Source organism: Coffea eugenioides, chromosome 9, assembly GCF_003713205.1.
Source record: "Coffea eugenioides isolate CCC68of chromosome 9, Ceug_1.0, whole genome shotgun sequence".
In the NCBI taxonomy this organism is placed as follows: domain Eukaryota; kingdom Viridiplantae; phylum Streptophyta; class Magnoliopsida; order Gentianales; family Rubiaceae; genus Coffea; species Coffea eugenioides.
This window is the reverse complement of record NC_040043.1, coordinates 41,190,575-41,257,948: the sequence shown is the minus strand read 5'-3', so window position 1 is coordinate 41,257,948 and position 67,374 is coordinate 41,190,575. Positions and strand designations below refer to the sequence as shown.

General features: G+C 38.5%; 9 protein-coding genes across 14 annotated transcripts in view; 5 read left to right on the top strand and 4 right to left on the bottom strand.

Annotated features, from left to right (window-relative positions):
* The window catches only part of LOC113781981 (probable serine/threonine-protein kinase PIX13), a 3,750-nt gene extending 647 nt beyond the window's left edge, over nucleotides 1–3,103 (top strand). Inside the window, exons 2-6 of the mRNA XM_027327883.1 lie at nucleotides 399–733; nucleotides 1,465–1,600; nucleotides 1,695–1,837; nucleotides 2,077–2,200; nucleotides 2,359–3,103. Of these exons, the coding sequence (XP_027183684.1) occupies nucleotides 399–733; nucleotides 1,465–1,600; nucleotides 1,695–1,837; nucleotides 2,077–2,200; nucleotides 2,359–2,804 (1,184 nt within the window). The 3' untranslated portion in view covers nucleotides 2,805–3,103. The remainder of the gene's footprint in view (nucleotides 1–398; nucleotides 734–1,464; nucleotides 1,601–1,694; nucleotides 1,838–2,076; nucleotides 2,201–2,358) is intronic.
* Nucleotides 3,104–21,730: 18,627 nt separating this feature from the next.
* On the top strand, nucleotides 21,731–27,147 carry LOC113783136 (probable galacturonosyltransferase 3). Of its 2 annotated transcripts, XM_027329196.1 has the most exons (9): nucleotides 21,731–21,997; nucleotides 22,551–22,603; nucleotides 22,750–22,810; nucleotides 24,556–24,597; nucleotides 24,674–24,808; nucleotides 24,918–25,052; nucleotides 25,131–25,465; nucleotides 25,552–26,497; nucleotides 26,678–27,147. In XM_027329196.1, exons 1-9 carry the CDS (start codon nucleotides 21,956–21,958, stop codon nucleotides 26,954–26,956), a joined length of 2,028 nt encoding a protein of 675 aa, XP_027184997.1. In that variant the 5' UTR covers nucleotides 21,731–21,955; the 3' UTR covers nucleotides 26,957–27,147. The 2 variants fall into 2 exon arrangements, with proteins under 2 accessions (XP_027184997.1, XP_027184998.1); XM_027329197.1 differs by lacking the exons at nucleotides 21,731–21,997; nucleotides 22,551–22,603 and having other exon boundaries at nucleotides 24,548–24,597.
* A 4,954-nt stretch (nucleotides 27,148–32,101) lies between these two features.
* LOC113782803 (thioredoxin-like 1-1, chloroplastic) lies at nucleotides 32,102–34,499 on the top strand. Its single transcript, XM_027328727.1, has 4 exons — nucleotides 32,102–32,755; nucleotides 33,185–33,373; nucleotides 33,579–33,743; nucleotides 33,839–34,499. Exons 1-4 carry the CDS (start codon nucleotides 32,471–32,473, stop codon nucleotides 34,163–34,165), a joined length of 966 nt encoding a protein of 321 aa, XP_027184528.1. The 5' UTR covers nucleotides 32,102–32,470; the 3' UTR covers nucleotides 34,166–34,499.
* A 66-nt stretch (nucleotides 34,500–34,565) lies between these two features.
* Nucleotides 34,566–40,554, bottom strand: LOC113782802 (protein NLP2-like). 3 transcript variants are annotated; one of them, XM_027328725.1, is made up of 6 exons: nucleotides 40,160–40,554; nucleotides 38,963–39,329; nucleotides 38,187–38,875; nucleotides 37,683–37,730; nucleotides 36,580–37,597; nucleotides 34,566–35,792 (listed from the first exon to the last, which is right to left on the bottom strand). In XM_027328725.1, the coding sequence occupies exons 2-6, from the start codon at nucleotides 39,096–39,098 to the stop codon at nucleotides 34,906–34,908; spliced, it is 2,778 nt and encodes a 925-aa protein (XP_027184526.1). In that variant the 5' UTR covers nucleotides 39,099–39,329; nucleotides 40,160–40,554; the 3' UTR covers nucleotides 34,566–34,905. The 3 variants fall into 3 exon arrangements, with proteins under 3 accessions (XP_027184526.1, XP_027184525.1, XP_027184527.1); XM_027328724.1 differs by having other exon boundaries at nucleotides 38,187–39,329; XM_027328726.1 differs by lacking the exon at nucleotides 40,160–40,554 and having other exon boundaries at nucleotides 38,187–38,870; nucleotides 38,963–39,049.
* A 3,276-nt stretch (nucleotides 40,555–43,830) lies between these two features.
* LOC113783344 lies at nucleotides 43,831–47,028 on the bottom strand. 2 transcript variants are annotated; one of them, XM_027329452.1, is made up of 4 exons: nucleotides 46,104–47,028; nucleotides 45,927–46,010; nucleotides 44,585–44,704; nucleotides 43,831–44,164 (listed from the first exon to the last, which is right to left on the bottom strand). In XM_027329452.1, the coding sequence occupies exons 1-3, from the start codon at nucleotides 46,453–46,455 to the stop codon at nucleotides 44,616–44,618; spliced, it is 525 nt and encodes a 174-aa protein (XP_027185253.1). In that variant the 5' UTR covers nucleotides 46,456–47,028; the 3' UTR covers nucleotides 43,831–44,164; nucleotides 44,585–44,615. The 2 variants fall into 2 exon arrangements, with proteins under 2 accessions (XP_027185253.1, XP_027185252.1); XM_027329451.1 differs by lacking the exon at nucleotides 43,831–44,164 and having other exon boundaries at nucleotides 44,363–44,704; nucleotides 46,104–47,025.
* Nucleotides 47,029–47,730: 702 nt separating this feature from the next.
* On the bottom strand, nucleotides 47,731–52,277 carry LOC113782757 (aminoacylase-1). 2 transcript variants are annotated; one of them, XM_027328669.1, is made up of 4 exons: nucleotides 51,165–52,277; nucleotides 50,433–50,570; nucleotides 49,379–49,627; nucleotides 47,731–48,196 (listed from the first exon to the last, which is right to left on the bottom strand). In XM_027328669.1, the coding sequence occupies exons 1-4, from the start codon at nucleotides 52,050–52,052 to the stop codon at nucleotides 48,083–48,085; spliced, it is 1,389 nt and encodes a 462-aa protein (XP_027184470.1). In that variant the 5' UTR covers nucleotides 52,053–52,277; the 3' UTR covers nucleotides 47,731–48,082. The 2 variants fall into 2 exon arrangements, with proteins under 2 accessions (XP_027184470.1, XP_027184471.1); XM_027328670.1 differs by having other exon boundaries at nucleotides 49,379–49,618; nucleotides 51,165–52,266.
* Nucleotides 52,278–52,596: 319 nt separating this feature from the next.
* Nucleotides 52,597–55,453, top strand: LOC113782756 (pentatricopeptide repeat-containing protein At2g03880, mitochondrial). The gene is made up of 2 exons (XM_027328668.1): nucleotides 52,597–55,032; nucleotides 55,122–55,453. The coding sequence occupies exon 1, from the start codon at nucleotides 52,618–52,620 to the stop codon at nucleotides 54,625–54,627; it is 2,010 nt and encodes a 669-aa protein (XP_027184469.1). The 5' UTR covers nucleotides 52,597–52,617; the 3' UTR covers nucleotides 54,628–55,032; nucleotides 55,122–55,453.
* Nucleotides 55,454–55,808: 355 nt separating this feature from the next.
* LOC113782992 (peflin-like) lies at nucleotides 55,809–60,206 on the bottom strand. The gene is made up of 10 exons (XM_027328985.1): nucleotides 60,010–60,206; nucleotides 59,766–59,824; nucleotides 59,555–59,595; nucleotides 59,092–59,123; nucleotides 58,844–58,872; nucleotides 58,101–58,137; nucleotides 57,898–57,954; nucleotides 57,172–57,248; nucleotides 56,472–56,545; nucleotides 55,809–56,169 (listed from the first exon to the last, which is right to left on the bottom strand). The coding sequence occupies exons 1-10, from the start codon at nucleotides 60,184–60,186 to the stop codon at nucleotides 56,150–56,152; spliced, it is 603 nt and encodes a 200-aa protein (XP_027184786.1). The 5' UTR covers nucleotides 60,187–60,206; the 3' UTR covers nucleotides 55,809–56,149.
* Nucleotides 60,207–63,376: 3,170 nt separating this feature from the next.
* Nucleotides 63,377–66,214, top strand: LOC113782588 (receptor-like protein EIX2). Its single transcript, XM_027328470.1, has one exon. It carries the CDS (start codon nucleotides 63,377–63,379, stop codon nucleotides 66,212–66,214), a length of 2,838 nt encoding a protein of 945 aa, XP_027184271.1.
* The last annotated feature ends 1,160 nt before the right edge of the window (nucleotides 66,215–67,374 follow it).

The following is a 67,374-nucleotide window of genomic DNA, read 5'->3' as shown; positions in this document are numbered from 1 at the left end:
CATTTCTAGCTGAATATTCTGCAGCCCTTGATCGATCTCAAATACCTTTTTAGCCCAGCCCTTTTCTTGCATATTCTAATATGTTCATCAAAGTGCTATTGTCCTGCTTTTTTTTTTTTCTTTCAAGACTGCTGATAATTTCCTGCTTTTTATTTTCTTCTCTTATATACTAGTCCTAGAAGCTACCCATCCCACAAACCCCGCCCAGAAGGGGAGAGGTTAACTGAAATTTGCAGTATTAGTATTGGAGAATATGACATAAGAAGATGAACATGATTCCTTTTTGCCCCGAGTCTTTCATCTTTCTTTGGTAGAAATCTGCTGGAATCATGTGATCAATTCCTGGGAAATTAGTTTATTCGGAAATATAAATGCTGATATTTTCTTTTATCTTGCAGCGGGGCTATCACAGTTAACCACAACCAACACGTCATCTTCAGGCAACAGCAGCAACGTCTCGGGGAACAGCAGATTCTCCGTTGCTACTGGGTCTGAGGAGGCTTATCCATATGGCCAAATCTTGCCTCATCCCAATCTAAGGATTTTCTCTTTTTCGGAGCTCAAGGCCGCAACCCGGAATTTCAGAGGTGACACGGTGCTGGGAGAGGGTGGATTTGGGAAAGTTTACAAAGGTTGGCTTGACGAGAAATCCACGTCCAAGAACAGTGGTAGTACAGTAATTGCTGTTAAGAAGTTGAACTCTGAAAGTATGCAAGGATTTGAAGAGTGGCAGGTAAATTCAAAAAAATCCCAACCCTTTTATCTGGGACAGTCTTTTCCAAATTCATCAGTTTCTAACTCTCTCTTTTTACCTCACGTCCGTGTGTGGCTCCATGTACTTTGAATTTTGATTATTGCTGGCTCATAGAGGACTCGAATATTGTTGAACTCTGTGTTGGTGTATTTTTCTCTCTCCTGAACCAATTTATTTCTCATCTCCCAAAGGAAAAACTTGTCGTGTCTTATTTTCAAGTAACCTTTCCTCCTGGTATGTTATGCTTCACATTCTTATTTCTGTTAATGTGGCCACTTTCACTTTGGTTAAGTGTGTCAAAAATTGAATCCGCTGCTTACTTTGCCTTCCTGTTCTGTAAATTTTGTCAAAAGCTCCACCCAGATGTACCACCCTGTTTTTTCAACCAGATAGGCCTAGTTTTTACCAGATGAAGTTTCTAAATTGAAATGAGTACATTTTTCTTTCTTCAATTCTAAATTAACTACCCAGGATGTGAATGACATATAAATTCTGTATAGAGTTTCAGCTGAAGAATAGCTAAAGTTTCCAAGCTTCTGCTTGTCCGATGCTTGCTTACTTATGATTTGAGAATGAATGGGCTATGGTTGGTTTTCTAGGTTTTGTAATTGCATCTACTGCTGAGTTAAGATCCATGTGCAAAAAGACTTGCTTTGTGCTGAAAATTTTCCGAGTTGTCTAATATGATCGTTTCATCTTAATCTATGCAGTCTGAGGTAAACTTCCTCGGTAGGCTTTCTCATCCAAACCTTGTTAAACTCCTTGGATATTGCTGGGAGGATAAAGAGCTACTCCTTGTGTATGAATTTATGCAGAAGGGCAGCTTGGAAAACCACCTCTTTGGAAGTAAGCAACTGCTGGTGACTACAATTTTAAGTGGTCTAGCCCTTAAATCAGTTCCAAATAATTTACTACTTCTTTATGAATTTAATGTCTTCAGGGGGCTCTGCTGTTCAGTCACTTCCGTGGGACATAAGACTTAAGATCTCAATCGGAGCGGCTCGTGGTCTGGCATTCTTGCATGCATCAGACAGACAAGTTATCTACCGAGATTTCAAGGCCTCGAATATATTGCTTGATGGTGTAAGTTAGATTACATCTAACTAGTCAATACTAATTGACAATTCTTACCAAACAAGTTTATTTGCGTGGAATGCTTAAAGTTTTAATCATCACTTGTCCATTTCATGGAACCGATAAACTATAACTAGTTAGTTAACTATCAAATTGACTGATGTGAAGATGTTACTACAGGAAGCATCATTCTCTAACATTGGCTGGACTTTTCCTCCTTTTTTTTTTTTTTTTTCCCCTCTTTTCAGTCATACAATTCCAAAATATCAGATTTTGGCTTGGCAAAGATGGGTCCTACAGCAAGTCAATCACATGTGACGACTCGTGTTATGGGTACATATGGCTATGCTGCTCCTGAGTACGTTGCAACAGGTAATATTAGTAGATCTCTAGAGCTCTCAATGTGTGAAGGTTCAGTACTACTGGCCAAACTCAAAACTTTTGAGTAGATTGCTTAAAGAAACTTCCAAGGAAGATGCCAACAGATATACAAGTTCATAGTAGTATGTTTTTTGATTCATGTTTGACAGGGCATTTGTACGTGAAGAGCGATGTGTATGGTTTTGGTGTTGTATTGGTCGAAATGTTGACAGGATTACGGGCACTAGACACCAATCGTCCAAATGGGCAACATAATTTGACTGATTGGATCAAGCCTCATTTGTCAGACAGAAGGAAGTTAAAGAACACGATGGATACGAGGTTAGAGGGCAAATATCCTTCAAAAGCAGCTGTACAAATAGCTCAACTTGCTCTAACATGTCTTGCGCCTGAACCTAAAACTAGACCATCAATGAAAGAAGTTCTGGATACGCTAGAACGCATTGAATCTGCAGATGAGAAACCAAAAGAACGCAGGGTGAAGCCCACGCGCCAAACAGCTCATCGACATGGTCAGCAGCATTTGCACCATCGTTCTGCACTTCATCCGAGGAACGGAGGACATCCATCCTATCCACTCCCACAACGTGCATAATTGGTGTAATTTCTTCCCTCATACAAGTGTGTCTTAATCTCTTAGGTGTCCACACCCTTCGAAATTTTAAGGAGTTTGTTGTTAATGTAGCACAGTAAATCACAAAAGAGATGAGAAATTTTGGGCTGATCTCTTATCAGTTTGTTGCTAAAGTAGTGAATTGAGCTCAACTATATTAGTTAGGCAATATACTTTTGTACATTGAGAAGATTTCATATGTATGGTTAACAATAATATAATGAGCCAAGGCTTTCCAATAGTTGGGTTGGAAAAATTAAAAAACGAGCACATTTATCTTAGCTTGATCATTTGCTTCTGCAGTTCTGTTGTGTGTAATCCATTGGTGCTACCCTGTTGCTGATTTACTGCCACCTGTAGTGCTTCCTGGCCCATCGGTGTTTAGCTTATGAGAATCAAAGGGAGGAAATAACCAAGGTATTGCTTGGTATAGAAAATGCGTGTGAAAGCTTTTGTTGGCAAACTTGTGTCTCAAGGAATATGGGCTAGAGTATAAGCCAATTACTAGGCAATTAAATGGCTTGGTGCAAACTGCAAATAGCTCTTCAACACTTGGTGCATAAGCAATAGCATGAGAAGACAACCCATTCATCCAAAAGATTTGTGAAGTGACTTCAACAGACTTCTGTGCCAAATTTGATCGACTCTGTAGGGATCTCTTTGTTGTAACGTATCTTGAAAGGCGCCCGTTCATGCTTGTTCATGTTTGGACCTTTGCCACAAAAAGGGGAATAGATTATCTATAAATTAATCTGATAATTTAATGACATCATCTTCCAGGCATTGCAGCTCACATTGTTTCTTTGATTCATGAAAGAGAAAGAATCAAGAGCATGAATGAAAAATGCTGGGGAGGGAGGATATAAAGAGTTGTGGATAGCAATGAATGAAAAATGTGTATGCATATGTTAGCCTCCTTGAAACAGAGGTAATTCGATTGTTTGCAGAGTCCGTGACTCGAGCATGAAATATGAGATGTAACATAATAAAAACAGTGATGAGTAGTGCGTAGTGGATGTAGTAGGTAGATATGTAGAATGGTAATTGGCTGAGTGTGGACACCTTAGCCTGCCCAAGTTTGGTCAAGAGTCCCTTTCTACAAGAGACATCTCGTCTCAGGCATCCCTTGACGAGGTGATTAGTGAAATCACCTTGAAGAGGAGTTTCATCTCATCTACTCCTCTGCCCAAGATAACCGACATCTCAATTGTTTGGGTGACTTGTGATTGATGGAGTGATGTGACCGCTAGCCACTATACTGTTCAAATCTACACCTGATACCGCTACCCTAGGCCACCTCATGATGGTTGATAATGGGTAGATCTCATTATTTCATCCATAGACTCATCTACTATAAATACCTATCTACCACTACCAAATAAGGTACACAATCTAACCTGTACATTCAACTTTCAAACTATCTCTGACTTCAATAGGGGTGGCAGTGGGGTGGGGTTGGGGCGGAGGATCCTTCCCCCACCCCCCTGTTGTCAAATAACCCCGCGCCCCGCTCCGGAGAAATCAACTTATCATAAATGTTTATTTATAATAATACAATTGTAAACAATGTTAAATAAGATTAAAAAGCTGTCAAGATGGAAATAAAGTATAACAAGTCAAGTTACATTCAGTGCGGAGGAAGGGAACCGATCAAAATAAAAAAGTGTTAGGAGCAAAACAGGTTGGAATTGGATAGCTTAGCCTTTGGGGGGGGGCATTAGAAACAAATCAATAATAGTCCAAGAAATTTCTTCAGTTGTTGCAGCGGTCGTTGACACTGATTAGCGTTGTATTTGTAAGTAAGGGTGTAACTTTAGAAAATTTAGGATTGTAATATATATATATATATATATATATATTATTGTATGCGGCGAACGGGATGAGGCGGGGATGGGGCGGGTGTATGATTCCCCACTCCTTGCCCCATTTTAAGGCGGGGGGAAATATTTTGCCCCCATCCCCGCCCTATCCCCCGTCCCATTTCTATCCCCGCGGGCATCCGTCCCCATTGCCATCCTTAGACTTCAACATCGCAGTAAGATCAGGGGACAAAATTTCTACCACTTGAAATTTTACAGGCGAGCTCATCTTTTGGTAACCTCGACTCATTCACCAAGAATTTACCTCTTTAATTAGCGTTGTCTGTAGGAACGACAGTTCTTTTACCATGATATATACATGATCAAGAAGTCGGAGAGCTCCTCGCGTTGAACTTGAGGTTGACATTGGTAACCAACACAAGGCCACTCAGGATATGGAGGAACCTAAACAAGGTCCTCGGCCCATGAACGAAGAGGCCTTCACTAAAATGGCCGAATTCGTGGCTGAAAATCTTGACTTGAAGAGTTAGAGAGATTCTTCAAGAGGAAGGGGAAGGAGAAAACCGAGTCATTGAAGCAACGGCCCGTCATTTCTCCTGAGATCCTCTCTGATGAGGAATTGGATGATTGTCATCCGAGACGAAGCTATTCCAGGCGGACCCCCTCTAAGTCTACTTCTAAGCAAGCCTCCATCTCCAAAGCCCTATCTCAAGGTCTGGTTTGTTGCAGATTACATGAAAGCCCCCCTTTCACCGATGAAATAAATGACGATTTGGTTCCTTCGAACTTCAAACTTCTAGTCTTACAATCTTATGATAGACGAGGTGACCCTAAGGATTATATTCAGGCTTTTGTCTCGACCTTCCGTTTATACTGCGTATCTAATTCGATTATATGCCGAGTTTTTTCGATCTTTCTTTAGGAAACTGTTCGAAAATGGTTTTGAAATTTGGAACATATGAGCATATCCTCTTTGAAAGAGTGATGGATAAATTTGTGCATAGGTTTATCTCATCTTATTCAATGACAAAGATGTCAGCGTACTTGATGAATAAACACCAGACACCTGATGAATCTTTGCGCTCATATCTCCAAAGATTCAATGAGAAAAGTATGCAAATTGTAGACCCAAATGAACGAGTAACCATTGCAATTTTCACTAATGGGTTGAAGGTTGGTACTTTTAACACCGAGGTGCACCAAGACTGCCCTAGAACATTGCATGAACTCTGGTAAAGGTTGACAGAGGCATATAAGGAGAAGATATCAATCGTATGAAGAGGGAATTCCAAGCATCTCGACAGCCCCTGACCGAAGAAGAAAAAATCAGAGAAGAGCCAAACTCGGTACATTCGGGGTTTCCGTGCAAGGCTCTACCTGAGATCGATAAAATATGTTCAATAGAATAGCTAAGGATAAGTCCTTGATCGCTAACACTTTTCATTACAACTCAGTCATATATATTTGCTATCATAGTTCAGCATAGTTTATGTAAGACCCTGCCTAAGATGATTGAAAAGAGAGAAAAGAAGAACACAAATCTCTTTTGTACCTATCATAGAGACATTGGGTATGAAATCAAGAATTGCAATGACTTGAAAAGAAAAATTGAGAACCTCTTGAAACAAAACTATTTCAAGCAATTCATCAGAAACGACCGAGGAGGAGAACGTCGAGAAGATCACCGTGACAATAGGCAAGATGATCAACGCAACTCAAGGGGACATGACAAACCCCTGAGAGATTCTAGAAAGTCGGACTAACCTCTTCGAAACAGATCTCCTGATAATAGGCGTAATATAGTTGGGGTGATCAACACCATTTTCAGTGAATCTACTAGTGGAAATAGCCAGAATTTTAGGAAAAGACATATCAGTAGACTGACTCGGATACCATGGAGCCGAGTTCTTGTTTAACCCAAGTGATTGCGTATGACCCACATGATCCGATATCAACAACATCAAGTAATCATGGAGCACTTGCCATTGATGTGCGCATTAATAATTTTCTCATTAAGAAGGCATACGTTAATTCCGGAAGCTTGGTAGATGTTTTATACTATCAAACTTTCGAAAGATTGGATTTGAAATACGACCAGTTAGCCCCAGTTCGAACCCCTTTAGTTGGATTTGGGGGACATGTCGTCTACTTTGAAAGTATGATCATCTTGACAATGACTATGGGGATGTACCTCCTGTGTTGAATTATTCCTATAAACTTTGCCGTACTAAATGTGGATACCTGTTACAACATACACCTTGATCGACCTACAGTAAATGTCATACGTGTAATTTTTTATGTATCATTTAAATTTCAAGTTTTTTACCCTTATTGGAGTAACCAAGGTGACTAGTGACGTCCAAGCGATTCATGAATGTTACCTCGTCACCTTGCAGGCAGCCACTTTGGCCCATCTTACGTTGAGGACGAAAAATGATGGAATAGATGTGTTGTCCGTTGACGCGATTGAATCTCAAGAGACCGCGAAACCCAAGAGGCTAGAGATCGAGGATCAAATAGAAGAAATCACATTAAATTCTAAATTACTCAAGTGAACTGTTCGGATCGGAGTAAATCTTTCTCTTTTCATTCGAGGAGCACTGGTAGATTTTCTCAAGGAGTTCAAGGACGTTTTCATTTAGATGATTGAGGAGGTCATTAGCATCCCACATAATTTGATGATACACAAGTTTAACATTGATCATCGAGTACGTTCTGTGAAATAGAAGATAGGACATTTCGATTCAGAATGAAGCCAAACTATACTAGGAGATGTGCGCAAACTCCTTACAGTCCGGATGATAAAAGAGGTTCAATATTCGATATGACTGTCCAATCCTGTGATGATAAAAAAAATGCGATAGGTGGTGCATGTGTGTAGATTTTACTGATCTCAACAAAACCTACCAAAGGATTGCTACTCACTATCGAGAATAGACATTCTGATCGATTCAACTATGGGACGTGAAATTCTTTGTTACGCTTTCAAAGGTTATCATTAGATAGGAATGAGTGAGAAAAAATCAAGAAAAAATGATTTTCATTACTAATCGGGGTATTTACCATCGGATAGGACTACAATGCTCTTCGGATTGAAGAACGCCGAAGCTATTTATCAACGTTTTGTTAATCAAATCTTTCAAAGATAGATCGGATGTAACATGGAAGTCTACATGGATGATATCCTAATTAAGAGTAAAACTTCCGATGTCTTTCTCTTAGACATACAAAAAATTTTTGGAAAATTGTGAAAAATTCGGATGATGCTCAGTTCCAAAAAGTGTGTATTTAGAGTCATCTCAGAAAAGTTCTTGGGATATTTAATATTTCGATGAGATATCGAACCTAAACCTCAATAAGGTCAAGACGATTCAAGAAATGGTTACCCCAAATAATATATTCGAGAAGTGCAGAAGCTGATAGGACAGTTAGCTGCACTAAATCGATTTCTTTTTCGATCTACCCAAAGAGAACTACCCTTCTTCAAAGTGTTAAGAAAAGTTGACAAGTTCACTTGAGATGAGTAATGCCAGCTAACTTTTGAACAAACGAAGGAATACCTTCACCATATGTTAACACTCATTTCTTTGAAATTCGGAGAAATCTTCTATTTATATCTTGCCTCGATTGATAAAGCCGTCAATGCGGCGTTAGTACAAGAAGACTCAGGCGTATAGCGATCTGTGTATTATGTTAGCAAAGCTTTACATGACCATGAGAGCTGATACCTGTCTCTTGAAAAATTGGTATTATGTTTGGTTCACATGATCCAACGGTTGAAACCATACTTTTTAACTCATCCAGTGACAATTAGGACCGACCAATCAATTCGACAAATTTGGGGAATATGACATCTCCTACGAATCTTTCTATGTCTGTGGTTCATCCTGCCACGAGGGCTGTGGAATTGGTTTGCATCTTGTAAAATTAGACGGATGCGAGTGTTCTTACATATTTCGTTTTGGCTTCCCCGTTTTTAATAATGAGACTGAATACAAGGTGTTGATTGCCAATCTTTGGTTGGCTCGGGAGCTAGGTGCTCATCGAATTCTGGTCTATAGTGATTCTCAACTGGTGATCCAACAAGTTGCGGGTCAATATGAGGGTAAAGACGAGAGCATGAAAAAATATCTATCCAGGGTACAACAACTAGTCAGACATTTTGAGTCGTTTAAGATTTAGCGGATACCCGGAAAAATACCGGTTTTCGTCCCCAAACTTTGGACACAAGACACATTTCGTCCCTCATCTTTCGGGCATGACACATCTGGTGTCTGAATTAAGAATTTTAGACCAAATGTTATCCTCAAACGGCAATTTATCCACCATTTAACGAAACCGGTCACGTGAGATTCACGTACCGTTAAAGCTTCTGTCCGAAAGAACCCAGGTGGAAAAGGACGTTGTCTCCACTTTCCTTGTCCAAAACCGAATCTGAGCTCACTCTCTCTCTACAAGTTCACTTTCCCCTTTCCCTTGCCTTTCACTTTCCCTTTTCCTTTCACTTCAACGACTTCCTCTGCAAATTTCCAAGCCTAAGCTCAAGCTCCATCTGAAAATTCTGCCGAGAGCAAATCCCCTCTTCCAAATCAAATTCTGCCAAGAAATAAAGTAGAAACTTGCATAAAGCAACACCCAGCATTGTGGCTGTATTTCCCTAAAATGAGATCTAGAAATCTTGAGTCGTCATCGTCATCGTCATTAAACAGCATTGTTAAGGTTTTATAAACGACTGTTTTAGTTCTTGGATTACACCTTACCTCCAAAATTTGGGAATTTACCCAAATTTTCCATTTTCTAATATTCCTACAAATATGCAAAATTATGCATATCCCTCAAATCTACCCAATATTAATGTTTTGTTAAACTCTAAATAACAAAAATATGAAATATAATATTTAAATATATTTTAATACACACAAGTTGGACGGGTAACTAGTGTGTCAGAGAGTTGCCATAATCTCCTTAAACCCGCATGCGGGTTTAAAGAGTATTCGGATATTCTCATATGCACCTATGCAAATCGAACCAACCGGATATCTTATCCGTATCCCATTTTTTTAAATAAAAATCTTATAAATTTGAAAAATAAAATCAAATTTAGATGTATTAGGGTTTTAAAAATATTATATAAGTGATAAAAATTTTATAAATTGTAAAAATAAAATCAAATTTAAATAATTAAATGTTATATTTGCCTAAGAAATAATACAATAATCATAATAATGATAATACAATAATATTGGTGTAATAAAACTGCCATTAATTTAAATATTTACTTATAATGCCCAAAGAGCCTAATTACCAATTTTTTCTTCTCGCGCTCAAATATAACATTAACCCGCATGCGAGCTAACCTTGAAATAGAAAAAACACAGAATCTTGCTTGCGGGTTTCAACGTTATTATGCAGGCGGGATTTTGACCTGCTTGCTTGTGAACATGTACCACATTGCTTTGAATTTTTGTGACAAGAGGAAAGCTTTGTCTGATGAATGTATTTGTGAAATGACCTGAGTGGTGGTAGATGGGTTAATTGGGTCGGTTGCGTTACCCAATTGTTTATATCCATAAGTAAAATTTTATGATTCCCATACCCATCCCCTCACTTTTTCTTATTTATTTCTGATTTTTATTAGTTTTCATTAATTCACTAATATAACTTGTACACCTACCTTAAGGGCATTTATGGGAACAAAATTTCCTCTCTTTCCTGAAAACACTTTTTTATGTTTACTTTTGTGGTCATGGGCTGATTTTGTTACAAAATCAGAAACCTCAAGGGAGGTTAGTGTAATTGTGGAAACCTCAGGGGAGGTCAGTGAAATTGTCAGAAACCTCAGGGGAGGTTTCTGAAATTATCCCCAAATTTTTTCACCAGACAATTTCCATTAATAAAGTACCAAAACCATGTGTTCACATCGTAGCACTAATTCTGAGGAGAACAAACAAAAAAGTGACCACACCAAAATATGATGTCTGCTTCAAAAAAGGACCATTCCTATTGTCAACCTCAGTCCATAATCTACATCAAAACAAAAAAAAAAACCATCTAAGGCTCTACTATCAATATTTATAGTACTTTGTTTTTCCTTTTCATTCTTGAAGAACCAACAACTCTTTTGGTAGCAGCAGCAGTAGCAACTTCCCTGTGGACAGATTTGGTCTTGACAGGCATCTGTACATGCTCTTTCTCTTTTGTTCCATGTACTGGTTGACTGTATTTAACTTGAACTCTTTTTAGACAGAAAACTTCATACAAATCATGAGAAGTTGGGGCTGAACTTGTAACAGCAACATCTTCTAAATGGTTAGTCTCCTGAGAGGTTAAATGTATTAAAGAACATGTATTAAATTTCTTTCAATCAGGATAAATGACATAAAGACCTTCTTGACATATGGAAAACAACTAGATATAAATAAATTACAAAGAAAAAATCTGTATTGGCACCACCAGAAATGGTATGTGGATAACAAATAAGTGACTAGATCATATAGAAAGGACTTAAGACTCTAAAAGGAAACCCCTCAATGAAGGCAGATGCAATGAACAGAAATTACTCCAATATATAATGAACATCAACAGAAATTACTCCAATATATAATGAACGGTTGGCCATGTGTGGACAAAAACAAATTCCCTGTTACTTTTCATTAGATAGTGCCTGCCTCAACATCAACTTTGCTATGATAAACTTTGCTGCTGTGGTGAGCATGTACAGTACTCACAGTTGAAGTTGCAAGTTTTGTTACATCATGCATTGATCCATCTTGAACTCTACTTTCTGCATGTGAACTTTTCTGCAAAGTAAGAAAAACAACTCAAAGTAATTTAATTTTTATAGACTATTGAATAGAAGGAGATAAAATGAAACTTTAACATCAAAACAATTGTATACAAGACTTACTGCTAGCTTGGTAGACTTATTATTTGGATTCTTGTCGAATATTTGGGGAGTACATGTAACCAGAATCTCAGTGCAATTAACTTCATCGTAGTCTCCACTGTCAACTTCATCAGATCTTGTATTGTAGGCAGCTTCTTTGCTCTTTATACCAGATCCTGAGGCATTGTTTTCATCCTTTTTAAGCTTACAAGATCTCACGTTGTGGCCTTGTTGCAGACAGTATTTGCACCTTATTACCTGCCCCACTCTACTCATTTTCTTGGCCTTTTTTTCCTTTGCTTGTTGTTCCTCATCAGCAGTCCTTCTCCTTTGTTTTTTTGGTCTTCCAGCTATTTTACCATATAAAGGGGGTTTTGGACCATCAACATCAGTCTTCTCCCAATTTTCTTCCCCATTCATTGGACAAATAGCTCCTTCATAGCTCTTTAGGTATGTTTCAACTGTATACCAGCTGGATACATATAACATGGGATCCTTTTGAGCTAACCAAAGTGCAGCAATTGCATGGGGACAAGGAATTCCTGTCAGCTCCCATCTCCTACATGAACAAGTTTGCTCTTTAATGTTCACAGCATAATGATCACCATATGGACAGGAAACTTCATACAAATCATCGTTTGACTTGAAAGGAAAACATTGTGTTGCCTTATCCATTCTCTTTTGTACTCTCTCAATGATTCTAGGACAATACATATACTCTTTCCATTTTTGTCTTGCCATGTCTCTATTCTGCTGCATTCGTTGCATCATATACAACCTTAATAATTCCATCATTTCAATGATTGGCTTCTCTCTAGCATCCAAAATCTTGCCATTGAAACATTCACAAATATTATTCAATAGCATATCACATTTCGAATGGGTGCTAAAGTAAGCTCTACTCCATTGAGATGGTGGTTTATCATCAAACCACTTGGCAGCATCCAAGTCAATTGCTGCCATTTCTTCCATTTTCCTAACAAATTCTGCTGGTGTAGTTGCCTTTGCAGCAGCCCACAATGCTCTCCTTAAAGCTTCCCCTTTGAACCCAGCAGTAGAAAAGTTGCTGTGTAAGTGCTTTACACAAAACCTATGAGCTGCATTTGGAAAAACATGAATACAAGCCTGAACTAGTCCCTTTTGCTTGTCACTCATGATTGTCCATTCATAATCTCTTTCAATTTTCAAATCTTCTTTGAGTAACTTGAAGAACCATGTCCAGGATTCCTTGTTTTCACCCTCAACTATAGCATATGCAATAGGAAAAATGCCATTATTACCATCTAGTCCAACAGCAATCAATAGAACACCCCCTGCTATTCCTTTCAAAAATGTGCCATCTACCCCAATCAACGTCCTACACCCAACCAAAAATCCTTGTTTCACTCCATGAAAACACATGTAAAGTCTTTGGAATCTTTGTTGCCCTTTTGAAGTGCCATCCACAGTCTTTAATATGATAGAACTACCAGGATTAGATTTCTGAATTTCATGCATGTACGGTCCTAACTTGCTGTATTGGTCACTTTCACTACCATGAATAATGTCCAAAGCCTTTTGTCTAGCCCTATATGTTTGTTTTTTTGTGAAGGAGCATTTGTTTTCCTTCATCACTGTTTTTCTAAAATGCTCCACATCTACCTTAGGATTGGATCTAAACTCCTCACAATACTTTCTACCAACCCAACCAGAATTTACAAGTGGATTTTGATATGTAAAGCCACATTTGTGAGTGTCCTCAAATGTCCTAATTTGCACACTTCCTTCTCTATCAAATTTTCTAGCATAAATATGCCAATTGCAGCCTTCGCTTCTACATATTGCCCTCAATCTAACCAAATCCTGCTTCACAAATTTACAAGGCCTCCCCTGTCTTACACTGTAGTTTGTAATAGCTAACTTGCACTCTTTGATGGTACTAAAAAACATCTTTAATTTCAATTTTGGATTATCCATGTCCTTGGGATTGAACACAACACACCTATTACTACCATTTTCATCATCAGACCCATGCAAACTCTCAAAATCTGATTCAGAGTCAGGGGCTACATCATTATCCTCAGACTGAACCAAATTAGCTTCAACCTGTCCTTGTTTTGCCAAATTAGTTTTCAATTCCTTATAGTGTGAGACACCAAACCATTCAGCATTTGTATCTATGTTATCGTTGAAATCAGCATCATCTTCTTCACTTTGATTATAATCAGAATCTACTGCTGAGAAAAAAGACTCATTGGCTGAATCAGAATCACTGTTATCATTTCCTCTCTCTTCATGATCATGTTTACCATCTTTACCACTAGCAGGACCTTCTTCATTCTTATCAACCTTATAAGCATCATTGCCAAGTTGTTGAACCAAAATTTCATGAAATGAGATTTCAAGGTACAAGATAACTTCCCTAATTGAACCAGCAGTCTTTACAATATATCCATGCAATTCTCTACTATTGTCTATCCTTTTAAAGCTATTATTCTCCCAACCATAGTACACTTTGTGACCAAACACACCAGCATCCTCAGTCAATCTATCCATTTCAAAAATACTCAAGCCTATACTCTCAACATAATCCAGGACACATACATCTCCACCCTTATAATGCGGTTGGGGAGTGTAAAATATCAACCCTCCACAATGACATTTTAGTGTAATCAGTGAGCTACCTTTTTCTGATAGTTAAAAAAAAGAATATATCAAATACTGAATAAGCAACCAAACCATTACTTTTATATTTTAACAATATTGGATAAACTTATTATTATAAGCTTAACAAATAATTTGAGGACAGCAAAGTGCAATAATTTGGGGACCACAGATTTATAATTCAAACACATATGTTCTAACCATTACAAAAATTAATCTTTTCAAACAATGTCGACTAAACAATAATAAGATTTACACCTGTAAAATAGACATCAAGGACCCTATGTATCATATTAAAAAAAAAAGTTCAAACTTTGTAGTTGGACCTAGCATTAACAATAATATATCACAATGAACCAGCTATGTAGCTACTGGGCAAAGAATAACCGTACTCGAGTATCACTTCATTTGGAATAAACAATGGATCCATGAGATTTGTTTTTACTTTCGGCAGCCTAATTCAAACAATGCTGCTAGTATTTTCAGCTAAAAAAAACAATAATAATATATCACAAACACCCATGTGAAGGACCACATCTACATGGCTTGCCACTAAAAGGTCAACATTTTCATTATTAATACTTTAATCAACAAATTATTAAACCCTGGACAACTTACCATAATTTGGTGGGGCACAATCGTTCAACTCCTTCTTTCGCACCGACATATTTTTTCGCTCTGCTACTTAGTGGATGCCAGCAGGTCAGCTTCTTCTTCTTTGATCTTCAATAATTTTTTGGAATGCGCTTTTGAAAGTGTAAAAATTGAAAGGCAAAGGAAAGGGGAAAAGGGTTTTTACACAAATATAAGCGAGCTTGTAGAGAGAGAGAGTTCAGATTTGGAAAGGACAAGGTAAAGTGGAGACAACGTCCTTTTCCACCTGGGTTCTTTCGGACAGGAGCTTTAACGGTACGTGAATCTCACGTGACCGGTTTCGTTAAATGGTGGATAAATTGCCGTTTGAGGATAACATTTGGTCTAAAATTCTTAATTCAGACACCAGATGTGTCATGCCCGAAAGATGAGGGACGAAATGTGTCTTGTGTCCAAAGTTTGGGGACGAAAACCGGTATTTTTCCGCGGATACCCTACTTCCAAAACAAATGAGTTGACACCTTCTCTCGGCTAACATCTGTTTCATTCTCTTAACTAAATCAAAAGGTCTTGGTGAATATCCTTGTTGAGTCCAATCACAAATGGGAAGAAGTCTATCCAGTCCATTAAGGAGAAATATGAATGGAACCAAAGTTACATCTCTTAGTTGAGAAGTACTCCCTGAGAATCGAGTCGAAACCGAAACGATATAGCGCAGATCAGCTTGATGCATCCTACACAATGGGTCACTATACAAGATATCATATTTTGGACCATGGCTGAGATGTATCACTCTCGAGGAAGGAGAACGAGTGCTCAAAGACATCCACGAAGAACTATACAGAGCCCATGTAAAGGCTCAAATGTTAGTCAAAAAAGTTTTCATCCTCAGATACTTTTGGCCAACTCTTTAATGAAATTCTCAACTCCTCGTGCTAAGTTGTTCTTCGTGCCAATTTCATTCTTCCGAACATCACCAACTAACCAATCAAATGGTACCTTTTACATCTCCTTAGCCGCTCGAGTAATGGGGGACAAATATAGTCAGACCTTTTCCTTCGACACCCGAAAACTACTCTTATTTGGTGGCTGCCAGTGATTACTTCACCAAATGGATAGAAGTTGAGCCATTAACAAGTATAACCGGTCGAACCATTCAGAAATTCTTTTGAAAAAACATTGGAGCGCCAAGAGTTGTCATCTCAGACAATGAAAAATAATTCACTGATAATCCTTTCAAAAAATGGTATAAGAATCTTAGAATTAAATAGCACTTCACCTCTGTAGACCATTAATAGGCCAATACGCAAGTTAAGAATTTTAATCGCACATTTTTACACGGGCTCAAGACACGACTCCACCAAGTTGTCACGACTTGGGTAGATGAACTTTCAAGTGTACTTTGGGCTTACCATACCACGCTGAGATCTGCAACTCAAGAAATGTCATTCTCTTTGATTTATGGATCTGAAACTGTTATCCCTGCTGAGTTCATCACTCCAAATCTTAGGATGACATCTTATGTGATCGAGACAAACAGTGAGAAGTGCCAAGCAGACTTGGACTTATTGATAGAATAGCGGGAAGTAGCGGCAATAAGAACTACCTTATACAAGAATATTCTGCCCCATTATTACAATACCCGGGTTAAAAATCTTCACTTTAAACTAGGTGATCTCATTCTTAAAAAAATTTGATTAGTCAATCTGAGCTCCAGGGAATGTTAACTCCTTGATAGGAAGGACATTATCGTATTGTTAAAGCTAATCTTGATGACTATTGTAAATTAACTTACCAAAATGGTACCCTTGTACCTCGGACGTGGCATGCGAAGAATTTTAAGTTGTAGCATCCTTAGTAATTAGATGTCAATGTTAATTTATTTTCAACAAACTAGTTTGTTCAAAATAAGGGGGACATGGGAGGCTAAGTATAGAATAAATAGATGAGACAAAAAAAAATAAAAGAGTCAAGTTGATATGAAGAAAAAAGTTGATATTATAAATGAAGGTACAGAAGTACAATAGTACAACAGATTCTTTTAAGTACAAAAAACTGAGTTCATGAACACTTCTAAATGCCTCCTACCTCGGTTGCATCACTACTCCTCGCCACCTCGGCATCTCCTATGGCCTTAGTGTCTCCCTGCCTTTCTCGTTCCGTCCATCTTCAGGCTATTCTTGTAACTCAAGGCGAGCCACTGCTTGAACTCCTCTTTCAACTCGGCTAGGTTCTTTTCGTCTTGGATGCCTACTGCCATGCGGTCACATAGTTTCTTGGTATCTTCATTGTAGTTATCACTAATCTTGAGTTTTTCAACTTTTTTTTTTCTAACAGGAGAGGTTCAACTTGATTGACAGTCGTGGTGAAACCGAATATGAAAGTCGGTATCGTAAACTCACCTATGTATTTCTTGAAGCTTTCGAATTTTAGAAATGTCTCCATAGTCAAGATCCGTGTCTTCTCAAGGACCACCTTATGAGCTAACCTCTCTTAATGAATCCTCTCTGCTCTTTTTCAAATGCCATATTATAAGAGTTGGCCTCGACAATGGCGTGAATCCTCTCATTTTTTGTTACAGTCAATTCCTTCTTTAAAGATGCCATCCTCTTTTTAAAGTTCAACCGTAGATTGATGGGTTTCGAGAGCAGAATACCATAGCACCTGATTATCTTAGCGGTAAAAGCTGATGAAAATACTCAAACAATAGCAAGGTGATCCACCTGTTCTAAAGGAATCAGCTATCTCGCGTAGTCAATATTTCGGGGCAAAGTTGAGTGTACGAATAGCTCCCGAGATGGGCATGGGTCTTGATACCAGTTATTGATGTTAATATCCCATCTAGATAATAGTGCTCGTTGGGATGTCTCATCTCGAAACCCGCAAGACATGGAGGTACATAGTACCTACTCCAGAGGACATCCTTATAATCACAGGAGAATGAGGAGGTAATATCTTTCCTATCCTATAACCGGTCGAGATCACGGTTACATTTCGGATAGCCATCCCTTAAGAAATTATAGGAGTGGTCGAGGTCCCCTCTTCAACTATTATCATGGGAAGTTGATGGGAAGTTGATGGGAAGTCAAGCTGCTTTTCTTCTTCTTCCCTGCTCCTATGGCCTCGGCTGTAGCCTTGCATTTTTTCCTCTTGGTAGCGCTTCCAGTCCCCGAGATAATTAAATCGAATATCTTCACCACTGTAAGAAAGAGGCAAATTACTATTTAGTAAAAAAGAAAAATACAAAGCAATGAAATGAAAATTATAAATTTTCTTGAACCTAGAAGAGAAGTAAGGAGGTTTGCTGGAGTTGAGGAGAGGTCGGCTAATGTCCTCGTCAACCAAAATCGCCTTGGGATAGAATCAGCTATTTATCTTGAGGTCTGAACCCTTTATTTTGAGAAAATTTAGCTCTTTTATGAGCCCAGAAGAAAGGTCGACAGCAGCATTATGGGGTCTCCACCAAAACCCTTACGGGAAGTCCTCGGCTGACACGAAGATAAAATTGTTCCTCCACCTCTTCATAGAAGTGAGAGCGTCCACCACTAGCTTCTCAATATGTCGGGGACGAGTCCCAAAATAGAACCATCTTTTCTCATTTTCACTGCTCTTAATCGTATAGAACTTGCGAAAGAAGTTCACAGTGGGAACTCCTCTTGTTCCCGACACAATATCTCAAATCCTACGAGAGTTCAGATGGCATTCCTCAGTATTAAAGGTTATCTCGAAGAAACCTTGTAGTCGGCATCCTTAAGCTAGCTTCCAATTGATTAGCATAGACCACCACTTGACCTTCGAGAGGAAGTGCTGCTGACTGATCCGCCCTGGCGCAGTAGTAGTTGTGTCATCGACGAAAAGGATAGGCTCTCAGTAGCTCTCTTACCTTCTCCTCTCCTATAGTGCTCCTAAACAAGTGGAGCTCGCCGAAGTTAATAGCAGACAGATTTGGTGCAGTTAGGGAAACAACTACACCCTCATTCCATGGCATCTTATCTCCAAACTCATCATTGTATAAGATCTCAGATTCCTCCGAGGACTCGAAAAACACTATTTCCTTAGATTCTCCCAAGTTGCTCTCTGTCGAGTTGGTCGTTTTCTCCGAACTGGTAGTCTTTTCTTCGAAAGGGTCGGACCTCTTTGCTTCCTCGAAATTCAATCTTACAATTCCCTTATGAGTTCGGACTACCCTAACTATAATTTAAAATTAAGAAGAAAGGAACTTACTATTTCTTCAAGAAAGAAAGCTCGGCGGATATTTGCTCAGCACAGACACGTTAGATTATCATCTCGAATGGGCTAATAGTTTTTAACTTATGGTGAAAATGAACTGTAAATCCTCCTCTATTTATAGAGGGGGAGGATGGTAAAAAGGCAGACTTTTCAAATTTCAAAACGTTCGCCTCTTTCTCTCTACTTAAATGTCTGACGGATTAACTAACACCCGCTCAGCAGGACACCTCAATCATCTTTGAGCGACGTTTCATCTACTCATCACACGTGTTTCAACATGTGTCTTTTCAAAATATCAGGCTATAGCCTCGGATAGAGTGTCGGCTAGGTTCGCTTCACCCAAGGTTGGGAGGCTTATGTGGACACCTCGACTTGCCATGGTTTAGTCAACCCCGTCCATACCCTTGACGAGATGATTAGTGAAATCACCATGAAGAGAAGTTCCACCTCATATACTCCTCTGTAGAAGACAACTGACATCTCGGCTGTTTGGGTGACTTGTGATTGATGGAGTGATGTGACCGCCAGCCATCCTACTGCTCAAACCTACATTTGACACCATCACCTTAGGCTGTTTCATGATGGCTGATAGTAAGTCGACTTCATCATTTCATCAATAGACTCATCTACTATAAATACCCATCTACCACTCCCAAATGAGGTACACAATCTAACATGTACATTCAACTCCCAAACTATCTCTAACTACAGCAATGGAGTGAGACTAGAGGACAAAGCCTCTGCCACTTGAAATTTTACAGGTGAGATTGTCTTTTGGTGACCTCAGCTCATTCACCAAGAATTGAGCTCTTCATTGAGCTAGTAGGTTTATTTGATACTATAAATTCTGTAGGAATTAGACTATCCGTGTACCCTAATCGCTCCACACTTTCAACCTCTCATGTATGTCTAACATGTGATCGAGCTATATCCTTCTGCCTTTGCAAACTAATATGTGCCCTCCACCTCTTGCAGTTGAAAATTCCAACTCCACCGGCTACCCTATCACCACTACCACTGATGCTTACCTCCGAGCTTTTACTGAAGAGAAGAAATTGCTGCTACTCCCTCTAGTTCTTCTTTATTGCCGTTTGGGGTGCTAAAGGTATGAGAAACATGAGTTGCAAGTTGCAAGAAATGCTTTGTTAGCTACTTAGCTTTGTCCCACGACTTTTTTTACGGTGCTGGACATCAACATTGTGGTCCAAAACCGCCTAATGGGTAACCGGATGTTAAAATTAGTTCTTTATTTTTTTTAAAAAATAAATAAATCCCTTCGAGTTAGTGTGAAATGTTAAATTTTTTTGTTATAGTTAACCGACATTAAACCCAAATTTATTTTGCAGAAAGTGGTGGAAATGATTGGTAGCGAGACAAAGAAACGCGATCTAATAGGTAAGACGCTTTATCTATAATAGAGAAGTCACAGTTTCATGTTATCAAAAAATACAAGTGATGGAAAAGAAAAATGGTTTGTGAATGGTTTGGATAATTGATGCTAAATGGGTATGCCTTAAGTACAAAAGTGCAATACTTGTTATTGTTTGCATTCATATAATAAGTTCAATATATAAATTAATCACGTTAACGAGTCCTTTGTTAGAAAAATCTTACAAATTTTATCAAAATATTGGTGAAATAATGTAGTAGTACCTTTTTCATATGGAAAAATCATTCAAAATATGCTTCATATTTCATCAAATGAAAATTTTTTGTTGTTCATTTCAAAATATTAACTTTGCGTTCTTTACAAATTCAAATTAGCAAAATTTGGCCCCAACCTAAGATTTTCACTACTTTTCAACCTAAAAGTATCAAGTGAGCCACATGTAGTCATTATATATGCTAATCGTTAGCTCTTGTATTACTCTTGCTCCTATTATAATTTATTTGGGGAGGATCCAACTGGATTAAGAAGATTGGAGGGTGTGGTCCCATCTCTAAATCAAAGAGTGCATTACTACACATCCTTTAGATTATGCTACAAATATAGAGATTTGAACCCCTAACCTGCACTCAAGCTCGCATGCAATCATTTTTTATATACAAAAAATAAAATAAAATCTCACTTTTTTAGTGACAAAAATGAATATGGGTTAAGTGAAATCTCACGGTTTTAGTGTGGGTAAAAAAAAAGCATATGGTTCAGGTAAGATCCTATTTGTATGAGTAAAAATGAATTTGAATCGAGTCATTTATTTAACTATAAATGAGATATAACATTTTTGCTCCTAAAAAAAATGACTATGTATGGGTAATGTGATAAATTTAGGAAAAGAAAATGGTAAAAAATCTAGATTAAGAGCAAATGTTACCGACTTGATTTTTTAAGGGACGTAAAATTACTATTTTAAAAATGAAGAATGAAAAAATTCATGTTGTAAAATGTGAGAGACATTTTTTTCTTCTTTAATCTTTATGTCTTTAGTTCTCAGTTAATTTAGATTTTGCAAAAGACACACTACTGTTTAACCAGATTCGACAAAAATACATGTTGGATTTTAACTTTCTCCGTCTAGCAGTAGTAAATAAATAATTTAAGATCTAGAAATGAACAGCAAATGAACAATGTATGATTTGTGAGAGCAACGAGTACTAGTGCTGCGGTGCACGGTGTACTAATTCATTTTGTAATTTAAAAAAAAAAAAACTACCACACTCTGTCGAAGCACAACAGCAGTCCGAGGTTCGAATCCCGCTAGAAGAAGTAGAGTGTGTGTCACAATCACAAATAGTACAATCCTCGTCCTGGGTTCGGGTGTGTGCTGGATCTTCTTCTTCTGTCACCGTCAGGGAGAGATGCATACATAGAGATCAGATTAGATTAGTACTATCATTTCCATTTGTTCTGCAATTTTGGTGGCATGTCTTGACGATCTGAGAGGGGGATTGGTAGTTTTGGTTTTTCCCTGCCTCTGCACCTGCTGCTTGTGGTCTCAGTATAACAAGATTGATTATCCATGTCTGCATCTCTGCTTTCCATCATCCTATTCTACTTCCCGGTAATCTCACCACTATTCTTTCCCATTCTCTCGCTTCTTCTGCAGTTTTGTTCTGTCTAAACTTCATCATCCTCCACCTTGAATTCTTCTTTTCTTGTTTTTCTCTTAAAAATTACTTCTTGTTACATACATAACAGCAATTATTTAAGCAATTTGGGGTTTCTCTCTGGTATTCCAACTTTAATTTTGACACCAATTCTTCTATCCATCTGTTTATTTATTTAATTTATTTATTTTTTTGCTTTTTCTTATCAAGAAAATATTCTAGGTCTGGGTAGATTCCGTATTCCCTTATCTTTTCAAAGGTTTCTTTATCCTTTCCCAGCTGCAAAAGTATTTGCAACTCCTAAAATACCGGTTGGCTTGTATGACAGATGTCTTCACCTGGTGATAGTGCTTTCCATTTTTTCTTATCTGTTGAAGAAATTTTAATCCCTTCTTTTTGGATCTTGTTTTCTTATGGGTTCTCTTCTTTGGCTACTTTCCACTAACACATGTTCCTGTTACGTTTACCCCTTGGTTGCTGATATTTTTGGACCGAACTCTAATGCAGGTCATCGTACATGCTCTCCTAGTTAAAGCACAAGCTTCAAACTTGTTCACATTGTAAGATTTCCACACGTAGTCATTTATTTCTATCTTTTTGTGCTGGCTTTCGCTCAGTTCCAAGTTGTAAAGGGTCATAAAAGTTTGCAAGTGCTGCTGTTTGGGTTTGGATTATTCCTTTTCATTCTTTCTCTCCTCCTCTGCAGTGATAGAGAGAGCAGACATTTTTCCCAGCTTAATGATTGCCCGCAGTGTGTTGACACGGGGGTAAGTTTCATTCCCGTTCAATATATATATCTCGCTGCTTCTATCCCATCAAATATAGCCATTACTTACTTATGCTTTTTGTCTAAAATGCAAGACCACCTAGTTATCATTATTGTTGGTATCATGTCTAGTGTTGTAGGCTAGATTATCTGCCAAGAACAAGTGATTTCTATTTTCCTCCTTTCTCGTTGTACTTGGACTCCTCTATATTCTCTGCAATCTCCATTAAAATGATCCCCCATTGCTTGTATGACTATTGCTGCAATTAATTAGCTTTCACTGATTTAACTAGTCAATTGCTGGGTTGATATTTTTGGCCATTGTAGCTGCCAAGCATACCTAGCTGTCAGGGTTGGTAAAATAATCTAAGAGGTGGTGATCTGGAAGGAAACTAGCCTTGATTTCAGGTTATTTCTGGTAGATATCTCATGCCATATTTTAGTTTAGGACTTGAGAAGCAAATCATCTTTTCTTTCTTTTATATTTCCTTCTTCTTTTTGATCGTATATTTTGGTGGTTAATATTGTTGTTTCTCTTTTCTCTTTTCTTTTTTTCTTTTTTTTTAGTTCAGGCTATCTAACTGTGAGAACTTTTTACTATTTGCTTCCTGAGAAGTGGTTATGTTTATTCCTGTTTGCTATTGAATTTTATTTTAAGGAAAAGGTTGTCATGTACCTAGTCTGTGATTCTTGTCTCTGCTATCTAGCTATGAGAACCTTTTACTGGATGTGCTTGGAAAGGCTTCTTAGTCTTGTTTTCACAACCACCAGTAGACTTTGACGAGAACTTTGTTCATTATTTGGGTAGTGTTGTTGTTGATTGTATTTTACTGACTTGGATTGTCATTATTTGGGAAATTGCATTGAAAAGCTTAATGGCAGCAGTCAAAAGGATGTTTCGTGTGCCTGTGGACTTAGACTAGCTTTGGATGTAGGGCTTTGTGTTGTCAGATAGTTTTGTCTTTGAGCCAGTTATATAGATTAGCTGAAGTTGGTTGTGGTAATTTTTTCCTGGACAATTCTTTTATTGTCTAAAAGGGTTGAATTAATACATTCAGTCCTGCAGATACAAAACTTAGGCAACTTATATTGATGACAAACTGGCTGCAGATCTCATTGTCTATTTTTCACAGAGATCTCATGCACTATAAAGGCATCTCTTTCCATCAATAATCTGCAAATTTTAAATTTGAAGATAAATTGCCTAACTGAAACTCGGTCAGTAACATTCCAGCATCCAGAGGAAAAATGAGCAAACAGATTACAACCAGAAAAATACAATCTCATTCTAAGTTATTGTATTGACTCCTTTTTGTCCAGTTTTAAGAATGAATGCCAATTTATTAGAAGTTGGTTTATTTCCAACTTATAAAGTTTGCATTTTATTGCATCATTTCTTACTGAAGGTAGTGAAGCTTTCATGTTTTAACCTTAAATTGCTCAGGGATTTAGTTATTGAAGGTGTGGGAGAACTGACATGCTAGTGCCATCGTGGGAGAGGGAAAACAGCATGCTAGAACTAAATAACTGTTATAGGTACATGAGTTTAGGATATTAACGGCAGTAGGATACAAATCCTATCTTTACTTTTATGAAGTTGTCAACACCTCAAAACTATAAATTTTTTCATTTGCATTATGTTTATAATTACCTTACCCATCCACTGTGCGACATAATGTCTAAGAGAACCTATATCGAAGCATGTGTTACATATTCATTAACATGGAATAAATGGTAGGATTGCAGGAACAAGGGCGAATAGAATCTGCTAGTCAACAGGAGGAAAAGGTGATCAACTTTTTGCTTTTTCGTTGGCAATGAGATTGAGATTGAGATTATGGAGCTGTTTAGTATTGTTGTGCAGGATATTGACATAATAGTGACATGTAATGACCTTTCTGGTTCTATGAAAATGCGGAGTGTGAAATCTAGAGACCTGTCTGCTTCCTGGGTATGGAAAGACCCTGGTGGTGTAAATGGTCATACTTTAAGTTCAAAGGTATGTAGCGAAGGACATGTTAATTCTTCCCAATTAGTCCTTCAACTGGTTGGCATGTAACTTTCAGTCAGTTTTGGGACCCCAAGCATTGATTTAGCATTGCATTCAGGTGTTAGGTGATCCTCTCAAACTTGAACTTTTGTTAAACGAAAGTGATCAACATTCTGGTGAAAGACGTTACCATGGAAGTGAAATACAGCATCAGTTAGTATCTCCATTGCATCCTATGAAGCTCAAGCGGCGGGTGATGTTTCAAGTCTTCTTTTGTTGCTTTTGGGTGGTTTAGCCCATCTAATTTGATGACAAACTTCTTGTGCTTTAGATGTTACGTCAAGAAAGGAGAGAACGACGGACTGCAGAACTGATCCAACAAAATAAAGAGACTGATGATAAAATGCAAGAAGCTGCCATTGAACGAGCAAGAGAATTTGACGACACTGTCAAAGGTAAATACAGTATATGGAGGAAGGAGTATGAAAATCCTAACTCTGACTCTACACTGAAACTAATGCGCGATCAGATCATAATGGCAAGAGCTTATGCAACCATAGCAAAGGCTAAGAATGAGATGGTTTTATATGATTCTCTCATCAAGCATTCTAGAGAAAGTCAATTTGCAATTGGAGAGGCAACATCTGATGTTGAACTTCAGCCAAGGTAGGCCATCTAACATTATAAGCTTTTCTAATGTTGAAATGAAGGCCTTTGGTGTTGATATGGTGTTCAATTCTTTTCTTTCATAGTGCTTTTGATAGAGCAAAAGAGATGGGTCATATATTGTCTACAGCAAAGGACCAGCTATATGATTGTATAACAATAGCAAGGAAGTTGAGGGCCATGCTGCAGTCAGCTGAAGGGAGTCTAAACGGAAAGAAGAAAAAAAGTGCATTTCTTATACAGTTAGCTGCAAAAACAGTCACCAGACCTATGCATTGCATTCCGTTGCTTCTGACAACAGACTACTACTTGCATGGTTATCAGGATAAGGACTTCCCTAACAAAGAAAAGCTTGAAGATCCTTCTTTATACCATTATGCTATCTTTTCTGATAATGTGCTTGCGACATCTGTGGTCGTAAACTCAACGGTGCTGCATGCAAAGGAGCCTGAAAAGCATGTTTTCCATATAGTAACTGATAAATTAAACTTTGCGGCAATGAAAATGTGGTTTCTAGTCAACCCTCCTGCTGGCGCAGTGATCCGAGTTGAGAATGTAGATGAATTTACGTGGCTCAACTCGTCTTATTGCCCTGTTTTACGTCAGCTTGAATCAGCTAAAATGAAAGATTATTACTTCAAGGCACATCAAGCCTCTTCTATCACATCTGGTGCAGATCAACTCAAGTACAGAAATCCAAAATACTTGTCCATGTTAAATCACCTTCGATTTTACCTTCCCGAGGTTTACCCGAAGCTGGATAAGATATTGTTTCTGGATGATGATATTGTGGTTCAGAAGGATCTAACACCACTTTGGTCTGTTGATCTGCAAGGGAGGGTAAATGGCGCTGTGGAGACTTGCAAGGAGAGCTTTCACAGATTCGACAAATACCTGAACTTCTCTAATCCAAAGATATCTGAGAATTTCGATCCAAACGCTTGTGGTTGGGCTTTTGGTATGAATGTTTTCGATTTGAAGGAGTGGAGGAAGCGCAACATTACGGGAATATATCATCACTGGCAGGAAATGGTAAGTCTCCACCGTACGATGATGTTTAAGGCTTCTAGTTCTAATTAATATGACATTAAGGAAGTTGTTTCTATGTCTGGTGGCAACATGTGTACAGATATGCTGCTTTAAATTGTACGTGTGGTGGTTAAAAAAAATAGTTTGCTGTTGTATTTTAAAAATCCCTTTGGTCATTTGCAGAATGAGGAGAGAACTCTTTGGAAACTTGGAACGCTGCCGCCGGGGCTGATCACCTTTTATAACTTAACCTATCCCCTTGAGAGGAGCTGGCATGTGTTGGGGCTTGGGTATGATCCTGCCCTCAACCAAACGGCAATCGAGAATGCCGCCGTGGTGCATTACAACGGAAACTACAAGCCATGGTTGGATCTTGCCATTGCCAAGTACAAGTCTTACTGGTCTGCATATGTAATGTTTGATAATCCTTATCTTCGCCTTTGCAATGTAGACGAGCGGTGAAGAATATTCGTGTCTCTGCGTCATTAATTCTGGAAATTTTCCGTAGTTTTCTGATTGTTTCCGGTGGATTAGCACAGGTTGAGTGTAACAGGGAGAGAGAGTTTTCAAGGTTGTACTGGCAACTCCCCTCCCCCATCAACCCCCAGGGGGTTCGCAGATTCTATTGATACTAGAGGTAATTTAGTTGAATACATAGCAACAAATTTTTTGGGTACATAATGAATAGAAATATAGGATAAAAATTGACTATCAAAACAATTAAAAGTTGCTGTGAAAAGAAATTTCGTCTATGAACTTAGCCCTCAATTTACTGTGATTTGGGCAATGGATTTTTTTAACCAATATTATGTGTACGTAATGTTATCAAGAAAAAGAAAACAAATCTATTATGAGTGCATTGTTGATTTAATAGCAGCATGGTTTTAGTTGTAACTAAACAAAAAACAATCATAAATTTTCTAGCACTTTAATAATTAGAAAAAGTTTAGAAAGCCATCAAGACCCATCACAATCTTTAACATCAATAAAAAGCATACAAACTTGAAAGAAAAAGCAAGTTAATCAATTTATTTAAATCTTGCCTAATAGCATTACAAATAGGTGAGAGCACTACTATTTCACCAAACAGCTCTAAAATACAAATAGCAATTTTAGATAAAAAAATATGAACTGCCATGTTTTCAAATCTACATGTACAAATTTGAAACCAACAATTTATTTGATTGCAAAAATGTCTTCTTAATCAAAATTAAATTTTCTAATAATATTTTGTTGAGTAACACTCTAGGTTGAAAGCTTCAATGCTGACTTCTACCACCAACTGCAATCATTTCAACTAGTTAAGTTGACAAAATATTACCAACCACCTTAGTCAAATAGTAATAATATGTCCAGTTCCACGTCTAGGAATCACCTCAAACTCTAATTATATTATCTATCATTAGGGACAATAAAATAGGGTATGAGTACAAAGTAATACGGAACCAGTTTAAGCAAAATGTTCTGAAATCTAATTTTATAAGCTATCATTTGCTAAAATTAAAAACCATGAAAATAAACTACCTATCATGAACACCGACTAGTAATTCAAAATGAAGAGATACAGAAAATTTTCTTCACATCCTGAATTGCTGGCCCTAACAATTATTTTACACATCATCCACGTTAGCTAGTAAATAAGCACTTTTCGCTACTAAGAAACTTTATATAAATCAACATATCAAAATATAATTATCTGTCCATAAATTAAGAAACTTTGATTAATTTTTAATTCAACAAGCCTCACCATTTCCTTCTTGATCATCGTTTATCTTGGACCTTCACTTGTCAAATTCTTTCTCTTCCACTCTAGCATTATCACCGTATTATCAAATAACAATTTTAATAAATAAAAAATTAAAATTGGAATGAATATGTACAATGACATTTATTATTTTATGGGGGAAAATGTGGTTAGAATTCTTTCATTGTCAGTCTAAAGATTCTTCAGGTAATCACCACTCATCCTCTAGTCAGCCTTAGAGAATTTTTTTTCAAAAATAAAAGGCCAAAAAGTAATTTCAGAATAAATAAATTTTTTGAAAACAAAAAAAAAATGTTTCTTTAGATTTAGGGGGAAAAAGTATTCACAACATCACATACAAGTTCTAACTTGCCTCTTTTAGGGGGAAAAAGAAATCCAGATGAAGGAGAAAGCGGTGAAAAAAAGAATAAAATTTTACAAAAAATAAATATAAATAATACATACTAGAGAGAAACAGTAAAAGTAGGAGATTATGAATCATGATTATTAGGAAATATCAAACCCATCCTTGATCTCTTGCAGCAAAACCATTCATTTAGTTAAGTATGGATACAATTGAAAGAAAATGCATCAACTAATTCAATAGAGAAAAAAAAGCAAAATAAACAATAAAATGAAAGCAAAAAAAAAGAAAAAAGCTGCACTATAGATGAGGTCTTGTTTAGTTGTCTTTAGCCAAAAAGAAGAAAGGAAATAAGGTGAATAAAAAAAAGAAAAATGAAAAAATGAAAATAGTTTTCTCAAAAAAGAAATGTGTTACGTGTCAAAATAAGAGTGAACTTCTTAGCTATCGTTGGAATTGCTACGTGACTCCACTTTCTTCTTATATAATAGGTACCAGAGATAGGTACTAGTGAGAGTCAATAAAAGCAGAAAATCATTAATGATGATTTTTGGACTAAGTAAGAAAAGAAATATCAAACATCATTGATCTCTTACAATGAAATGATTCATTTAGTTTTTTCTTTTTTGTCAATTGTCACCTGTCTACTCTACACCTACTCCTACTCTTACTCTAACTTATTTTAGGGGAGCGTTCAACTGGATCTATTGAGGAATTGACGGGGAATAAACCACTATCGGATTAGATGGGTGCACTACGCATCCGTATGGATTTAAGCCTTTTAAAGTGACAAGTGGTGGAAGACAATATTTGAACCCTTGTCCCACCAAATTTAAAAACTATAGTGGTGGCCAAGTTAATTATGGATGAAATTCAATTAATGCAATAGAGAAAAAAGCAGAGTGAATGGTTAGGATGAAGTAAAAAAAAAAAAGAAGTACTAGTGCACATAGGCGTTTGTTTAATTGTCTTTAGTCAAAATGGAGAAAGAAAATAAGATGAAAAAAAAAAGAAGAAAGCAAACAAAAAAAGAAAAGAAAAAAAAATGAAGATAAATTTTTCAAAAGAGAAATATGCTGGAAATCATTGAAATTGTTACGTAGCTGCACTTTCTTCTTGTATGATAGTTAGAGCCTTAGAGGTAGATTAAAGCTGTGAGAGAACGTAACGTTGAGGTGGAGAGAGAACTCAGAAAATATCCATTCTTCTTTGGACACTTCCAACTCACTAGGAAACATTCGTGTCAGCGTACGTTCACCCCATTATTTCACTGTCTGTCACACCATGTACCAGTAGAATCTGCAAAGGCAGACAGTTAGAAGAGTGTCGACTGTCGAGAGGTGGGTAGTGGCACTTGGCAGCACCTGGGATGGGATGGGATGGGGGAATTTATCCAATCGAATCTAATCCACTTGTTTAGTTCGATGTACGTCTGGTAAAGCCATCGGGGATTCCACAGATCTTGTACCAAGTATTAGTCCTCTTGTCCATCCATAATTTTCTCCCCCTGCTCACCTTCTGACACGCTAATTTCTTTTTCATTTTCATTTTTTCTTTTTCTTCTTCCCAGAAAAAGAAAAAAAAAAAGAGAGTAAAAAAGGAAAGGAAAAACCTTTCAACATATACAGAAACAAAACTAGGGACTACTACTTCTTTTTCGTCATGAGAGAGTAATCAAGGAATGATTTACACACTTTATAATTTGTTATTATTAGGTGAGAAAGATTAAAAGCCCCTTTATTTATTTTTTGTTTGGACTCGGTTATTATAAAAATGGAAACTTGGTGTGTTTGAATTTAGTAAAGTATTCTATTCTATTCACATGATAAAAAAAATGGGATTAAAGCCTTCTAAATACTACTTTCTTTTTACTAGCAATTTACTCTCCGAAATCAATAAATAGACTCTTTAGTTCCCCTACTTAATGCTTTAGGACGAAAGTGTCGCTTACATATTAATCATTTTTCTCCCGTGATCAACTACTTTCTTCTCTTTTTCCATTATTATTTACATATTATTTTTATTTTTCTTTCTCAAACTTATTCTTTATTTATTTGTACCTTTTTTTAATTATTTTTCATTATTAGAAGTAAAAGTAGTGATTATAATGTCAACGTCGTAACAAAATTCACGTTAGATGTGCATATATAGTGTTTAGATTAATACATTCAAAGTTTAGAATTAATTATTTTTAATAACAGCCTAACAAATAAGTAGATTATTTAGAGTATTTAATGTTTAGTTGATTATACATAATAAAATAAATAAAAATACTAGAAACTTTTTTCATTTGTTTGATAATATAAATAAATTAAGGCTTGATTTTAGGAATTTGCAAGTTTGTATGTATCAGCGCTGAAATATCTCTTGATTTTTATTTTTAACTTTTTTTTTTGCCGATGAACTCAAAAAATGACACGTAGTAGTAATAAAAACAGAGAAATATCAGCGACTGGGAGCCACATATATGATGCATATCCATCACATTAGCGTCTGTGCATCTCCCTTCTCCAACAGAGACCGGCAAAAGAGAGGAGGAGCCACTCAGCAGTCAGCAGCACTCTTGCAGTTTGGATTTTTCCGATTATTGTCGTTGACCCATTTCCCCACTCCCGTTTCAGTTACGTGTCCCATTTCTTGAAACTCTTAACTGCCACCACTTTCCTCAACCTTACAAATTATTGTTTGGATAAGCTCTCTTTTTTTTTTTTTTTTGGAAAAAGATTAGTGTTTGATTTCATTATTATAAACTCATCAGTTTTCTATCAATTTTTTAAAAATATTTTTCTTAATTAATTATTTATTTCATTTATATCATAGAAGTGTTTTTGTTTTTCAAATAATTCTCTATCCATAGTGCGAGAACCACTTTAGTCCTACATCTTGATAATTCATCTATCTACTCTAGCAAGGGTTTTTTTTTTTTAATAAAAGGGGCAGAATTGAATAAGAAAGTTGTGTGAATGCAATAGCTTGTACTATGAGTATACACTAGTTTAGTGTTAAATAAGGATAATTTTTTTGTCCACTGTCATCGTATACATTTTTTTTGCGCTAGTAGATTTAGATTATATCATACAGCACGAACTACACTGCTATACTGTCAGTGTATAAAAAGTTAATCCGTTAAATAATGATGAATTAGATATGATATATAAATTGAGATGATGATAGTTTGATTTGTAAAAACATTTATTGCTGATCATAATGAAAATTTTCTAACACAAAAAAAAAAGAAGAAATAATAAAGCCTTGTTTGGATTGCTTGTTTTCGTCAGAAAATATTGTCGTTTTCTGTGATTATATTTCTCTATCACCTTTTTCCCTCACATATATCAAATCGCTATAATAATTTTTTCATGAAAAATGACGGGAAATGCAATCCAAACACAACCAGCAGTGGCATCGCATCATCCTCCAGTGAGATACGGGAGCGGATATGAAGAGACCTCAGGGACAGGACACGACAGGGCCACCGCGTCTTTCGTTGCGTGCCTTTTCTTTCACTTTGATCCTACCACCACAAAGTCAAGACCAGAATCGCTTTATTATCCAAACCCCCCAAAAAGAAAGAAAAAAAAAGCGGAAAAAAAGGCCGAAACGCCAACTGCAGCATCCATTTGTAAAGAAAAGAAAAGAAAAGAAAAGCTACTTCTGGTTTGGACCTCTTCTTCTTCCTCTTCCTCTTCCATAGATACAGGTGAGATGAGATGAGATGATAGATTCAGCTCCTTTCATTTCTTCCAATCTAGTCTAGTGAGAGGTACCGTTGTGCTCTGTAATTGTGATAGACTCCCACTCCTCAGTCCTCACCCATCGATCGAAAAAAAAAAGAAAAAAGAAAAATTTATACTACAGGAACAAACAAATGATGGCTGAAGCAGCCGGTTGCTTTTCTCCAATACGACGTTTGAGTAGTTTTCCCTCTGCTACTGCTGGAAATGATGATACTAAATCATCATCGTCTGCTGCTCTTGCTTTTTCATCTTCCATGGCTTTCCCCCGGTCCTTGAAGCTCCGATCTAGGCCTCTCACCGCCACCACCACCAACAACAGCTCCTCCTCCCGCTGCACTTCTGCTTCTGGCGGGGAACTACTACCGTCTACTCAACCCAAAAGCCACGTCCCCTCTCATACCTCTGCTCCTCCTCGGGTCAGATACCTCCCCTACTACTTCCCTCTTCAATTCAATTCCCGCTCCACATTCTTCCTGCCTTACCTCCTCCGGCTCCTATCCCACTATTATCTTTATAATTATCAAATAAAAGTAGTAGTATTAGTATTTTATAGCTGAGGATTTAGGATTTCGTTTTTCTTCACTAGTACTGTTACCACTGGTTTTTCATTTTACCATCGTAGTTCGTATTAAGATGTTGTTATACTACATATAGTTAGTTAGTGGAGTAATTTTTTCTTGTAATGTTCGAGTAAAGCAGTAAGTGGTAGTATATCATCACATCAATATCCTCAATTAAACTACTTGTACTAATAATGCTAGGCCTCTCATTGTGAAATGGAGCATATTTTTATTTGGGTTTCTGATTGCAACAATTTTACCTAGTATTTACTATACCTTCCTCAGATCATGACGAGGTCCAGCGGAATTATTGGGAAAGCTCAGAAATGGTGGGAGAAAGGCCTCCAACCTAACATGAGAGAGGTCATGGGTGCCCAACACCTTGTGGATTCTCTCTTAAGCTCTGGGGACAAGCTAGTGGTTGTTGATTTCTTTTCCCCTGGTTGCGGTGGTTGCAAAGCCCTTCATCCCAAGGTTGATATTTCACACTTTCACACTTTTACTACTCCTCTTATCTGTCTTTCTGGAAGCGGCCTGAATCTATTGTAATCAGAAGACTCTGGCTTATTTATGGCATTACAAAGAAAGGGACTTCTTTTCTCGTTTCTTTTTATTTTTTGGGTCTTTGGGAAAAGTAGTAATATCTTCCTTTCTGTTGTGCTTGGGGGGTATATTGCAGATATGCCAATTGGCAGAGATGAATCCGGATGTGCTGTTCCTTCAGGTGAATTATGAGGAGCACAAGTCTATGTGCTACGCTCTTAACGTCCACGTCCTGCCCTTCTTTCGTTTCTACAGGGGTGCTCATGGACGTCTCTGCAGCTTCAGTTGTACCAATGCCACGGTTAGTTAGTTTCTCAGTAGTCATGGAACCAATATTTTTTTCTTAGAGATAAACATGTAGTATCTGGCTAATTTACTACATTCATAACATAACAGATCAAAAAATTCAAAGACGCGTTGGCCAAGTATGGCGCAGATTTTTGCAGCCTGGAGCCAACAAAGGGCCTGGAGGAGAAGGAGCTCCTCGCACTCGCGGCTAACAAAGATCTCTCCTTTAACTACGCACCTAAGCCACAGCCATCTGTAGTTGCTTCTCAACAAGAGAAGATCATTACAGAAAAAGCAGTGGCCACACCTGGTGCAGACTCTGAACGTCCTCTCCCTCTTCCGCTTCCTCTGCCGCTTCCATTCGCCGCACAACAAAAGATGGAACGAGACCCTGAGAAGAGGACTTTAATCTCCAAAGGAAGATCAACCGGTTGACGTCTATAGTAGTCCCCGATTACCATATCGATTCTTGTACAGTTTTCCCTGTAAGTTGGCAAGGTTGACAAGATAGTTGCATATACGAATGATAGTTGTATTGTGTATATATTCCCCGGAGAGTTGTAAGCTTTGCTGCTCGAGTGTTTTGGATCCAAGCTTGCAAGGCGATAGGGACTGCGCGAGGACTCGGGATCGTTTGGACTTCCGCTTTTTTGGCCCGAGGGAAGTCCATGTGTTGTTGTGTGCATCAGAAAGAGAATTCTATTTGGAACCATACCATGTACTCGTGTTGAATATAAGAAGATAATCAGGGTTAAAAATATTGTAAATATCCCTTTTGTGTTTCATCGGTTCTCCAAGGATATCTGATTTCGCAAGCACAATAATATTTGCACAAAAAAAAAGAAGGCGCATTGAGATTGCTAGTGGAGCTGCAGTAACAAGGGGATGGGACAAGGGTAGCAGCATCTCATATCAGTTGAATGCCAAGGATTAACGACACAAATATGCTGATCTCACATTGGCAAAGCGTTAAAATTGGTCGCTTTGAGATTTCAGCAAGAATATCTTTTCAATGAAACGCATTTCAACCTCTCATGTATCCTTAATCAAGAGTTCAGTCTGCAACCACAGGTCGCAACTTCACTGTTCTGCTATCAGCAAACACCAGCGGTGTGGTGTTCAACCTGTGTCAAGCAATTGACAAGCCACCACTCTCTGGACTGCTTCCATTTTTATCATGAGCCATGGCTACCAGATGTGCTTCCAACATTAAAATGACGGCCCTGGTGGATGGACAGTCTGATCACGGTGCTTTTAGAGGATTTGTGTATGTCTATACATTCTTCAAGATCAGCATCACATGTCAAAAGCACCCATTCATTGTCATCATCCAAATATTTAAGATCAATCTCAATGAGATCGTCTATGCTAAAGCGCCTCCGTACTTCTTTCAATAAATCTGCAAAACCCCAACGAGGCTGTAGACTAAACCGAACCTTTTCTTCCCCGAAATTTACTTTTACCCTAAACAAGCTTCCACTCTGTAATATCTGGCTGCTAGTCTGTGGCAAGGAAGGCAGAGTATCAGGAGAAACATCATCAATGAAAATCTTTTGGCTTTGAGATCTCCCTAGAAGCTTGGTTTCTTCTCTTTTAACCAAATCATGCAACTCTGCATCACTGCATGTTTTCTTCAGTGCTGCTCTGCACTCTTCTGCAGATGAAGCATCTTGAGCACTGGGCACGTGGACAGGAAGAGACTGCATTGGCCCAGTGGAATAACAAAAACTTGAACTGGAGCTATGACTACCAGAAGAAGAAGGTGATTTTGAAGCAGTAGTTTCAGGGCTTAAGATGCAACCCTCAGGTTGAGTGGTCAGTTTCTGCAAATGATCGCTCCCTTGTGGCATGGACAAGTTACTTGGAGTTGGTAAATTTGCAGAATTCAGTTCAGGGAAGTTGGTATAGAAAGAACTCAGTCGAATAGCGCCATCGGCACACTGGACTGAATCGATCACAAGTTGGAGCTTTCTTAACGAGTGGCCAACCTTCTTTATCTTTCGAGAAGGCCACCTAGTGATTCCGTGTTGCCTGCATATTCTTTTTAATGTTGTGGGACATACTGCAAGATCGACAAATTGAATTTCTTTTTCAGCAAGCTATACCATCTGGTATTGCAGGAAATTAATGGCATAGATTAAGCTAGAGAGTTCTGCTTTCGTGATCAGGGAAGTGGTCAAAATTATGAACGTGAAACTGCATAGCAATGTCAAAATCATGATGAAACAAAGAATCTCTTCGAATTGGATTGACGACAATTTTAGCCTATCAGCAGAAGTCAAGTGCCATCCCCAAATTTCCAGAGCAGACCCTTAGAACCAGATTTAAAGTGGAATAGTTTATGTACGTAAACCTACAAGTCATAACCCACCAATCAAAACTGCACAGGCTTTTCAACTCTATACCAGATAAAGCCAAATAACTATATGTCTACCAAGTTTTCTGACTATATTATTACTATTCAACCTCTTCAAGAAAGAAAATTTGACTATATTGTTATGCATTCACTCATATTGTAGTGAAGTGAACAAAATTAGCACTCCAGTTCGGTACCTTGAGGCCCTCTCACGCTTGGGTTTTTGTTATCTTCAGATTTGAAAGAATTATACTTGCTGTCGGGCATTTTATAAATACATCACTCCTATGTTAAGTTTTAGACTCCAGTTATTAAATGTCAACTTATGCTTAGCAGATAATAATCAACTATACATCAAAGGAAATCCATACCAAGAAATTCTGGATTTTTGAAAGCTGAAACTTGCATATAAACCTCTCAAGGTATGGAAAGTCTTGTATAAATTGGATCTGGTGATGTATATATATTTTTTCCAAGTGAAAGTGTTTCGTACCTCCAATACTCTTCGCAGCATCTTTCAGGCTACCAGAAAAGTACTGTCTTAGATCTTGCAAGCTGATACTCTTCTCAGTCTTCGTCCTTCTTCTTTGACCTGTGCTTCTGTCACCCATTGAGTTATGAACCCCAACTGCAGAAACATCTTCACTACCCACAACATTTCCTTTCGATCCAGAACGTTGCTGAATTTGGATGAGCTTGGGGGATGTAGGCGTATGATGTAGCTCCGCCTTATTGTTGTCCCACTGGGTTGTCAACTTGCACTCTTCTTCTGGATCCTCCTGGTGATTATCCAGAGAGAAAGCTACATCTTTGGCCGTCCCTGAGTTGTCTAGTGCGGGTGCAACCCAGGAGGAAGTGCATAGAGATAATTCCTTAGCGGGTGATACAAAACCTAAAGTCTTCTCTTTTACTGATTTACTGACAGAAGAGCTTGGCTTTTCATCATCAGGAATGGTTGTTTCTTCTCTTACCTTTTGGTCTGCGATGACATGCAAACAGTGGCAAATCTGTTGTAATGCAGAAAATATTGAGTTCAACATCTGCTTCTGGTCCTCAGCATCTGTGCAATCAAGCGGTAGAAAGAACTCCAAAACAAAGTCAGCAGATTTAGTGTAAATACTCTGAACGCGTATCGCTACAGCAGCACGCATTCCAAATATTTTGGCATGGTGAGAAAGAGGGTAATCTGTCTTGCTGAAGGCTGTGATATCAGTAGCAAAACATGGTTGATCTGTCATGAATGCTCCCCCTGGCAAACCTTCGGCTTTAAGCAAGTGGTGCTCGGAGCAAGCCGCATGGAAGTCCATAACTTGTGGATCACGCACATAGCAAGCAGAGTCAACGGTAGAAACACAACGCACATAGTTCTCTTCGGAGTGCCTGCACCCGCCTTTGCCTTGCCGGCTACAAGAGGCCCAAGTCTGAGCCAGCGGCAATTTATTCATGTCACAGACATATTTCAACACAGATCGGATATCTACTAAAGCTAGTTGGTAGGACTCGTCACAATCCTGACAAAAGCATACATGTGATATCAGGAATGAACTTCCAATTGCAAATTTCATTTTTTAGGTACTACAACATTCTCGTGCGTACCTTCATGTTGGGAGAAGTTGAGATAATTGAGCTGCTTAAATCGACAGCCTGAAAGAATGAATTATTGCTCAGAAACCAAAGAAAGGACAAAAAAAAAAATGATGCATTTGGGAGAAATGAAGTTGAGTTAACACTACAACTGCATAGACTAGGATTTAAAATGTTAGTCCAAAATCTGAGGGGGCAGTTGATGTTTCATGATATATGTCAAACTAAACAAACATCTAAAAGCTGATAACATACAATGTATAGGCTACAATAAGTGCAATTAGATACAGGGCTGTGACCAACAGGTCGAGCAAAATGCCGCACCTTGAAAACTTATCATATCATGCCACTGAAGATGGACCAAGATCCTAAAGTCAGCATTTCATCTTAAATCCAATGACACTTGAACAAATTAAGTCTCTGTTTTTAACTCGCAACAGTCTGTGGGAGAAAGTAACTGCTTTTTTTTTTTTCATAATCATAGAACAATTAAAATGAATCAGGACATGAATGAACCTCAAGAGCTTTGCAAACGTTTTCAAGTTCAGGGCGATAATTAACTTTCTGAGCTGTTGAGACAATTTCAACAACACCTAAGCAAGTTCCACTTCCTCTTTGAAAAACAGGAAGAGCAAGACACCCTCTAACATTGTACTGCTGGGCATGATTAACACGTGGATACTCTTCTCCCATGAAAAAACGAACATCAGGAGTCCACTCGGGCAACTTCTTCAAGAAGACACGGCCAGGCAATCCAACAAGCTCCTTGGAGTCCTCCTCAGCGGCAAATTGATAGTTTCTGGAGATGTGTCTGTATTCTGCAAGACTTCTGCAATTTGGATCGAGGGAGAATGGTTGATTTTTAGTTGAAAGAACACGTCCGCCTCCTCTTTTTACAGGCACCCAAAGTTGAATCAGAGCATCCTTATCAGAAGTGGATTTCCTCAGGTATTCAATAGCCTGCACTAGTCTCTTTCTCACCGAGGTATTTGGAGTTGGATCTCCAGTTGGTCCAACCCATAATCTTCTGTTCATGTCGCTCCCTTCTACCAAAAAGCCTTCAGGTTGTCCTGAAGATGCAGAATGAAGAGCAGCGTCAAGGTTCTCCCGGTGTCTTGTCCCAAATTCATCCATTTGGGTACGATCGAGAGCCTTATGGTCAACAAAATCAGTCGTTTTTGCTTCTTCTGAAATGCTTGCCTGATCTAGGTTCGAATTAAAATGGGCTATGTTAATCTCTGGAGTAAGGGAATAGTATAGAGGGGAATCTAAAGCACCGGTAGTAGACGGACCAGGCTCCCAAAAGTTGGACTCCCGTGTAGATTCTAACCAGAAACCATCAAACAAGAGTTCATCCATGAGATCGAAGTCCAGGACATTGTCAGAAAGTGTTCCCGAGTCATTAGCTGTGAAGGCCCCATCTCCCATAATGGCCTGGAATGTTCTCTTAGACCTCCATTTTCACACACACAAGTCCTAATGAATCATAAAAAATGCAAACAGATCAAGGACCAAAGTAGACGAGTAGCAGCGTGAATATGGGAAAAACAAGAAGAGGGACTCCCAGGATGGATTGGTTTCGACAGTCTTCCAAAACTCAATCAGCCAGAGTGGCCCCAACCAACGTCGTCAATATATTTTGTAGGTATCACTGATCAACTGCAATTACAAATGCATTTCAGAGAACAACAGAAACAGCAGCAGCAAACAGAATTTCACCAAAGAGTGATCATACTCCCCGAAATATCAAAACAGTAAAGCTCTAAATTACATACTACAGAGTGACTGCCTACTCAAAGACGTCAAGAAACACCAACTCCGCTATTCGACAATCGCAGAAACAACCCAAAGGGAAAAGTTCTAAAAGAAAAAGAGGGATCTTTCACACTTTACTGGAACAGAGAATTGTGGTGACGCCTAAGACTAGGATACTGAAAGAGGACTGACTCCAACCTTGAGTTGAGGAAGCTATATATCTCTGTATCCACCTAGATTGTCGTCAGGAAAGTCAAACACTCTCTTTTTTTTATTAACTTTATTTTTATTTTTTGCTGTACAAAGGCCAACTGTAATAACCACTAACTACTACTGTACTACGGGAAAGGGGGGAAGCCCAACCGGCCGTGTAGGAAGGACAGAACCAACCAGACTAGATGGATGCACCACTACACACTCCGTGTCCCGACCTAGTGCGCATGGGGCATACAAAACAAAATACGTTCACTTTCGATTGTGAAAACTGAAAAGCAACACGACCTAAATTCAAGCTACAGTCAGAAGTTCCGGAATGATGTCAGAAACGACGGCTCCATGACTCTGAAGATTATAAGAATGATACCATCCACAAGAAAAAGTAAAGTACAAAAAGTCCCATCTGTTAAAATAGGGAAAAAAAAATTCACGCCGTCTTGATTTCATATAATCAGAATAAGGAGCAATCACTCCAACAGAAGAAAAAAAACTAAAGGAAGAAGAAACAAGTGACTCACAGACAGACAGGAGAAGATTCGTTGGTACTGTGTTGAGCAGCTGCAGAAGGCATGTTCTGCTGTACTGTACTGTACTGTGATTCTTTAGCAACTAGAAAAAGTTTGGTAAAGTGGGTTTACGTTATCAAAAAAAAATAGAACGAAAAAAAAAACCATATATGTAGAGAGACATGCAAAGGAAGAAGGAAGGGTGGTACGTGGGACTTGCTAGCTTAGGTTTGTTGGATGTAAGGAGGAGGATATGAATACAGTACACAATCCTTTTGGGGTCGTGAAATAAGGTAGAGAGGATGTCTTGGTTTATGAGACTACATGCAGCCGTCATCAGCCCAACAGCCTTCTGGGGGAGGGAGCAGCTACAACCAACAAGAGTGGGTGGGGGCCTGGGTTCTCTGGGGGGGAATTAGCTTTATTCTTGCTGTGATGGGAACACCACCCCGCACCCCTCCCTTCCACCCACCTTTAAAAAAAAAAAACCCTCAAAAGTGTCATCAATTTTTAATGTGCCTCTCTCTGTGTTATCATTATGGGTCCTCCTCACCTTTGCTATCTTGTAGATTCCTCTCATGAATCTTATCAATTTGAGGCACGTTACGAGATAATTATATTGTTAGTGCTTCAAGTTTTGGACTAGTCTGATTTAACACTTTTCTACTTATTACAACATGACAAGTAAAAAAAAAAAATTGTGACATGTATATATAAAATAATCGAATAACATATACACTAATCGTGATAGTCGGTGTAGAAATGATTAATTACAAAACTATTAGTTAGTTAATAACTAGATCTTATATTTTTTTTAGGATAAAATTTCTTGTTTCTTTCCGAGACTTAATTATCAAATATTAAAAAAAAAGTGATTCTATATCTCCTTCAATATCTCTCGAGTATCAAGTAACTAGTTTGGATTGGGGAAGTAGAGATTGTACGGTTTAAACAAACACACGCATATGAATGAACTGGCAAGCGCAACTAGCATAATACACTAATATTATTGTAGTCTAGTACTCCATCGTATGAGTTAGTGAAGGGTGTACGAGCGAGAGTCAATGTTTTTAAACTCGGATCAGGAAGTGAACCGGAAAATTTTTCGGTTCACGGTTCAATCCCGATTCAAAGGTTTAATAATTTTTTTATTCATTTTAGTATTAAAAATTTTGAATAAAACTAAAATATTTATTTTAGAAAATAAATATTTAATAAAAATCGATTGAACCTCTCGATTTTTACCGGTTCAATTAATTCTTTGGCTTTTTTGATTGAACCGGACCGGAGGCACGACCGGTCGAACCGGCCTGTCCGATCCGATTTTCAAAACATTGGTGAGAATGAATGTGGTTAAATCATCATCCAAGAAAGAAAAGAAAGAGGTGAGGTGGGCATATCACATATGGGGTGGGGGTTTGAAGATTGAAGTTTGAGGTGGATAGGAAAGAAGAAGGAAGGAGCGAACAGGTGCTAACAATAGTGAGATCATGACTGACGTGTAAACGGCGATATATAGTATATCATAATATGATAAGACATGCTTCAAGTGGGACGCGGGGGATGGGGGAGACTGACTGGCTGTTCAATGCCCTGCTGGGCTGAGGCAATGAGTCGCCGCATCCCATCTTATAGCGCTACTGATCCGACGTCCTTAGAGCATGCTTGCTTGCTAGCTTTGCTTCATTTGTTTGGTTGGTCGACTGCAAACGTTAGCGACTCACGAGAGATCCAAGAATCAGTAATAATACTACATTATGCAACTCTTAACAGTTGATGTCAACGATTTGTTCCCATAATTGTGATGTGAGCTTTGAGCGACGTAGAAAGTTTAAAAAAAAAAAAAAAATTACAGATATTGCAATTATTTTGTCAACGAAAACCTTATACTACTACTGCTACCATCCTACTGAGTAGTGATATCTGCTCAGCAGCCAAGGTGATCAGAGCAGAGGACATACAACGTTGAGTTGATAGAGACAAAAAGGCATTTCTTTGTCTGCGTCGCTGGGACATTGCTATTAGATTAGACTTCTTCCATTGTTGGTTCTTCTTCCATGGTTGGGTCAGGACTTAATCATCACAACTTTGAGCACGCACACCACACTTTCTCCGATAAAATACTAAAGCAACTTCCTTTAGTGGAGTTGGCCACCACATTAATTGTGGGGTGGGAGGTCAAGGGTTCAAACCTTGCCTCCCATCAATGTCCCTCAATATGAGGTTTGTTCTAAATCCATACGGGTGTGTGGTGCACCCGTCTGGTCTGATGGTGGTTCAGTCCCCATTAGGTTCCCCCCCGCTCAGTTGGGCCACCCCATAGAGTAGGTTTCCCCTCCCCTTAGGAGTAGGAGTAGGCTAGGCTAGGTTAGATGTGCCGTTAAGCTAAAAATAAAAAAAAAAAAATACTAAAGCAAAAGTCAGCCGAACTCTTTGGCTTCTTAGTCTTTACTCGTTATTAGTAGTAGTAGTAGTTGCAGTAGTCGCTTTGCCAGGGAATCCGGTGATCAGATTCCCACCTTCTCTTCCTCAAGGGACAGGGGGATCCAACTCAGACAAGGAACGGTCAATCGAAGTATATCCACAGATACGCCAAGACTTTGGTATATTCGATACGTCAGCGAGATGGGAACGAACTATTTTATAGAAAACTACTACTTGCGACAATTCCTCCTATAATATAATACTTATGTGACAATAATGATACTTGCTTACGTTTTGGCACTGATCATACCCTTGTACTTTCCTAATGATATTTATATATATAGAGTTTTAATTGTTGCCAACTTAGCACCAAGAGCTACGATTTTCAACAAGGAAAAGCGTGGTTAGTGTCCAAGGGAGTTATAATACCATAGTTATTAAAACCAATCCGGCCTTCAACCCAGTAACAGAATCGGGTTGGCTGTTGGCGGGTTACTGGTTGAACCGTCGGATTACACTATATAATAAAAAATATATATAATATAATCAGATAAACATATAAATTATAATATAAGTATAGAAATTCTTAAATGTTAACAAGTAATAATCTATTCATATTTCATAATTCATACACACACGTTATATCTATACGTGTTCCTTAGTTCATGAATTCATATTGATATTATACACAAACATAAATGAATTCAAAGAAAGAAAGAAACCCTAATTCCCAAAGCCTTTTCAATTTTTCTTATCTAATTGTCAAAAGGACGACAATGCCCATACTCGTGTGATTGGTCAAATTAAAAAATTGGGTAAAAAGATAATTTCAGAAAAATTTTCAAAACCCACCGAGTTCATAAAAAACCACTAGTTTAGTGAGGTACCGATTCGACCGTCGGAGTCAAATGGTTCAAAGCGAATTGTCTGCAACTCCGATCCAATTGCTACTAAATCAGCCCGATTTCATGGCCGGTCCACCAATTTGATCGATTCAACCGTCGAGCCGGATCGAATTGAATAACTATGCATAATACTATCCTATTTACATAGCCAGTTGTATGGAAGGAGAACGGGATAGGTACGATTAGCAATAGGTACGGTTGATGTGGTTGTTTTACTTTCTTTTTTTTTTTTAATGATTTGACGTTTTCCCATATAACATTTGATATATTTCATGATTTCGTGTACACTCATATAACTTTTTGTTGTACATTATAAAATATATCAAAATCATGAGAATGTACACCAAATCATTAAAAAATTAAAACAATTTCACCTATTACTAACCGTACCTGTCCCAAAGTTGTGTGGACTCTCCCATGCCATGCCTACCGTATGTATCATCAAAAACCACAACGCGTAGGGCCATCCATGGATGCTCGACTCTGTGCTACCGGATAGATCAAGGAAAGTTACCTCCATCAAACGAGAAAAAAGATGCATGATACACAAATTCCTCCATCACATACTCTTTGCACTTCTAATTTTGCAATTCTTGTCAAGTATGTCCTTGGATTTCTACAGTTCTTCTGAAACATTTGCATATGGACGGCATGTCTGGGATGCTGCTGCGTCCTTTCACTTGATCATCTGTTGAAGGCAATGTAGCAGATCTTTGGTTGAATTTAAGGTTTATATAGGTACATTAACACAATCTATAATGGCACCCAATCATTTGATGATATAGAATTTACAAACTATATCGATAACAGACTTCAGAAACCATGACGCCAGTTCCCCATCTTTTGCAGTTGCTCAAAGCAAGAAAGAGCTAAATTTGCCTTGCAATTTCTTTTCTTTGAGGTATAAATTTGCTTAACATTTAAGAGTGACAAAACAACAAATGAGAATATTACACTTTGTAAAATTATGTTGCGGTTAAATACACTTAGGAATATCTACATGTCAATGGACGGAGCCAATGGACGTCTAAATGTTTACAGAAACAGTAATTACAACATAACAGGGTATGCTGAGCTTAAAAGTACAGTAACAAGGTCTACAACTGACCAGTGGTCGTGCCCCTTGACCTAAATTGTCTTTACATGTTTTGTTGGTTCGAGGGCACTCTCGAGTGCTTCGAGTATCTCTCCAAGACATCAAGGGCTTGAACTCGTTGAAGCTCTTTTGCTGAACCAGACAGGAAACAATTAGGACAAGAAATGATATTAGTTCCTTACAATTTCTGTGTAACGTGTTGTGACCATATGCTCAAACCAAAATAGAGCAAAAGCAAAGTAGTAGTACATGTAGTGAAGACAGAAATTGCAAGCAAATTTAGAAGATTCTAGGCTCGTCTTTGCCTAACAAAATGGGCCAGGAAAATGAGTTATTTGACAAGGCAGAAGCCAAAAAATTGGAGAAAATCTCAGAGCAACAAGAATTGGCAATCAATATAGTAACATAATACAAAAGACGGTCATGGCTGGAGCAGTAAGTCAACCAAATTGCTCATCTTTGGCACTGATGCTTCAGAATGGGTGAAGCGGCAGCTGCAGGAAAGCAAAGCCAGCTAACTATATTTCCCTAAGACACATAAGCCTGCACTCACGAGGAAGGATAGACAAATGATGTTCCTGTAGCCCTATATTGGACTTTTGAATTGAATTTGCATTGTCATTGTATTCTTTATTGGCTGATCAGATCTTAAGAAAGTGCTAAGAGACTAAGAGATTGACAGCTGAAGGTTGTATTGCTTTTTCATCTGACTGTAAATTGGCAAGCCCAAGAGACTAAGAGGTCTACACTTGGGAGGTTCAGCTTTTGAGGTGATTGCCTCCTTCCGACTCATCCAGCTGACAGAAATGGGAAGGGAAAGACAGGGCAACTGGAAAGAGGTAGCATGAATTGTTCAAAGGTATTCACATTCAACTTGCAACGAGGGCAGATATGACCAAAGCTCAGCCTAATGAATGTGAACGAGGTGAGTTTATTTATTTATTTCTTTTGCAGTTAATAGCTCAATAGATCTTGCAAAACTTCGAAACATCAGAACCCTGGATATTTTCCTTGGCAGACAGAAAATTCAAGCGGGCAGTCCTAGTGGCATGAATCTTCACATAGAGAAGATTAAAATGCTTCTGTCGTACCACAGTGAGGAAAGAAAATCATCATCAGCATGGAATCATTGTGGTTTGGAGAAAGAACAGAGTGAATATTACAAGAAAATGATCAGTATGATGGAACTCTAGCAGAAGGGAAAAAAAATGCCGCATGAGGCATTGAATCCCAGACAATAAAGAGCGATGCAATACGAATATGGATGTTGTCAATTTCTGGTCTGTGCGCCACATTTTCACCTAAAAACAATAAAGAGTGAAGCAAGAGAAAAGCAATTAACAGCATATACAACCTTCTTCCAGGGAAAGCTGAATTGACCTCTTCTCCAGTTCAACAGCATGCTTACTGAGTTCCACAGAGGAAAGAGATCGAAGCACTGCAAAACAAGGAGGGGCGGCGAGAATTGAGTAACAAATTAATAGCATGATTTAGAAGAAGACGGAGAATGAGGTAAGTAAAAAAGACGTACTCTCAATATAATCCTTTTGATCTGAGCGGTCCAACTTGTGCAGGGAGTTGTTTAGTTTGCAAGACGGATCATTTTCCCAATGCGTAATTGGAGTAGCGGCAGGAATAGCAGTCAATTTGGTGGGAGCAGGAGGAGTGCGCATGGAAGATGAAATCCCAGGAGAGACTTGATTAGGGCCAGAAATATTTTCAGAAGAAGACTGGTATTGATGATGAACGGATTTCCCAGGTGGCGATTCAGAATCGAGAGCGGGTATGGGTGGTTGGTGCGGGTCAGAAGAGGCAGGTGGTAGATGTGGTGGGTCGGGCTTTCTACGGACGTACACGAGATGGGCAGCCCCATCATTAGTCATTGGACATTTGGTGTTTGGCGGTGGGTTGTAAAGGTAAAGGTGGAGAAAGGGCAGTTATGGATGAGTTGGCGGCGGGAGAAATTTCATCACCAGGAGGAGGCGGAGGAGGAGGAGGTCGTCCTCTTGGATCCTGCAACTGCGGGAGAGGGATGATCTGGGGCTCCGACACCCAAACACCATTCTGATTCTGGGGAGGATCTACTCTACCCCCCAAGTCTCGGACACAGCATTATTACTTAGTAGTGGTTAATTAGTACTACGGAGTAAGCAGCGGTATTTCATAACCTACTACTTGCTATGACTTCGATCGTGGATCCTGCTTCTTCGGCTTCATTTCATCCCTCTCATCCCATCCGCGGTGGAGGAAGAGGAGCATTTTATTTTACTTTATTTTATAGATCAATCTTCGAACAACGATGATAATAGTGTATACATTGTCGTCACGATTGAATTAACGTCGCAGCATATGTATAAGAGTCAGGAATTCTGCATCCTGCTGCTGCTGCTGCTGATGTGCAATTTTGTTGATCAAATGCATATGAGGGTTCCCAATTGTATTAATTAATCTTCATACATATTTTTTTGATTTTGACATGTAAAGAATTTCATTAATCATTTGGAGAAGCCGACAGTGAGTATCACTTTTGTATTGATTCTTTTATTGGTAAATATGATGGTTTTGGGCATCTCATCTCATGTGTATATTTTTGTAAGCCCTTTTACAATTGGTAGTATATAATTGTTTACTCTATTAACTAGTGGCCATGATTAGGTATTCTGTAACTATCCATTGTGCAACAGTCCAAATGGCACACAAATTACTTGTTTCAATTGCTTAATAAACTTATGAAAAGATAACTACAACAACGATAACACAGTTCTATGTAACTTTAAATGAATCAATGAAGTGCGTCACTAACCAAATCGGAATAACTCAGAGGATTTTCTGGACAAACCTGAGAGCTTTCACCGCGCAGCTTTAAGTGGCTGAGCATTTCTCTGGGCAAAACCTAAAAGCTTTAGCTTGCACTGCCCATTGAACGGTGTTCGCTTACTATTCTCTCTCTAAGAGCGGATTCAATAGACTAAGAGCTGCATGGGGTTCTCTCTCTCTCTCTCCCCCCAGTCTGCTATAAGATGGAGAAAATATTCTGAGATATGTACGAGATGCTATAGAGGAACCTGGGAGAGGGGAAGAGGGAGAGAGAGAAACAATAACCAAGGGGAGGGGGAGGGGGAGGGGGAGGGGGATGGGCAGCAGGGTTACAACAAGGATTGAAAGGGCGTCGTCAAGTCAACCAAGCCATTATATTCATCTGTTCCAGTAAACTAATCATCCTCACTCCTCCTTTATACATGGACTTATTCATGTAGCCGCAGACAGCAAAAGTTTAAATCAATCTAAACAAAGAAGAGTGAAAAAGCGGCAGAGTCGTACGTTGGTGGGACTGAGGAAAAATATCAGCAATTCTACATGACATGTCAACCTCTCTCGGACAATAAATGCCCAGCTCACTAATGCTGCTTCTGACTTAAAAAGTACGTAATACCAATGGAATACCACACATTCAGATACGCTGTTACCGTTGATGCAGAAATTGCCACCCACATCCCGACAGCCATCTCCTTACAGTTCTGCTTTGGATTCGTCATCACTTGTTCGCTCGTCAAATGATGCAAAGGCTTTTATTATTGACTCGTATGCATCAATCCCTTTCAAATATTCGTCCTTGTTCAAGAACTGCAGAAATGAACGGAATTTATTGCACTTATAATGCCCTGCTTCAGCTTGCTGTTAAAGATACAGAGAAACGAAACCTAAATCTAAAACATATTCAACGTTACAGTATTCACAACACATGCTTTCCACAAACAATTGGCAAAGTTTCCTGCAAGTGTTGATTACTGATGGCACTATGACCACCATGATGACATTTCCTGAGTACTTGCATCCTCTGGACACAAGTTTGAGTTATAACTTCATGTAACAATTAACACACTCAGAAGACATTCAACACAAGTACAAGAATGTGAGAAAACATCAGGAGAAGAATATCGGGAAAACCTTTCTGTTTCTCTGTCAACTAAGTTCCTACTGCATGTCGCTTCCTATGCTCCAACCTTTCCCAGGTTGTTGTTCAAATGTCTCTCGTACCCAAGACTAAACTCCTTTTTACCAGCCATACAAAAGGACATATCTAAACAAAAGCCTCTATATTAATACATTACTTTTATACCATGTCTTTAGTGGTCCAAGTCCTAGATTATAGATTATTGCACATTACTAACTACGCATTCTCATGTATCTCTGTGTCTCAAATCAGCTTTTTCATGCTTCTTAGACTAATGTCAATACAACAAGCAGAAAACAAAATCCATGCGGCCTCTATATTTAGGAAAAAGCAATCACCATGGAACAAAAAGAATTGTGACAGGTAGAATAAATTCCAGGCTGATATTTCATATTTCTTCCACAATTTTCCCTCACAAAATTTGACATTTTCATATTTAATCTCCGACTTACAAATCATGCCTTACTGTTGTTGTTGTTGGTGGTGGTGGTGTTTTGTTGTTCTTGTGTTTGTGTCTCTGAGGCCAGGGAGAATAGGTTCAAGAGAAGTCATTGCTAGTGATTACTGGGTAAAGGAAAGAGAAGATTCCTAGCTGATCTTACAACTAGGGGTGAACCCATCAAGTCTGCGCCTTGTTCCAACAAAGAGGTAAATAGTCACTTGTGCAACAGTAAAACTTCAGATACAGACAGCACACTTCTCTTCCTTTCCAGACAGAGATATCTAAAATAAATTTGGTCATGCAAACACAGAATAACAGTGTGTTTTCAGAAAAGATAAACCAGCAAACATGCATGGGGATACATGTACAGTTTAAAGATACCAGCCAGAGTATAAGAGCCAATGTTCACCTCATTGTGGTCATGGAGAAGAATGGGAGTATTTGCCATGGGAGAAAAGCCAATTGCTGGCAAGCCCTGCTCCCGGAAATAGCGAGCATCCGTTGAAGCAGGAAATATTTCTGGCTTTCCAACTTTTCCATTAGCATTTTTTATAGCTTCTTCTAACAGTCCCCACCAAGGATTGGAACCATCATGAGCCGTCAACATCGGCTTCCCAAATTTGTCATACACAGATGCCTTTTGTTTGAACTGTCCAAGCTACGAGAATAGTTAGAACACTCCAATTTTCTAAAACAAGGGGCTTTTTATATGCAATTGTACGTCTCGCCAATTGTTGCCCATGACAGCAGTCAAATGCTATGTTTAACAAATAAGAGTTGGAATCTTATCATCCAAAAATATTTTGCCACTGGAACCCACATCCAATTTCCATCTCTTTTCAAAATCAGTCAAATGCTATGTTTAACAAATAAGAGTTGGAATCTTATCTTCCAAAAATATTTTGCCACTGGAACCCACATCCAATTTCCATCTCTTTTCAAAATCATTCAGGCAATCCACCATTACTGGTCATCCAGCTGAAACATTAATTAATGCTATAACCACACTAGTATTTCAAATCATTCCCTCTTCAGGAAAACGAAACATTTCACATGCTATCGGAAATCTGATGTACTCTGCATAATATTTTGGCATTTCCATCAAATGCGCATTTAATGGGTAGGAGTGATCAATCTTGCAATATAAGGCCTTCAAACTTAATCAAGACTACATCTAAATGATGCACAATTTGACACAGTCGATCTAATATAGCATAAGCTCAAAAGGAACAGGTTTCCCAAGTAGGTAAAAGCCACGCAAATCGTGCGCTTTATTAGTCAAACAGCTATTCAGGTTGAACAGTTTCCAACATCAGCAGATGTAAAATACATTCAATCGATTTACAAACATTAAAAGCTATGTGAAAAGCAAAGAAAGAATGTAAAACTTGTTGGGTCAATTAGTTTCGTTACAGTTCATAAGAAACACACATGAAAGAAACATAGCAAAACGTTCACATTACCTCAAAGGTCATATTACGTGAACTAGGAGCCCATTCCTCAGCAATACGTATCTCCAAGGACAAGTGATCTGCCGCTGGAGGGACTCGGATATCAAAACCTGCCTGTGCTTCGGATGGCTGTAGATTCATGACAAACCCCTGTCAAAACAAAACAGGTGGGAAAAGTTGGTCATTCCAATAGGGATGGCTACATTTGGCATCTATATCCAACAAAAAGTGTACTTTTGCCTTTTGTTGAAAGATTCTGCAAAGAAGTAAGGAGTAAAGGGCCCCTTTTAAAACCAAAAACCAAATTCCCAAAATTGATACACCAAATTATATGTCATGAAATCAAAGACGCAAAATATCGCATCAGATTATTTTGTTTATATTAACTACCGATGCTAATGCGTGTAAAAGAAAAAAGAAATGCTGCCAGGTTATATAATGCTCCTTTTTTCTTTCAAACCACAGTAACCAAGAGATTATAATTATGATGTGATAATAAAAATACCAAAGAAGGCACGCTAATTTCCCAGAGGATCTACATACGGTGTCCACTCTGTGTGTGTGTGTTTTTTTTTTGGGTATATGTTCAGCCTGAAAGATCCAGTCAAACATGGAAAAAAGAAAGTTCATATTATTCCTAATAAATTGAGGCATGAAAATTCTCTCTGAAGATGCCAGAGCAGAAGTTGAATACAGTCTACTTGGTTGTGTGTCCAGTCCATATTCTACACTGCACTGACTTACAGTGGGGGAAGGAGTGCCAGCTTTGAGAAAGGCCATATTAACAGAGATAACTTCCCCCTCGGCTCTAGAGCCTGACTTGACGAGATCAAATTGAGCAGCTCTAAACCTGCGGATGCTCTCAATGCTCTTCAGCAGGTTCTCCATGGCACTGTTGTCGTAGAGCTTGGCCCCGTGTCCGGGAGGGCCAGTGGCCTTGATGACCAGCCACATGGGTGACCTTTCAGCATAGAAAACCCTGTAAAAATCATCAGGGGAGGCCAGACCCTCGTCGAGCACCACCCCGACGTTCATCTTCTGGAAAACTTCGGAATGGGCGAACATCTCGGCGCCGGGGTGGCCGCCAATCTCCTCGTCGGGGACGAAGGAGAGGTAGACGGTCCGAAGAGGCTGGCGGAAGGAAGGAGAAGCCTTAAGCTTCCGGATGGCCTCCAGGTATTGCATCCCCACGCACTTCATGTCCTGGGAGCCGCGGGCGTAGATGTTGCCTGTGGCGGAGTCGAGGTGGGCGTCAAAGGGAGGGTGGGCCCACTTGTGGTGCTCGGAGGGAACGACGTCGGTGTGGGAGTTGAGGAGGATGGAGGGAAGGGCGGGGTTCTTGCCGGGCCACTTGAGAAGGACCAGTGGTTTGCCCTGAACGAATTCAAGGACTTGGGATTCGAGGGAGAGGGAGTTGGCCTGGGAGATTAAGAAATCGGCGGCTTCATGATAGTTGGGTTTGGGTTGGGCGGTGTTTATCTGGAGGTATTGCCGGAACCTCGATATAATCGATGAAGCCGATGAAGAATCTTCATCCTGGGATACTGCTGAAGCGGCTTTGCTAGCTGAAGAAGAAAGGAAGAGTACCAGGAAGAGGAGTAGGAGGAGGAGAAGGCGAGCAAGAGTAATCATATCGTACCAAGTTCCTCGCCCACCGCCCCACGCCGCCGCGAAGACTCTGAAGACTCTGAAGGGGAACGTATTGTACTATCTACCAGCCCTCAGCTGCTAACGCAACACTTTGGTCGGACAATAATATTCTAGTTGTTGTCACGCCACACTTTATATATATATCACCATATTCTTCTAGTCACTAGAATTTTTCTCATGGGATGCTTGAGCACTAAAGAGAGAGACTAGTGTGTGTTAGAATTTGACTGACTTTACCACTATCAATCAATCAAAATTGTTTCTTTCTTTCAGCCCCCAATCCCATAGCCATTTACGCACAGCCTCCATAAACTACACCATAAATAAAGATGGCCGTTTTCTTTTGCGTGCTTTTGCTCTACAATTGTTGGGATTAAGAGGGGATCATAGATGTGATGGGCTTTTCTTTTTCCGGTGATTTGATCTTAAAAATTGCAAAGATTGAGAAGTGATGACAGTTTGGGTAGATTAGATTAGACTCGTAAGGAGAGTTTTTTTTTTTTTTCCTTTTGCATTAAGGTGGCTCGACCGGTTGTTGAGAGTAGTAATGATGAGGGGGAGGGGGAGGGTGGTGGAGGTGGTGGTCAGAGAGCGGCCATGTATTCCACTCCGCTTCTTCTCTTCCTTAGCGCTGCTAGCAGGGCCGTCGTTACCGTCGCGGCGCTCCTCAGGTGGCGGCTATTATGGTGCGCCTACCACCAACTGCAATGCATCCTCAGCAGCAGCTGAGAATGCTAAAGTGATCGATAACTTCATTGACCACTGCTACCGGGGGGACCTCCCCAGGGCTATGAAAGCATTGGACTCTATGCAACAGCGCAACATCTTTGCCCACTCCCTTGCTTACTCCCACCTCATCAATTGCTGCGCGGCTCGCCGTGCTATCGAACATGGGAGAAGCATCCACCGTCACGTCTTCTCCCCGGGATATCGCCCCAAAACGTTTCTTCTCAACCATCTCCTTAACATGTACGTCAAATTCAGGCTGCTTCCCGAAGCTCAAGCCCTGTTCGACCAAATGCCTCGCAGAAATGTCATCTCCTGGACAACCATGATTTCCGCTTATGCTGCTGCATCCTCCCCGCCCCTCCAACGCAGGGCCTTGGACCTCTTGATTCTGATGCTCAGAGATGGGGTCTGCCCCAACATGTTTACTTTCTCTTCGGTTTTGAGGGCCTGCCATGAATTACAGCTTCTTACTCAGATTCACTGTAGCATTATTAAGGTTGGTCTGGAATCTGATGTCTACGTAAGAAGCGCTCTGATTGATGTTTATTCCAGGTGGGGTGAAATGAGTTCTGCCCTTTGCGTTTTTGGCGAGATGGTAACCCGTGACCAGGTCGTTTGGAATTCCATCATTGGGGGCTTCGCGCAGAATAGTGATGGTGATCCAGCACTACATCTTTATAAAAGAATGAAGAGAGCTGGCTTTCAGGCTGATCAGTCGACACTGACTAGTGTTCTGAGAGCTTGCACTAGCTTAGCTCTCCTGGAATTAGGGAGACAACTTCATGTTCACGTGCTCAAGTATGATCAGGACTTGATCCTGAACAATGCACTCCTCGACATGTATTGCAAGTGTGGCAGCTTCAAGGACTCGGATTCTATTTTCAGTCGGATGGCGGATAAGGACGTGATTTCATGGAGCACCATGATCATGGGCTTGGCGCAGAATGGTTTTAGCAGGAGAGCTCTGGAATTATTTAAGGCAATGACGGTCTCAAAGATCAAACCAAATCACATTACCATTTTGGGAGTTCTGTTTGCTTGTAGCCACGCCGGATTGGTAGATGATGGACGCTACTACTTCCGTTCCATGAAGAAGCTATATGGGATTGATCCAGGAAGAGAGCATTATGGTTGCATGGTTGATCTTCTTGGGAGAGCTGGGAGGCTTGACGAAGCCGTGGAACTGATTCACAAAATGGAATGTGAACCGGATGCTGTGACATGGAGAGCATTGCTCGGTGCTTGCAGAGTTCATCGTAACATGGACCTGGCTGCCTATGCTGCCAAACAAATAATTAAGCATGACCCAAATGATGCGGGAACTTATATATTGCTGTCTAATATTTATGCGAATTCTCAGAGATGGGATGAGATAACAGAAGTTAGGAATGCTATGAGGCATAAAGGAGTCAAGAAAGAACCAGGATGTAGCTGGATTGAAGTAAATAAATGTGTGCACGCTTTCATATTGGGAGACAATTCCCACCCACAGATTATCGCTATTAGGAGGGAGTTGAAACAGATAATCCACAGGTTAAAAGAGATGGGTTATGTTCCCGATGCAAATTTTGTCTTGCAAGATCTCGAGGGGGAGCAGATGGAAGACTCACTCCTCTATCACAGCGAAAAACTGGCTATGGTATTTGGAATTATGGCCTTGTCCAGTGGGAAGACCATTAGGATCAGGAAAAACCTGAGGATCTGCGGGGACTGCCATGATTTTGCAAAACTTTTGGCAAAAATGGAGAGTCGAAGCATCGTTATCAGAGATCCAATTCGCTACCATCATTTCGAGGATGGACATTGCTCTTGCGGGGATTATTGGTAGCTCAGTATGTGGAACGGCACTTTTGTATTTGCTGCTTGTATCTGGAATACAAAAATGTAAGAGGCGTGGCCGCATGTCGTGGATCGACCAAACGATTATGTTGAAGATCACAATGGCTTTCGGTTTTTGCCAATTGCCATGTTAAAGTCAGCAGAGCACATAGTTTTTCAGGAACTAGAAGGCAGCGAAGAGATTAGCATCACTGACCTAACGAGTGAAGATCTCTACATCTGCGCGGCTGCACTCTTGGAGCATGATATTAGCATTCCTGACCTAAAGGGTGCTCTCTAATTGACTGGCTTGTTGAAGTACGTAAACCTCCTTAATTCAGGATTGGTCCTTAAAAAGAGGGACAAACCTAAAACATGGGAAATGAACGCATGAGAAGAATCAGAGATGAATATGGTATTTTCGTGTCTGATTACTTTCAGCCTTTTCCTCAAAACTTTATTATAGCTTTGAGTTTCTTCACTTAAATTTCTCTGTTTGTACAGGAGAAACTCAACTCCAAGAGGACAAGCTACCCGCAATTACAACTGCACGTGCTTTTACCTGAGGTAATTCGCCATATTGGTTTCCTAAAGTAATTAAACTGGGCAAATGTACATGTAGAAAACACATTGACTTGAGCTTCAGCAAGGCTGAAATCAGGAGTTCCACTTCGGCGATAGAAATGATTGAGAACAGGTCGTATAAAAAAATTGTTCCCTGCCCAGCTCCTCCCAGCCAAAAACATCAATAGGTCTTTTGTTGCCTGCTCGAATTTGTTCCCCAAGTCATTGTTTCTGCATGTAAATGTACTCAAAATGCAATCCACCCAAACCCCCCCAACGCCACCAAAAAACAAAAAAGTCGATCAATCCTAAGCATTAATTTGCAGACCCCTAAGCTATTCTCAAGCTCGTGAAAAGCATCCTTATAATGTCCATTGATTTACAAACCCCTCCCCGGCTGGCATATCAAACATTAAGAGGTAAACTTTAAAAGCCAAAAAATGCGAAAAAAGATTGGGCTTTATTTGGATTGGGCTTTATTTCCCCAAATTTATTTGCTTACATCATCATTACAATTTTCAATACACCTTTTTACTTCCCAATTACCTTTTTATCTCACATACATCACATCACAAAAAGTGCTACAGTAAAAATATTTCTAATAATTCACAATCCAAACAGACCCAATTGTTCACCATTTTTTCAGTACCAGAATGGTATTATTTCTTGAGCCTCGATGAAACGCTTGTTGCTCAATATTTTTTACTCAAACAACAAATATATATACATTCACTTGAAAGAGTGTAGGCACACGATAAGTACAGATCTTTACTTAGCGTACAATGTTTGATCTAATAAGACTCTCCAAAGATCAATGAATCAAAGACTCGCAATTATGGGAGAACGGAAGCTTTGAAAGAGAATAATACAAGAGCAAACAGGAATACCCTTGCACTGTTAAATCGAAATGCTTGCCTGCTTTTACCCTTTGCGACTAATGATCGCTCATACTTAAATATCGGCGCTTATCATATTCTGCAATTTGCAGCTACAAAACACGGAAAGAAAGAGAGCTAAGAACCCAAACAAAGATTACAGATGGAGCCAAAGCATTACAATGCAGTATGAACATAAATAGGCAAAAGTATGAAATCAGCAAGCTCTAATGTTAAAATATCATGGAGGAGTAAATGGAAATCCAGACCCCAAAAAAAAAAAAGAAATAACAAATAAAAAGAAGAAGAAGCAAAAGGTATTCAAGCAGGCTAGAGAATTATCTTTAAGAGTAAACTGTGATGCCTGAAGAAAAATCATCATTAAGTTAAAATGAAATAGAAGTTTTATACTCACTGCAGTAAATAAACTGATTTAAATCAAGAGTCACTCTTCCTTGATTACTTGTATCAAATGAACTAAACAGGTTCCTGCAAAAATAAGACATTAACACAAGGTTCAATTTTGTCAAATACTCCTAATAAAGAGAGTTAGAAGCTGTATCTGCCAAAACTCTGGTCTTGCCAGCAAGCAACATTTGACCAAAAAAAAAATTTTTTTGCAGCCCCAACATGATTCAGTTGACATATTAGGACCATGAACTCTAAATATGCATGTCAGCTCATAAACACCACAGAACATGTCAAAGAGAAAATAAAAGACATGTAGGTGTTGGGCCAGATGCCCAAAAATGCTGCCACTCGACATTTGACATAAAACTCGTCTACTACAAATTTTTTAGGTCCGATAATGAATGGATAGGTTTTGATGGTTTAGACAATCAAATAATCATAAATAAGAAAGAAAAACAGCCTAGATCCGTAGTCTAATGGTCTCTAAAGCAGTTCACAAACAGATACAAATTTCTGGATCCAGCCTTCACAGCTTAAAGCAAGCAAGGGATTTACAAGCAGCTGACTACATCAATGATAAATGATTTATGAGCACAACATTTTTTAATACCTTCAGCAAGGTACTTTTCTGACATTTTCATGAAGCTAATAACTCTAACTGGTCAATCAAAATACACTGTATAAGAAATTAAGATTCCACCTACCGCGCAGACTGTACAAATATACAGAGTGATATGAAGCCATCCAGTCTGAATCTTCCACTCCTCTTCTGATCAAAACTCTACAAATTACAATTGAAAAGGAAAAAATTAGTCAGAGCACATAAAGCACAAGTAAATTAGTCAGAGCACATCAAGTCCAAGTTGGCTCCAAGCCCTCAGATCATTAAAACACAAATCATGAAAAGTGTTCAGAAACTGGAGATTTAGATAACAGGTCAAATCAGTTGAGTGTCAAAGTGTGAGATCATTAAGACACAAATTGGTTGAGTGTCAAATCATTGAAACACAAACTGTTCAGATCATTAAAAAACACAAATCAGTTGAGCATCAGAGTACCTCAAAGATTTAGATAATAGGCATGCAATATGCATATAAATCCTCACCATTCTAAGAGAAACTGGAGATTGTATATTAAATAGAAGGTCACATACATGAAGTTTGGTCAATCTCCATCTTAATTAGACTTTTTTTTGGGGAGGGGAGGGTGCAGTTTTGATCACCTCATGAGTAAATAAAAGAATATCATCAGAACTCAGACATTTATCCAATTGTACTGTGAAACTTACACCTAACACAATCATAGTAAACAGCACTATAAATATCAATACCTTACCTATTGGTGAACCTGCCTCCAACTTCTTTAACATGTTCAAAATCCTAACTTTGGATAAAATCTAGGCACTTAACAAGATAACAATATTGTCATACCTCGCAGACAGTGTAGAATGCAGGAGAGTCAAGTGAGATTCCAATCTTCACCAACCCCTGAAAACATTGATCATGGATAGTGTACTCTTCAAATCGATGGCTGGGGTAAGAAAAGGAGTAGAAACACGTATTGACCAGTTGAAACTAAAAGCACTGCTTTCTCTAGAAGGGAACACAAGAAAAGGTCCTCCGCAAACTATTACCTTGTAGACATCGTCTGGAACAAGATATCCACGACCCCTGTAGGTAAACAGATAAAATATCATGATTAGCCCTTGGGTAAGAGCATTTAAGAGGAGGTACCTCAAACTGTGAAACTTAAACATTCATCTGACCCAGTAACTCAACCTGAATACGTGCTGTGCAAGATGTCAACATGACCTTATATCTTAGGCAGCAAAACAAATATGCTCCCATTGTTAGATGTTCTACAAAGAATAACACATGCAAGGATTTGACCTATCAGTACTGCATCAAATAAGGCTACTTTTGCCAATATCTAATGATCAGTCCTGATTGTGCATATTAAAACAACAACAACTTGCCGAAAGATCAGTTAGTTTCGAACTGACAAACTTTTTAGCTCTCATCAAGAAAATTTTTAGAAGAAAATGTTAAAAAGAGATTCATTTGACAGTTCTGGTCAACTCCCAGCAACAATATATTATTTAGCCAAGCAAACATTCCTCAAAAGAAAGCCTTTCAGAAGATAGCATACATGTTCAAATTTTACACCATCCAAAGTTCAAAGGTAGCACAGAAAAAAATTAATAAGCAGCATGCAAGGAAAGGAATAATAGCCAAGAATGAAGGAAAATAAATTACAGATCTTCAAGGAAGCCATTGGAAACCCAAAAAAAATCAAAAGAAAATTTCAGTTAACAGTTAGCAATAACAAAATAAAGCTGGAACTAGGAATAGACAATCTTTTCAAATGGAAAATCACCTCTCCAAGTCTGCAAAGGCTTGTTGAACCTACAATGTAAATCACAGAGTATAAATTTACAAGCTGAATTCTACTTTACACATTAACCCAACAAATTAACACTAGCAAAAATAAAAACTTCAATGGGAGAAATCAAGAGCCCTGTAAACATTTGAACTAGTACAGCTGCCCCACATCAACAAACTTAAACAAATTAATTTTGACAACTTCTTCACTTTGACAGGGCATAAGAAAGAGAAGAAACTAACCTTCAAAAGAAACTTGTTGAGTTCAACAAATTCTGAGGAATCAAAAAAGAAAGATAAAACAGATGAGAAATTGTTAGTCTGTGTTGCAGAGTGAAGCACTAGTACAAAAATCAAGTCTTGAGAGGAGAAATTCACTCAAATATGGCACAGGACCGAAAGGGGAAAAAAACATTCAGATTGTAAAAGGAAAAAAAAACAGAAAAAGAGAGAATCAAAACAAGAACAGGAAACAGATGCATAAGAAGCGAACAAAGGGGTGATTGCTTGCATAAGAAATAACGGATGAAAATATAGTGAAAGAAAAGCGAGAAGATATAAACAAGCTTTAGGTTTGTCCTAAGTAGTAGTTGAGATACAGCTTACAAGGGGGGTGAACTGCTTCCATTAATACAGTGACTACCTTTTTTGTTCTTTTTTTGGTCTTTGATCATCTAAACAAATCCAAAGAAAGACAGAATAGTACCTGGGAAACTCATAGTTCCATTTCTGTCAAAATCGTACATCCTGAAGTGAACCAAAAAAGTAAAGTTGAAAAGCAAATAAAGAATGACCATAATCCATTTGCAAATAAAGGAGCAAAAGTTATATAACAGGATACTAGTGTATTTACTTATCAAAGCAATATATGAGTGAAAGTAGTATCACAGGAGTAGTCAAGAGTCGAAAAGTCCAACCTGATCATCTGTTGGACAACGGAGAGAGGAAATTGTAGGTTACTAATACCAAATGCGGTCTGAAAAATCAATCGAAATATCCCCCAGACAAAAGTTAGCAAAAAACAATCTGAATCCCAAACTCACTGTTCAATTTACTTAATAAAATGTTAATTCAGCAGTTCAGATAAGCTAGGTATAAGTAGAATTCAAAGTTGAAACAAGGAAGCAGAAGGGGTTAGGAGTTAGAGGAGGATACAGGAACCTGGAGCTGTGTTGCAGTGATGCCGCCGGTTTTGTCGGAATCAACTCGGTCGTACCACTCTCTTAGCACCGCCGTGTTTTCCATCGGAAGCCACCGATGACTGATGAGTCCACTGACTCCTGCTACACCCCCAACCGCTGTTTCCGTTTTCCGGGTGACAAAAAAACAGACATTCATTCAGTAGTCTACTCAGTCATAATAATCACAAGAGGAGTACCTTGTTTGGAAAGTAATTTTTTTTTTTAAAAAATGATTACGTTTTCGAAAAACATATTTTTTAATTATTTTTTAATACAAATTGCTACCGTATATATTTATACAAAAATTTTAAAAAATTGCAATCTAAACTATCCCATGGACCCCTAAATTATTCCCTTTTGGCCCCTCAACAACATATTATCACAAATAATCCTCTCGACAAAAAATGTATTACCTTTAAAAAGTTCCTTCAAATTTAGCACAAGATTAGGGTAAACGCACATAAAAAGCCCTTAAACTATTTCAATTATCAAATTTTGGCTCCTAATCTAAATTCTATCTATAGTGGTCCTGAACAATTAAATTGTATACTTTCAGCCATTTTAGTCATAAAGTACATTTGGAACCTAATCACTTAATATAACTATCGGAACCGGAACCAAAAAGGTTAAGACGAAAAATAGACTTCATTATTGAGCCTTGTAAAAAACTGAATCTAAGTATGGTAAAAGCTGAAATTTATTCTTCTCATTAATCCTTTTGATTATATTAAGCAGATGGCCACAAATGTCCTTTAGTTTCGCCTGCACTTATGACTAAAAAGGCTGGAAAGATTAAAAGTATAACTCTAAGACAATTTAAATTAAGGGCCAAAATTTGATAACAAGTGTAGTTTAAGCGCTCCTCAGATACTTCACTATTAAGAAATGCTTGTATTCGGTCAATTTTACTCCTCATTCCATCAGCATTAATGACCTAAATCTGATGAAAGTTCTTAAATATTGACACCTTTTTTTTTGAAAGGGTCTATTTGTGATAACATATTATTGAGGGATCAAAAAAGTGTACTGAAAATAGTTTAGGAACCAGAGAGTTTCCTCTAATCACAAATCACGACTAACAAATCACAAAATTGGTAATTTGCTTTACTCCCCCCTTGTTTGTTTGAACTTTTACCATGTCTCTCCCTAGATAGTTTTTTTTTTTTTTTTTTTTAAAAGAAGTGTTCTTTTTCTTAGCTACTTTAACTTTTTTTTCCTTCTTGTATATTTGGTAGGACGAAAGTCTCAAAATTTCTTTTACACTTTTCTCCATTTTTTTTGTGTTTTATAGAATTTATAGAATTTTAAAAACAAATGATTAGTTAGATAGGAAAATTTTATTAATTCCTACAAAATATCATTGACTTTCCATTTTCTTTCAAAATTTTTGTCTTGGTTACCAAATGTTTAACCGGAGGTATTATTAAAGAGTAAATCTTATATGAACTGTCAGTGTATACAAAATTTTTGTCTTAAATTTGGATTTCAAATTCAAATTCAAATTAATTGTCCTGCATCTAATACTACTAATATATATACTATCAGTGTATTTAAGATTAATTCGCTCTTAAAATGGCCACAATACAATTTTTTAAAATCTCCTGCTATACATTCTACTTTCTTCGTTTGGGGTTTTTTGGGGGGTTAGAAGAGAGGAAGGGGATAGTGTAAATTTATTATGCAATGACTCGATAAAAACGATTCTTGGATATTAGGCTACAAGCCCTCAGATGCAGTAAACCACCCCCCGCGCGGGCCGAAAAGCCCTCCTTTCCTGGTTTTTCAAAGTCCTACACGGTGAACTTACTGCAACTTTCGATACATACCTTGAGAATTCAACACTAGTCCTAATGATTATAGTAGACTTTGGTCCATTGTCAGACTCCCAGTTGGATAGGTAGGCGGCAACTTTTGAATGGTCATTGTTAGATACATAGCCATGGTCCTAGCAGATGCTAAAAATTCAATACTTCCACCTCAAAAATAAACTGCAAAATATATCAATAACCTCTTTGGTCGTTCATGTATCAATTCAACCTTTCCTTGGTCCTTCATTCAATAGCTATGATCTTAATTAGCAAGAAAATTTTTATATAGCCTTTAACGCAAAATGCGGCTCACATATATAATCTCATAGCCAAAATATACTTTTATTGATTATGGAAATGAAGCTTACACACAGGAACGTATAAATTCCAGTTAAATCCAACCAACCACTGTTTAAGTACACAAACAATCATGAGTTAAAACGCAAATGGCTGTTTCTCCGATATATGTATAAAAGTTAGATTTTAGTTTCAAAATTTGCATACTTATCAGTTATCTAAAACTGATAATGTATACAGTGTCAGCATATGAAAATTAATTGATATATACATATATTGCTTTAATTTTTTTTTTTTATAAATGAGAAGTTTTAAATCTAAAACTTATTTACAATCTTTTTGAGTTTAGTATCCAATCCAATCCTTGTCTGATATTGCATCTTATATCACTTACAGAAGGTATAAACAATTCGAGTAATATGTAATATTATCTCCTTAAAGGAGTTGGTTTACCCATCCAATATTTTGGAGACAGGCTACCGATCTGCAAGTTTCTTGGTAATATAAGTTACTCCACTAATGTTTCTAGCTAATTACATTTCTTTTCATTTGACTGTATGTCACGTTGTCAATTGTGCTATAACATCTGAATTATATAGAGTGATTTATCAGAGTATTTTTAGGGGACAAAAGGATTTTTATTAGGGGAATATTACAACGGAATAAATAGGGCAACTCCCGTCAGAGTATTTAGTTTTTTTTTTTTTTTTTGGGACATGCTTATACATGTTGTTGTAGATGTAAGAATTCAGATATTACCAAATGCTGTATTTTCTCTTTCTCCATTGGTATATATTCCCCAATCATCTAATTCAAATGGACACAAACTCAGGGAGGTGTGAAAATAATTTAGAAACTAAACCATATGACATATAAGCGAAGTTATTGACTTTATTTATTTAAGGGATAATTGCCATTCAGTCATGCATACAGCTGTGACTAATATGACTATCAACTCTTCCCCAAAGACTAATTCTGTCCAAATCAAATTACAACCCAAATAAAAGTCGATCAATATTTCCATTTGTATGTCACCAATGATTTTTCCCACAATCACGCAAGATTTTCAACTTTTCCCACGAAGACTTGAAGTCGTTGTCATTTTATCACCTTTGTATAGTTCCATCCTACTTCCTACAAACACAGAACATTGAAGTGATGCTTTTTGCAAGCGTATAAATAAGGCCACCCGGCCATCTGAGCTTCCCATATCAAATAAGCCAGTAATACCAAAGAAATCCAATGGAGCATCATCATCTTTGTACTTCTTCATCTTTCCTACTACTCTTCTTATTCAGTTCTATTCTTGTCACTAGCCAGTTCACATTTGGTAGCAGCAAGCAAGCTTCTGATCATTCAAATGTCACCTGTATTGAAAGTGAACGACGTGCCCTTCTTCAACTCAAACATGGGTTGAAAGATGAATCAAATCGTCTGTCATCTTGGATTGGAGAAGGCTGTTGTTCATGGGAAGGAGTTGGTTGCCACAAAACCACTGGCAGTGTTTTGAAACTTGATCTGCGCAATACGGTGCCACTCTATTTTGATGAGGATTATCACTGCACAAATTGCTTGGGAGGCCAATTAAGTCCATCTTTGGCCAATTTGACCAATTTGCGATACTTGGATTTGAGTGTGAATAATTTTTCAACATTCCAAGTTCCCACATTCCTTGGATTGTTGAAAAACTTGAGATACCTCAATCTCTCCAATGCAAAATTTGATGGTGAAATTCCTCACAATTTGGGAAATCTCTCGCATTTACGGTATTTAGATATTGGATTATCATCAAGTGGATCGATGATTAAGGATCTCAGGTGGGTTGCTAGGCTCTCTTCTCTAGAAGTCCTAGTCCTATCCTTGGTGAATCTTAGTACCGCTCAAGATGGATTACGGGCAATTAGCATGCTTCCTTCACTAACAACACTAGACTTGTTTGGTTGTCATCTTTTTATCCATTCTCATCTTTCACCGGTCAATTTCACATCTCTTTCTTCCCTTGACCTTGGTGAAAATAATTTCAGCAACCACATGATCCCTCCTTGGCTTGGTAATCTCACAGGCCTCCTTGATCTTCGTCTTGGTGATAATAATTTGTCTAATCCAGTTCATGGCTTGTTTGAGCAAATGACCTCTCTTCTTCGCCTCGATCTATGGGGAAACCGGTTTGATGTTTCATTCTTCAAATCACTTTGCAACCTGAGCAATCTTACTTATTTGGATCTGAGTAGCAATGACTTGCAATTGTCAATACCAAGTGAAATAGGCCAGCTTTCAAGACTAGCTGCACTATCTTTGTTCGGATTTAACTTATATGGTTCCATACCAGTCAGTCTTGGGCGGCTAACAAAGCTACAAGTATTGGACATTAGTTACACTTCATTAACTGGTGAATTATCTGAAGACCATCTTGGGAAACTTGGAGAGCTACAGGCATTGTTCCTATCTCATAGCTTCCTCACTCTGAATTTGAGCTCCACATGGGTGCCTCCTTTTCAACTCCAACAACTTGAAATGGCATCCATCAAAGTAGGCCCCCAGTTTCCAGGTTGGCTTCGGACGCAGAAGTTTGAAGAGTTAGACATGAGCAATGCGGGTATTTCAGATGCCATACCCAGTTGGTTTCGAGTACTTTGTTATGATATTAGCTCATTAGATCTCTCCAACAACAACAACCTAACTGGCAATCCGTTGGAGTTCAAAGAAGTGAAGAATAATAATTATCGATTTGTATCTCTAAGCTCCAACAAATTGGAGGGATCTCTCAAATCATTTCCATCGGATATTTCAAGTTTAGATCTCTCACAAAATTTTCTTACTGGAGAGATTCCACCGCCTTACGTTGGTGAAATGGGTGCATCTACTTATTTTCTCAAACTCAGTGGTAATCGTTTCACAGGAAGTATCCCAGAAGACTTGTGCAAGTTGAAAAGTTTATCAGAATTGGATCTATCCAACAATCTTCTCTCCGGAAAAGTTCCTCTGTGCTTCGGCAGCTTGCGATTCTTGTGGGTCCTAAACTTGGCAAATAACAATCTGTGCGGTCAAATTCCAAGTTCACTGGGTAACTTGGGGGCACTTGAGATTCTGCATTTGAATGGAAACAAATTCATTGGAAGGCTCCCGTCCTCAATGCAGCATCTGAGCAATTTGGTGATTTTTGATCTTGGTGACAATGGGCTAAGGGATACCATACCAGCTTGGATTGGGGAAATGTCATCAAATTTAATGTTTCTAAGATTTCAGTCAAATAACTTCTATGGAGGTATTTCTGACAAGCTCTGCCTACTCTCAAATCTTCAAGTGCTGAACCTGGCACATAATAACTTAACAGGATATATTCCTCATTGTTTTAACAACTTCTCAATGATGGTATCAAGTGAACATGGAAGCATTCTCACGATAACTTACGATACCACCAACCTTCAAAACTATAAGGGAGGAAATGAACTTGAGTACTCCTTTGGGAACCTTGTGCTCATTAAATCCATAAGCCTCTCAACAAATAATTTAGTGGGTGAGATCCCTGATGGGATAATGGATCTGGCTGGTATACAAACTTTGAACCTTTCTCACAACCATTTGACTGGAAGGATCTCTGAGAAGATTGGCAACTTAAAGCGACTTGAAACGCTAGATCTATCAATGAATGAATTCTTCGGTGCAATACCTAACAACTTATCAACAATAAACTCATTGAGCTTCCTAAATTTGTCACACAATAGCCTTTCAGGGGAAATACCATCAGGAAATCAACTTCAGACCTTAACCGATCCATCCATCTATGAAGGAAATAATGGACTTTGTGGCAAGCCACTCCCAAAGAGCTGCCCCGAGAACAAGTCACCAGCCAAAAATGATCCTATCCTAGATGACAAAGATCATGGTGAGTTTGATTGGTCATGGTTTTATGCTGGTCTAGGACCTGGTTTTGCTCTCGGCCTCGTGGGATTCTTGGCAATCCTTCTCTTCAAGAGGTCTTGGCGCTATGCATACTTCGAGTTTCTGGAAAGTGCAAGTGACAGAATTGCCGCAATGATAGCATTGAAGACTACTCGGCGTGCGAGGAACTTCCGTTGAGTAAGTACACACAAAAGCGCGTTTTGTTCTAGTTTTCCTTATCATGCACTAAGGCACTACAATTCACGTAGCTTATTGATAGGGTATAATTTGTTAGTAATTTTATTATTTATTTTCCCTTTTATCCCTGATAAATATTGTGTTAATTGCTGATATTTACTCATATTTGGTATCTGGACTTAATTTCAGGAATGAAGCAGAAAACTATCAAAAAGGAGGGACTTTATGAAAAAATGGAGACTTCTAAGGGTTTCAGTTCTTGGGCCCTTGAATTGGTGGGGGACCACAAGTTAGTGGAAGGCATTTAGTCATTTGGGCTCTTCAAAGAAAGCAACGTAGAGAGACTTGGAAGAAGAAGTACTTTGGAGGCTTTGTCCACATGTGTGGGGACCACCTAGATAGCTTTAGTCTATCTTTCTTTTGTTTCTTAAATAGGGATAACGTAGGGAAGGAAGACACCACCTTTTAGTTTAGTTTTTAGCCTAGTCTTTAGTTTTTCTTTCTTTCTCCTAACTGGCCTCTGACACACGCCAGGTGTTCGACAATATTCCCCAACGGGAAAAACACCTTTTATTCCTTACTTCTTAATAGAAAACGCAATGCCTTTGCAATCTATTAATTCGTGTGGTGATTTAATTATGCGGCGTGGCTAAGTCTTCCATCTAGTCAATGGTCAACTCGACGGCACAGTCCCGAAAATCTGTGAGATCTAATTAGTTTTCGCGTGTACCTTTATTTATTAATATTTGCACGTTGTCTGCTTGAATTTTCATGGGATTATTTTATTAATTGGATGTCAAGGGCCCGATGTTCAATGTGATTTATTAATCTCGTGCCAATTTAGTCAATTAAATCCGTAATTGTTTGATTGATTAATATTAGTGGCAACTGGTGTGTTTACACATTAGGGGAACGTGCAATCTAATTTAAATAACCCTCGTAGCGTGTTATTGGTTAGGGCTAGGTTTTTCTAGTTATTAATGCAATTGGGAAATTAATTCCTACGGTCGTACCTAGGAGTACTTTTCTGGTTAGAGGTGATTAATGGTCGTACCTTGGTCATCTATAAATTAAGGAAAAGTTGGTCATCAGAGTTCATCGATGGCTATAACTAGCCTATTAATAAATTAAGTGAACCTCTCCTGCATCAATGATCGGAT

Excerpts from the sequence above, each read along its gene's own strand:
- LOC113782756 (XM_027328668.1), top strand. The coding sequence starts at position 52,618 with ATGATGAGGGGGAGGGGGAGGGTGGTGGAGGTGGTGGTCAGAGAGCGG.
- LOC113782803 (XM_027328727.1), top strand. The coding sequence starts at position 32,471 with ATGATGGCTGAAGCAGCCGGTTGCTTTTCTCCAATACGACGTTTGAGT. Across the intron at positions 32,756-33,184 it reads ATACCTCTGCTCCTCCTCGG|ATCATGACGAGGTCCAGCGG; the intron begins GTCAGATACCTC and ends TACCTTCCTCAG. Across the intron at positions 33,374-33,578 it reads GCAAAGCCCTTCATCCCAAG|ATATGCCAATTGGCAGAGAT; the intron begins GTTGATATTTCA and ends GGTATATTGCAG.
- LOC113782757 (XM_027328669.1), bottom strand. The coding sequence starts at position 52,052 with ATGATTACTCTTGCTCGCCTTCTCCTCCTCCTACTCCTCTTCCTGGTA. Across the intron at positions 49,628-50,432 it reads CACGTAATATGACCTTTGAG|CTTGGACAGTTCAAACAAAA; the intron begins GTAATGTGAACG and ends CTATTCTCGTAG. Across the intron at positions 48,197-49,378 it reads TTCTCCATGACCACAATGAG|TTCTTGAACAAGGACGAATA; the intron begins GTGAACATTGGC and ends TCATTTCTGCAG.
- LOC113782992 (XM_027328985.1), bottom strand. The coding sequence starts at position 60,186 with ATGAATGTCTGTTTTTTTGTCACCCGGAAAACGGAAACAGCGGTTGGG. Across the intron at positions 58,138-58,843 it reads GCCTTTGCAGACTTGGAGAG|GGGTCGTGGATATCTTGTTC; the intron begins GTGATTTTCCAT and ends GTTTACCTACAG. Across the intron at positions 56,546-57,171 it reads ATATTTGTACAGTCTGCGCG|GAACCTGTTTAGTTCATTTG; the intron begins GTAGGTGGAATC and ends TTATTTTTGCAG.
- LOC113782588 (XM_027328470.1), top strand. The coding sequence starts at position 63,377 with ATGGAGCATCATCATCTTTGTACTTCTTCATCTTTCCTACTACTCTTC.
- LOC113782802 (XM_027328724.1), bottom strand. The coding sequence starts at position 39,098 with ATGGGAGATGGGGCCTTCACAGCTAATGACTCGGGAACACTTTCTGAC. Across the intron at positions 37,731-38,186 it reads ACGTTTGCAAAGCTCTTGAG|GCTGTCGATTTAAGCAGCTC; the intron begins GTTCATTCATGT and ends TCATTCTTTCAG. Across the intron at positions 37,598-37,682 it reads CAACTTCTCCCAACATGAAG|GATTGTGACGAGTCCTACCA; the intron begins GTACGCACGAGA and ends TGCTTTTGTCAG.
- LOC113783136 (XM_027329196.1), top strand. The coding sequence starts at position 21,956 with ATGTCTGCATCTCTGCTTTCCATCATCCTATTCTACTTCCCG. Across the intron at positions 24,598-24,673 it reads CTAGTCAACAGGAGGAAAAG|GATATTGACATAATAGTGAC; the intron begins GTGATCAACTTT and ends ATTGTTGTGCAG. Across the intron at positions 25,466-25,551 it reads GATGTTGAACTTCAGCCAAG|TGCTTTTGATAGAGCAAAAG; the intron begins GTAGGCCATCTA and ends TTTCTTTCATAG.
- LOC113783344 (XM_027329452.1), bottom strand. The coding sequence starts at position 46,455 with ATGACTAATGATGGGGCTGCCCATCTCGTGTACGTCCGTAGAAAGCCC. Across the intron at positions 46,011-46,103 it reads TCAAAAGGATTATATTGAGA|TGCTTCGATCTCTTTCCTCT; the intron begins GTACGTCTTTTT and ends CTTGTTTTGCAG. Across the intron at positions 44,705-45,926 it reads TCAGCTTTCCCTGGAAGAAG|CAAAAGAGCTTCAACGAGTT; the intron begins GTTGTATATGCT and ends TGTCTGGTTCAG.